Source organism: Hibiscus syriacus, unplaced genomic scaffold (assembly GCF_006381635.1).
Source record: "Hibiscus syriacus cultivar Baekdansim isolate YM2019G1 unplaced genomic scaffold, ASM638163v2 tig00113145_pilon, whole genome shotgun sequence".
Taxonomy (NCBI): domain Eukaryota; kingdom Viridiplantae; phylum Streptophyta; class Magnoliopsida; order Malvales; family Malvaceae; genus Hibiscus; species Hibiscus syriacus.
In genome coordinates this window covers 1,714,147-1,786,235 of record NW_024063445.1, presented here as the reverse complement: position 1 = coordinate 1,786,235, position 72,089 = coordinate 1,714,147, and the positions used below count along the sequence as shown (strand labels likewise).

General features: G+C 34.6%; 1 protein-coding gene and 1 pseudogene across 1 annotated transcript; one reads left to right on the top strand and one right to left on the bottom strand.

The window, feature by feature from the left end:
* Positions 1–14,486: 14,486 nt before the first annotated feature.
* On the top strand, positions 14,487–15,350 carry LOC120185908. The gene is made up of 2 exons (XM_039189986.1): positions 14,487–14,668; positions 14,786–15,350. Exons 1-2 carry the CDS (start codon positions 14,487–14,489, stop codon positions 15,348–15,350), a joined length of 747 nt encoding a protein of 248 aa, XP_039045917.1.
* A 296-nt stretch (positions 15,351–15,646) lies between these two features.
* Positions 15,647–63,265, bottom strand: LOC120185883 (annotated as a pseudogene).
* Positions 63,266–72,089: the final 8,824 nt, after the last annotated feature.

Genomic DNA, 72,089 nt, shown 5'->3' with positions numbered 1-72,089 from the left:
TCTGATTCTGGTGAAGCTTAAAAATAATCGACCAATCCCTGAGGAGATGATAACTCACTTACCCTATATTACTTAATTTGATTGTGTATACTTGCGTAGAATTGCTTATCATAGCATATACATTTACAAGCGATCAAGTTTTTGGCGTCGTTGTCGGGGATTGCTACTAACGTAATTTTTATTTTTCGCCATAACAACTTTGTCTTGTCACCTTATATTTACTTAGTTTAACGTATTTTTTTATTTTCTTTTATAGGTTTTGTCATTGCATGACCCTGAGATCTGTTGGTAAACCATTAGAACCATTCACCCTGAAATTAAACAGTTGTTCAAATAAAGGAGACGTAACCAACGAACCATAGAATATATGAATCAACTAAAATTTCAAGGCAACAACAAGGGATATCAGGAAGATCTTGATGCGGCAATAAATTTTCAGCGAGAAGTTGTAATACCATGAGCAATACGAGATCACTAGAACCCAATTCTTGATGATCTAAATACAAGCGTCGTGGCATCTGAAATACAAGAAACCCATTTTGAGCTTAAATCGGTGATGTTCAACATGCTGAACTCCATTGTCAATTTGGTGGTTCACCTAATGAGGATACTAGACATCATATTCGTGCCTTTCTTGAAGTGTGTGATTCATTCCGACAACAAGGAGTGCATGAAGATGTGCTTAAACTTAAACTTTTTCCTTATTTCCTACGCGATAGAGCAAGAGCTAGTTCCTTAATGCTCAATGGAATCTTGGGTGGATTTATGCAAAAGTTTCCTACTTCGATGCAATCCACCCAATATGAATACACAGCTTCACACTGATATTGCAAGTTTTCACCAAGGAGATGATGAATCAATGTACGAATGTTGGGATAGGTATAAAAGTTTACTTCGCAAGTGTGTAAACTACGGATTTCATGATTGGACTCAAGTCGTGATGTTGTACAATGAAGTTAATGCACCCACTCGAATGATGTTAGATGCCTCAATAAATGATACCTTACTTGACAAAGAGGAAGCCTTTGATATCCTCGACAGAATTACAATTAATGACTATCGATTCCCAAATACAAGGATGGGAATCGACAGAAAAACGTTTGGAGCATATGAAATTTAGGTAAGGATTCAGTAGCTGCTCAACTTTCTGCCATAACTAATTTGTTGAAATATTTGTAGCATCCTAATGAGATAAGATAAGTCAAGGAAACCATTATTGCATGCATATTTTATCACGATAACCATCATGAGAGTGAATACCCAGAAAACCATGAGTCTACCAATTTGGTGGGCAATTACAACTGAATCAACAATAGCCCCTACTCATCTACATACAATCTTGGTTGGAGACAATATCCGATTTTTTCATGGGGTAATCAAGGAAACAATAATAATCAAGCAACAAATTACAATAGGCCACAGCAGAGTAACTCGGACCATCAACATTCTCAAAATCAGCATCATCAGCTACCCTGGCAAAACACTAAATGTACAACTTGTTCTTCTAATACCAACTCCAACTCTAACTCCTTAGAAAATTCATTGCAGGAATTCATGGCCTCAATAAAAGATTTCATGACTACAACAAAGACTCTGATGCATGAGCACTCATCAACAATAAAAAACCAAGGAAATTTGTTGCAAAGTCAAGCTGCTCTTTTGCAAAGCCATAGTTCATCATTGAGAGCATTAGAGAACCAAGTGGGTCAAATTGCCACGGTATTACATTCCCGCCCACAAGGAAATCTCCCTAGTGATACTGAAATCACTAAACATCATGGAAATGAGCAGTGTAGTGTACTTATACTAAGGAGTATAACACAAATTAACTAGAATGACAAGTTTGGGGGAGAACATCTGAACAATTCTCACCAAGGCATTACACAACCAGAAGATAAAGTCAAAATGTGGAACATGATGGATTACCCGAATAGAAGGAAAAAGATGAAGGCTCTAAAAATCATCAACCAGATAATGAGAAATTTATGGCCAAGGCTAGGAATCCCTCAGTACCAATAGCAGATAACGTGAGACCTCCACCACAATTTCCTCAACGATTGAAGAAACATAATGATGATGTCCAATTCAAGAAATTTGTTAATGTTCTGGATCAGTTGTATATCAACGTTCCTTTACTTGAAGCCATCCAGCAATTGCCTTCATATGTTAAGTTTCCAAGAGACATCATTACAAAGAAGAGAAAGGTACAAAATATCTCCATGGAAACATAAATCTGTTATGCAGTAAGCAAACTCCCGCCAAAACAAAAAGACCCTGGTAGTTTTGTAATACCATGTTTAATTGGTAATAACTTTGTAGGACTAGCTCTCGTTGACTTAGGGTCAAGCATAAATTTAATACCAAAATCCAAATTTTTAAAACTAGAAACGTATAACGCTAGCCCAACCACAATTATCCTATAACTAGCTGATCAGTCTTATGCGCGTCCTGAGGGCAGAATAGAAGATGTCATAGTAAAGGTGGAAAATTTTGTATTTCTAGTTGATTTCCTCATCTTGGACTGTGAAGCCGATGAAAACGCACCTATCATTCTTGGACGACCCTTTTTAGCCACTGGAAGAATCTTAATAGATTGCGAGAAGGGAGAGTTCACAATGCGTGTAGGAGAGCAAAGTGTCACAATTAATGTATCCCAATGCATTAGAGATATGGACCCAATGAAATAAGAGGAAAAGGCAATTCTTAGCCACAATGAATTTTTAAAGCTAGATGAATACAATATTTTGTGCCACGACTCAATAACCATGACGCATAAACTTGAAAATATGACCCAGGCAAAATATTTTTAGAAGACGATTTTGAGAACTATGGCCTCGTCAATAGTTGTTTGACTAAAGCACTAAACGGGTTCAGTGCCAATGACACCAAAGCATATTATAAAGGAGAGCTAGAAGAACAAACTAGTTTCCTTTATACGAGATCAGGTATGAAATTCAAACCCTTAGATTTTAATGAAGTGAGCCCCCCAAAATCCTCTCTACAGCATGCACCTAATTTGGAACTTAAAGCTTTGCCATCACATTTGAAATATGCCTACCTAGGTAATGGTAAGACTTTACCTCTGAACAAGAGAATAGTTTGTTAAATGCTTTGTCACAGCACGAAAAGGCTCTCGAATGGACAATGGAAAACTTGAAGGGAATCAACCCTACCATATGCATGCACAAGATCAATTTAGAAGACTTCTATAGTACTTCGATTAAACCACAAAGAAGACTCAATCCGATCATAAAGAAGGTAATCATGAAGGAAATCATAAACTGGTTGGATACGGGAGTGATTTATCCTATATCCGATAGTTCATGGGTCAGTCTGGTGCAGTGTCTGCCTAATAAGCGTGGTGTAACTGTGGTTAAAAATGAAAATGATGAGCTTTTAACTATTAGAACAATCACGAGCTGGCAGATATGTATGGACTATAGGAAGCTCAATAAAGCCACAAAGAAAGGTCGTTTTCCTCTTCTTTTTATTGACCAAATACTTGATAAACTAGAAGGAAAATAATTTTACGGTTTCCTTGATGGATATTCAGGATATAATCAAATAGCCATAGCATCGGAGGATCAAGAGAAGACTACTTTCACATGTCCATACGGTAGCTACGCATTTAGACGAATGCCATTTGTGCTATGTAACGCTCCAGCTACTTTTCAGAGATGTATGATAACCATTTTTTCGGATATGGTGGAAGATTGCAAGGAAATATTTATGGATGACTTCTTCGTCTCAGGTGACAATTTCAACCGATGCCTCGACAACTTATCTAAAGTACTGAAACGATGTGAAGAAGCCAACCTAGTACTAAATCAGGAGAAATTCCTTTTTATGGTAACCGAAGGGATAGTGTTGGGTCACAAAATTTCTTGTCAAGGCATTGAAGTCGATAAAGTCAAGGTGGAAGTAATCGCAAACTTACCTCCACCCACCAATGTGAGAGGCATATGCAGTTTCCTTGGACATGCAGGCTTCTACAAGCGATTCATAAAAGATTTTTCTTAAATCTCAAAACCCTTGTGTCTTTTACTTTAACAAAATCAACCATTTGTATTTAATGATGATTGTTTAAATGCTTTTACAGATTTGAAGAAACAACTTTCAGCAGCACCAATCATTGTTCCACCTGACTGAAATGAACCTTTCGAGCTCATGTGCGATGCTAGTGATTATGCAGTTGGGGTAGTGCTAGGATAATGAAAAAATAAACTCTTTCATGTTATCTACTATGCTAGCTGTACTCTTAATGATGAACAAGTAAACTATGCCACCACTAAAAAAAACTTCTTGCAGTAGTATTTGCATTCGATAAGTTTAGGCCATATCTCATAGGAACTAAAGTAATTATTCATACATGTCACTCAACCATTAAATATTTGATCAATAAAAAAGATTTAAAGCCTAGTCTAATCAGATGGATATCATTACTACAAGAATTCAATTTAGAGGTCAATGCTAGAAAAGGTACGGAAAACCAAGTAGTAGATCATGTGTCTAGACTAGATAACAAAATCAGTTGTCATGACATAACAGAGATTCAAGAGAAATTCCCTTATGAGAAAATTTTATTTTTCACGGTCGTGCCGTGGTATGTTGGCATAGTCAACTTTCTTGTTAGTGGTATTGTGCCTACAGATTTATCTAGCCAAGGGCGAAAAAAGTTTCAACATGATGTGCGACATTACTACTGCAATGAACCGTTCTTATTCAAGCAGTGTGGAGACCAAATAATCAGAAGATGAGCAAAAAGAAATTTTACTTCAATGCCACTCATCACCGTATGAAGGACATTTCGGTGGAATGAGAACAGCGGTGAAGGTTCTTCAATCTGGTTTCTATTAGCCAATCTTGTTCAAAGATGAGCACGAATTCTAAAAGTCATGTGATAGATGCCAACGAATAGGGAACATATAAAAAAGACATGAAATGCCATGGAAAAACATTCTGGAGGTTAAACTTTTCGATGTATGGGGGATAGATTTCATCGGACCCTTTCCCACATCTTTCGGTGATCTTTACATTCTCTTCGCATTAGATTATGTGTCGAAATGGGTGGAAGCTTGCAACACCTACATATGATTCCAAGACAGTGATGAAGTTCTTGCACAAGAACATATTCACGCATTTTGGAACGCAACGAGCAATCATCAGTGATGAAGGCACACACATTGATAACAATTAATTGCCAAGGCATTGAAACGGTATGGAGTGCGACATCGGATAGCTATGGCATATTATCCCCACACTAATGGATAAGCCGAAGTCTCTAATCCATAAATCAAACATATCCTTGAGAAAGTGGTAAATCTAAGCCGAAAGGACTGGTCGCCAAAGCTAGATAAAGCATTATGGGATTATCGCACAATATTTAAGACATTGCTAAGAATGTCCCCATTTAAACTCGTCTACGGTAAAGAATGCCATTTGCCTATGGAACTCGAACATAAAGCTTATTGGACCATCAAGAAATTAAACATGGACGCTCAGCTTGCTGGAGAAAGAAGACTCTTGGAACTGAACGAAATGGATGAATATAGAGCCCATGCTTATGAAAATGCCAGCCTATACAAAGAAAAAATGAAACAGTGGCATGACAGAAAAATTTTACATAGGGAATTTTATTATGGACAACAAGTACTGCTCTATAATTCATAACTCAAATTATTCATAGGCAAGCTAAAATCACGATGGTCAGGACCGTTCATCATACATCAAGTCCATGACAATAGAGCAATAGAAATCAAGAACCGAGATGATGGATCCATTTTCATAGTAAACGGGTAGAGACTAAAGGAATACAAAGGAGCACCAATCATGCGCAACAAACCGGCATCAACAGCACATGATGCCCAAGAGTTTGCCTTACTCAATTGAACAAAATTTGTTGCCTAGGCAACAAAAATCTGAATTTTGGACATAAATAAATTAAGTTATTTTATGCACCATACCTCTGTTTTACTTTATTTCTGTTTTCTTTATTTGTTGAAGGTGTGCAAAGTACACGTGCCAGTATGGCGTGAGAACTTACGCATGAAAGGAATAGAAACCCTAGAGCAAAGAAACTTTTAGGTGACAATTGTAAAGAGGGAAAGTATCTTTTCCCCACTTTACGTCTAATCAAATATTAAGCATTCAATGAAAAATCTTTTCCCCCTAGTTTTGACTAAATTACCCCAAAGAAACCACTCAATACTTTTCTAAAAAAACCAACTTTTATCCCATCTTCCTCATAGTGCACCAATTTCTCACTTTTCTCAGTTTTCTCACTTTCAAAAGAAATTTTCCCTTCAAAAATCTCCCTCATTATTGCAGCGAAAAATACTGTGCCAACAAGTATTATGGCTAGATCGAATAGAAACCCAGTCCCAACACCAAGCTTTGAGCATTTCCAAATAGCCAAAGCTGAAGCACGATTTAAGAACCTCCAAAAACGGCAAGTATATTTGGAGGATGGTTTCATTTTTCCAACATAAAACGAAGAACCATTTGGACTGGAAGTGATGGATGTGGTTTGAAAGCACAACTGGGAGAAGTTTGCTCGCCACCTTAAAGTTGTAGCACCAGCGATGGTTAGAGAGTTGTACACCCATATAGAAGACCCTTCCTAACTCACCGTTTATGTTAGAGGGAAACTTCTTCGATTTTCCCCTTCAGCACTCAACAGATATTTCAAGTTGGGAAAAGTGGAGGATCAGCATAAGATGTTTGTGGCTGAGGTAGACTAAGAGACTTACAGTGGAGTACTCGAAGACCTTTGTTTCGGGTGGTTTAAATTTAAAGGAAACATGCCAACGAGGAAACGGGTCGATCGTCGAGCCCTTAAATCTGTGTAGGAAAAAAAGGTTCCCGAAGAACCATTTGAGGATTTCATCAAATCCAAGGAAGGAATCACCAAGAAGAATGTACCATAGTTGATGAGTTTCGATGACAATGCCCCACATGAAGGTTTGGAGAGAGGAGCAAAATATGTTGTCGATGTGAGAATGGAAGCAGTGTCACGTACACGTGAGAAATTCGCGAGAAGATCGAGCATTTGGAGAATCATATGGAGATCTTCTTTGGGTACATCAAGGCATGGGATGCCCAACTCAACGCATTCTTCAAGGAACTGCTCCCAATCACAAATGACGACCTACCGCCATTCCTCGATGTCATCCTGAAACACACTGCTGGCGAGAGTATATTCCATGCCTCGACACAGAATGTTCCCCCAGAGGAACCCACAGACGTTCCCCCACTGGCCACTCACGTCTCGCCCGTTCCAAAGAAAAGTGAAGGCGACACAAATGAATTCCTCAGCTCCTCCTCCTTCTCTACTTCCGAAAGCACTCAGGAGATTCCACCCAATTTATTTACTGATGAAGATTACACTTCAGCACCAGCTCAACCCGAACAAGCACCAGTACAATCCCCCGTCCGTCAAGTAATGCCAATTCCTGAAACAGCTCAAAGCCAAACTCCAGTTCCTACACAACCCACTCTTGTTCTTGCACAACCCACTCCAACTGAAGACTGACAAACATCAGCATGAGCCTCAAGCACCAAGCGAAACATCAAACGAATAACGGGTTGTGTCCTTCAGCCATCCCCCTCAATGATTGCAACATTATATTTGGGATTAGAGAGTCCCCCTACTCCAAAATGGCGCAGAACACGTGCGTCTAGTCAAGCCACACCACCATAGTAAGATCACATTTTAATTTTTTTCATTTTTAGCATTTGAATATAGATAAATGTAGTTTAGTTTTTCATGCATTGAGGATAATGCATCCCTTAATTTTGGGGGAGGTATTGTAACACACTTTGTTAAAAAGCAATTGATGATAATTGGTTGAAAGTTTTGGTTGTCATGATACAAGAATGTTAAGTTTATAGTTTGGAATGGATTAGGGATGCCCAATGATGAATGCATAATTTTATTGCCTAGGCCAGGATTATCTTTAAGACTGTCTAAAGAAGAGAACCAACCCTAGGCCTGATTCATTGAAATTTTATAAACACGATTGTAGGCTATCTCTTCTTAAGGTAATCATTAAAATTTTTAGGAAATAACTATCTGCTTGTCGAGACATCAAAAAATTTTAAGGTTAAGGTTGAACTCCTTAGTATTTAAAACTTGAAAAAAATAAAAGGGGCACTCCTTTATGTAATGGAATAATAAAAAAAACTCCATAAAAACTAAGAGCTGCCGAGGCATATGAATGAATGAAAGTAGTCACATGATGACTCTACCTAACTAGCTTGGGGTGGAAGGTATGATCCCTTTCACCTAGAGTATAGGAGGGTAGGTGTGATGAGCATACTCCCCATAAAAAAACAAAAAAAATTGATAAATAACTAGGAGTGGAAACTAAGCCTGACAAATAATTTGACACATTGACAAACCAGAAGCACTTACTTGAAGTTTTCTAATTACTTTAATGCATAGACTGATTACAATCACGCACACACAATAACAAGGGATCCTTACTAGGGAAGGTACTAGACTAATATGACAATAAAACATGTTGAGGCTAAAATTTTGTTGAGAGCTGAAATTTCAAACCGCATGATTTTCTTAATACTGCTTTTCCATGAAAATCTTAATTTTTTTCTAGCCACTGTCCATTGCTTGAGGACAAGAAATAGTTTAAGTTTGGGGGTGTGATAACTCCATAAAAATACTCTATTTCTAGTCTTTTTACTTAAGTTATTGCTCGTGTAAACAAAGTATTCATAGTATAGTAGTTGCATTTAGTTGCATTTAGGTTATATTTGTTTTTGGTGGAAAAGTTTTGCTTCAGAAAAATTTATTTGGTTTGACTAATGTTGCTGAGGAGAAAGGGTCTGTGTAGATTGTGTATGTGCAGGAAATTTACTTAGGAAGAACATTTTATTCGCGCCAACATAATTTGTAAGGGCCAGTGGAATAGAGAAGTTAAAGATAATGAGGAGCAGATTTATCTCACCTAGGCAAGGTTTATCTTGCAAGTCTGAAGCGGATATGACGAATCGCCTATGTCATATGCCAGTTATACGAATTCCCTCAAGTGCAAGCAAACCCTCAAGATTATGACATAACCAACCACCTTTCCTTTTTAGCCTGGAAAAGACAATAACGGGTATTTACGGAATCTTCACTTATGTGAAACCCTAAGAGATTTCCCTTTATAAATACCCTATCGCAGCCGCCAACAAGAGAGGCAAGGCAGTTAAAAGAGCTTTACTTGAAGTGTGAGCGAGCAACTACAGTGCTTCCCCATCGTTTACCAACCGACCATCCTTGGTGTCCTCCATAGAAAGGCTATAGCAGAGCGACGATCAGGCCTCGAGAGAGGTTGATCACCAGGGCAGGCACTGTGTTGATCAGAATAGTCACGAAAGAGCCCCCGGTTTCGGGAGTCGTTCATCCTTTGTTCTTAATTTCTTTATTTACTTGGGGTTGTATTAAAACGATGATACTTTGGTTGACTTTTTGATAACACCATGAATTGTCTTACTTGGTGTTAATCTTTGTTTGCCTAAACACTTATTTTCTACTTTATGAATGATGAATTATGATCTTGCTTATGACGGTTTTGTTCATTGTTTAAAAATTTTGTCTTGACACTGTAAGAGCTTTGAGAGATTGTCTGGGGTCTTGGTCAAACATGTCTTGACAATGTAAGAGCATCAAGAGATTGTCGGTTGTCTAGATATCGATCCTTAGATTCGAGAGAATTAAGATAGATCTACGTGAACAATAGAATGGATCCGGGATGGTGATGTTCTAACTAGTCTACCTTAGAGATAAGGAGCGAGTTTCAGTCGACTAAAAGGGATAGATGCTAGAGTAGGATGGACAACGATTATAGTTTACACTGAGAGGTATTACTACAACAACAGTCTGACAAACCAAGGGTTGTAGTTAACGTTGATTAGTATTGTAATAACAACTGTCTAAGAATACTTAGTAATCCTGTCGGGCAGCTTAAACATGTCATAACAATTCATTATGGACTTAGAATAATTGCTTGTCAATATAAAAGATTAGCATGAGTGCTCCGTGATAAGTCTGAATATGTGAGGTTGTTTTGAATATATTTGAATCAACGTTTGTCTTTGCCTTATTTACTTAAAATCGATAGTCTTGCATATTTATTTTATCTCGACCAAACTTTTCAGCAATCATACTTTATAATATTTTCTACTTTATTACTATTAGTTTTCTAATTTGACAAGATTGTAGGAATTAGCTTGTGACAACTAGTTCTGGTTGTGAAGCTTAAAAATAATCGACCAATCCCTGAGGAGAAGTCACTTACCCTATATTACTTGATTTGATTGTGTATACTTGCACAGAATTACTTGCCTTAGCATATACATTTACAAGCGATCAATCGTCCCCACAGAAAGGTATGTATGTCAGAAGTTTATTCGAGGCCTTTACCTCATACTAAGTGAACTTTTGTTTATTGCCAGTCTGACTACCTTTCAAGAAGTGGTTAATAAAGCTAAGGATCTAAAAATGACACAAGATGAAAGAGTTATGTTCGATCAGAGGAGGCAGTCAGAGATCAGGAGGATCATCCTCATCTCAATCTAAAAGAGGTAGAGGTTCAGGATATTAGTACCAGAGTAAATTAGATGTTAGTGCTTCTGGTTCGTAAAGGATCTCAGGCAAAGGAAAAAGGGTGTCAGGGACAGACAGCAGCTATAGGAGCTGATAGATCAGCTCAATCTCAGGGATAGTACCCATTATGTCAGCGGTGTGGAAAGTATCATCTTGGTGATGTAAATCAAGATTGGGATCTTGTTTTCATCAAAATTTCAAACTTCTCAAAAATGCTCATTTAAATCCATAAATACGTTTTCCTTCATCAACTTTTCAACTTTTGCCAATTGCACAATCATGCCACTAATTATGAATTCTGTCTACAATTCACCTAAACATTTCAATTAAATTCATAATGATCCTTCACCATTATGATCATTGCACATTAATTACTAAAATTTCTAGCAACTTAAATATATACTCAATTCAATACTTTAACCTTCAAAAACTTGTAATTTCATCATCTATTTCCTTAGACTTTTCGAATTCAACCGTTCACTATAATAATCTTGCAATTCTATTCCAAATCCAATATTTAAACTTAAAAATCAGCATGCTGATATAAATTTCCAACATTGAAATTTCATGCTAAAATAATACCATAACATTTGAAAATTCTCAATTAAGTCCCAACTTTTGAGACTATTCAAATTCCATCACCAAATTTATCCAAAGTTGCACTTTGATCCCAAATTGCTTATTTAAATTATAATTCCAGCATTTCAAATATTAAAATTCAACATTGAACACTCCAATTATCATATTTATGCAATAATATACTACAATTCTCAAAACATATAAATTAGCCCTTTTACTATCTCAAGGTTCCAAATTGATACAAATTGATCTCCAAATCATATAGAACACTTCTATTATCAATTCTAGACCATAGGAAAATTTTCAACATTTTCCCTAATTTATTTCCGCATGGCTGAATATAATTAGTATACTAGGACTTGATTTTCATTACATTTCAAGCATGAATTCAATCTCCTATGATCAAATTAATCCAATTTCAATCATCATAACATCAAATTAAATCCAATTTCAATCAAATTAAATCCAATTTCAACCAAATTAAATCCAATTTCTACCAATTTCCATAAACCCTAACTTGACCAAATTGATTATAAGCATTTCTACTTGGTTTTAATCAATTCAAAGGCTTGGAAATTAATCTACAACACTAATAACATAAAAATCATCCTTTAATTCTCCAAAATCAAACATGTTCTTAATGAACCCTAATTACAAACATCATCATCCAAACATGTTTTCCATGAACTATATATACCAAATGATAGAGAATTTCAATTAGATTATTTCTCTATCTAATAGCTTAATCCAAAAATCAATGGAATAAGCTTAAAGATGAAATATATTTTTTCTTACCTAGCTATGGTAGTTCAAGCTTTGGGGCTGGAAGATGCTGATAATTTCTGATTTTTCTTCAATTAATATCATATTACACCTGGCTTTATCTAATAGAAGTGAATTTAAAATTAAATTAATATGAAATTATCATTTTTCCCTTAATGAAACATGATACTTTCAACTTGCCATTGGAATATCTTCCATTTTAATATTCTAAATTCAAATATGAAAAAAAATAAAAATCCACTTTTCACCTTTGCCCTTACAATTTTTGAAAATTATAATTTAGTCACTAAAATTCACAATTTTGGATTAACATGAAAAATCGACCTTAATTCCACTGATCTATGCTAAATTTCAATGTTCTAAATTATCGAAATAATATTTCCAACCTTTATCTAGCATCCTTCATATTTTTCGTGAAATTTTGATTCGATCCGACTATTCGATTTCTATATTGAACTTTATCGCTTTATAGCATTTTACCACAAATCACGTACCAAAAATCTAATTACCACAAAAATTCTTTTTTAGACCAAACTTTTCATTTAGGGCTAAAATATATAACTTTTCAAATTTACATTTTTAGTCCCTAAACTTTTACTAAGTTTATACTATAACCACTAAACTTTCAAAATTTACATTTTAGTCACTAACCAAAATTTTGGTTATTACAATCATCGTCAGTCGACATCAAATAAAATTGACATCAAATATTAGATCCCAAAATTTGTAGTTCACTCCTTTTTGACACTATAAATATGAATTTAGTGTCTGTTTCATAGAAAAATATCAAGAATTAAACAAATCTATCCTAGAATCATTCAAATTCTTTTAAAATTAAATCATAATAAATTTATTATTGATATTCCTTTAAAAATAAATACACTAAAATTCTAAATCTATATTCATAATGAAATGTATAAATATTTTGTTTATAATATTGTTATGTTTATAATATTAGTATATTCTTTAACATTTGTAAATTATAATATTATTTTAAAAGTTTTAATATTTTTAAAACAAATATAAAATCAAAGTTAACTTTTTAAAATGGTTTTAGAATTCCAATCCAATTCTAACATATTAATAAATTAAACTAACTATAATAAATTTATTATTATGGTTTAATTTTAAAGGAAGTTGAAAGATTATAGGCTAGATTTGTTGAGATTCAGATATTTTCAAGTGATGTTAATTCACATTCAGAGTATAAGAAAAATGAGTGAATAGTAAATTTTAGGGTTTACCAATCAATGACGATGATAATCAATGTCAATCGATGATGGTCGGTAGTGACAATGGTGAGTGGTGGTGGCGATGAGAGACTTTGATTGAATTTAAGGGTCAATTTGATATTTTATCTAAATTTTAGGGATCAAAATGATATTTCATCTAAAGTTGAGGTCTAACTAGTGTTCTATTAAAGTTCAGGGGTAAAACTAAAAAGTAACCCCTTTTGACTCACTTGTCACGTCTTCAGACTCTCGGGAGTTAACAACTCGGTGACTAAAATCTAACGATTGATAACTTAAGTGACCAAAATTTAATAAATCGATAATATAAGTGACCAAAACTTAAATTTTTTGAGTGCTTGAGAAAAAATGTATAATTATGAAAGGAAATACAGATCGAGTAGTTTATCCAATATTTTATAATTCATTATAAAATAAGGACTTTGGCATATTTAAAATTTTCTTTGTCAATTGATAATGACCCACATACATTTTATAGACGCAATTGCTCGAATCCATAATATTTATGAGAACAATATTCTCTTCTACTACTGAGATCACTCAATAGATTATTTTTTTAATTGCTTGTATCATTTTTGTTTATAAATGAAAATTCTAATATAAATAGTTAAAAAAATCTGATAACCCAAACATGAAAAGAAATGTTAAGACTTGGATATCTCCTCAATTATTCCAACATTTATTGGAAATAGGATATTGTCAATATAATACTCTCAAGAACTGAAGTTGTCTTTGCAACCGAAAAATGGTGATATTTCGCAATCTTAAGCAAATTGTACACCATCTCACTTCGAATCTTTTGAGATTTTTAGAACATGCATACAATATGTTACAAAATTGGAGTCAATGTCAAACATCAACAACTTGTTTTAAATTAATTTCCCTCTCAAATTTGTTACCATTAAACATATGGGTAAAGTACACAAATGTTCCCCAACTATATGACACTATCTTATTGAGTCCCTTGATTATTAAAAGTTATGAACCATTTTATAATATTAAATTATCGAGAGACTCAACAAATCAATATCATAAGTTAGGAACCATTTGTGTACTTTACCCTAAACTTATTATATTGAAAGTCTCCTCTGTCAAGTGCATGAACCGCCGATTCAGTATTTCTCGATCGTTACAAAACTTAAAAGTCAACATCCCTGCTCTGTCAAGCTTAAACAACCAAGTCAATCACCCACCATAATGCAATTCCATTGCCATTTTTCAATATATAACTCCAACAAAGTAGTGATCTCTTCCACATTTAGAGAAAGATGACTCCATTATCAAGGAAAACCATACAACATTTCACCCATTCTCATTCATTACGAGAAGTTTCAGCCGACTCCGAGATCCTTTGCGGTGGTTGCAAGACTCTAGGTTCCAGCTTCCGCTATGGACGTGAACTCTGTGATTTTGATCTCCATGATCACTGTGGAACCTGCCCTATGGAACTGTCTTCTTTTCTGCACGAGCATGGCCTCAAACTGGTCATTAGAAAGCCAAAGGCTACGTGACAGAATGATCGTTTCTGTGACTTATGTGGCGACCTCGTCGAAGGACTTTTCTATAGGTGCAGCATTTGTGATTTCGATGTGCACCCTCTTTGTACCCAATTGCCAGAAGATGTGCGGCATGCGATGCATCCATATCATCCTCTGAGGCTGCAACGATCAGTGCCTGGCAAGTGCATGGTCTGCAATGATACATGCAAGTCTTGGCATTATAGATGTGGGCTTTGCAGCTTTGATCTTCACCTCGAGTGTGTCTTATCACCTTGCAAGGGTGCAATGCCGACAACGTCAACGGCTCGATCTTTGAAAACACCAATGCCACCACCTTCGCCTGTTTTCAGTCATTGTTATGGTTATGGCTATGGGGCCAATCCATTTCCACCACCTCCGAACTCTGCATATGCTTACGGGGTCCCTGTTGCACCACCCTATTTTGGTCCTTATGATCATGATGGTTATGGAATCCTGTCTAGCTCGTTCCAAACCAACTTCCATTGTCAGCATGGTAATAGCAGTCAAGGTCAAGGAGGTGCTGGAAAGGTTCGAAAGAAAATGTATGCAATTGCTGGGAAACTGGCTCTTGGAGTGCTTTCAAACGTTGTGTTTGGAACCTTGTCACTGTGATCTTGTCATAAGAGCATTGGTGTTTCAGTTGCTTCCTTTTTTTATCTACTTTTCTCTTTGTCCACAACTCAGTAACTTAAAGCGTTAAAAACGATGTACAATTCCAGAAGAATAAAATTCTAACATGGTCGGAAACTCTGAATAATTCCTTTCTTTAGACGATACGTACCTGAAAGGCCAACAATTCGTTGTTCCAAAGACAAACGCATGCTAACTAATCAATACAGGGAACTTGCCCCTGCCTTGTCTTTCGTTTAAAGAAAGTAAAGCAAAAAGCTAATAGATGCTAAATCATCTCATATTTCACCATCCCACAGTTCTTCAAGGCTCTTGTAAGGACTGCAAGTTGGATGTACTGCAAATTCCCATCGCAGGAGTCTTTGCTGCAAAAGAGAATCGATAATTCTTTAGTATGCGCTCATGCTTGTCCATGAGATGATCCTTTTTTTCTCCTTTTATCTAGTAAAATAGAAACATGAGATGAAAGCATCTTTACCTGATGGATGCCCTAGATTTTCTCAAAGAGCTCTGGAGGTATGGACCAAACAAACAGGCTGAAGTATTGCTTGATCCTAGACTCGTTCACACTTTTCGAAAGAACACTGTGACCGCTCTGAATACCCCATCACAAAGCAACTTGTGCCAGAGACTTATTAAGTTTTTCAGCAATTTCAATCAGAATTGGTTCCTTCAAGACTTCTCCTTTAATCCAAGACCCTGGAGATCCAAAAGGGGAAAAATGCCTGCAGAAACATTCATATTCATATGATTCAAATGCCAAGAATCTGTGTATATAACACGAATAACAAGACCGAAATGAAATCAATTCTGTCTTATACCGATAGATGAACACCGGTGGACTTGCACAAGTCGTGTAGCCCAGGCTGATGCCAAACAGGATGGCATTCGACTTGATTGACAGCAGGAGGAACTTTGGCATACTTCAGCAAATCCTGCAACTTCTTAGTTGAGAAGTTGCCAAGTCCAATGGCTCGAGCCTTACCGGATGTATACAAGCTCTCCATCGCAGCCAATGTCTCGAGAACACAAGGGGGAGCCATGATTTCAGGATCCCATCCCCTCATACCAGGCTTCGTACGAAATGGACAATGTATCTATATGTTATGAATGTCAAATTTTGGGAGCATTTCAAGCATAATATAATGTGAAAATTGAACTAAAACAGCAGTAAACATACAAGATAGAGATCGACATAGTCAATTGTAGATCTTCCAGAGTTCTTGCCAATGCTTTGGGCACATCTTCAGGTAAATGATCGCAACACCTTTTCAAATTACGGGAAATCAAAAATGGAATCAATTCACAAACTGGAAGCAGTTCTTGAACACTTCAGCATAAAATCTGGGTTTTACCATAGTTTCGATGTGATAATGATTTAATTGCGCTTCACCATTCCAGAGGAAAACAGACCCTCCCCAATCTAGATTTTCAAGAAACAATCAGTTGTGCTATGTACCAAGCGATTACAAGATAATATCTTTAAGAATTTTTTAATGGCGGGCACACACCACAAATACAATTGTTTTCCGTTATATTTACCCACCTCTTCTTCTTCTTCATAGTATTTCTTAATGGAATCAAGTAACCTCCTTTAATAGGAAAATCTGAAAGAGAAAGAAATAAAGGAAATAATTGAAGATAAAAGAACCTTGATTGCAGTAACCACAGATTCACCAACAACACCGGGAAAAGTTTTCCGTTATATTTACCCACCTCTTCTTCTTCTTCATATTATTTCTTCTTTTCTAGGTTACTTCTTTTCTTCCTCTTCTTCTTCCTCTTCCTTTTCTTCTTCTTATTCCTCCTCCTCCTAAAATCTCACCTCTCCAAAAACTGCTCAAACGGGACTTCACTCCCACACTCAAATTCATCATCCAACTCTTATTCTTTTAAAACGCTAACAAATTCCGTGGCAATATTAGGCTTTGTTCCTTGCTTGCAATTTTGACCTACAGTAACATTGAATGTCAAAGGAAGTTTGCAGAAATGACAAATATATACTAAAATAAATTCATTTTTTTTTTTGCTAAGATTTGACTGAATTCAGACTGGCTTGATATTGAAGAATTGCAAGTGTGTGTGTGTGTAGCTTATTGTGTTGTTGCCAAAGATGCTGTTGGAAAGCCGATACAACGGTGACCAAAAGTCTCAATAAGGAGTTTGGGTATGAATATTTAATTTAGCTTGTTTAAATTATATACATGTGTTATAATATTGATTATGATATTTATAAGTATAAAAAGAATATTATGAATAAGTTTTAGAGTATGAACTGCTCTAGATCATTTTCATAATTGAAAATGCATGAAAGGATGCATAAAGGCATGAACGAATGCCATAATTGAAAATGCATGAAAGGATGCATAAAGGCATGAACAGATGCCATAATTTAAATTGCATGAAAGGATGCATTAAGGCATGAACGGATGTCATAATTGGAAATGCTTGAAAAGGGTGTATGAGGACATTAGAGGATGTCCTTTATATTAAAAAGAATAAATGAATGTGTAAATATGTGATCATAGACATGAGTGACTTAAATGAGCTAAAGATAAGTATGTTGGACATACTAAAGATTATATTAGAGATAATAATGTTTGAGTATAATAGGAATGATTTAACACATTCTTGTGGATGGTATAAATGCTTCTAAAGTGAAATAACTATGAAATACTTATGTATTTTTTTAATGTTATTTGCTATATTATCTCACTAAGTAAATGCTTATCGTGTGTGGTTTCTCACGCGTAGGACAAAGACAAGATTAACTGAGTAAGGAGTGCTTTTGTAACTGTGGTGATCATCAACTAAGGTGGAAAAATATGTAACACCATACAATCTAATATATTTTGGAAGTTTTATTGGCATGTAATCACAATACTTAAATGTTTTTAAATTCAAACAATTGAAATGTATGACATGTTGAAAGAAATATTTTGTATTATATTAATATATTATGTTTTAAAAAATCTTTATGGTGACATCCATATCTCATGTACGGAAGGGTATATAGGAAACGAGTGTTTCAAATTTGGTTGTAATTACTTGATTTAGGGGATTTGTTATTAATTGGGCAAATCTTAGCCGTTGATGTAAAACGATCTTGGCTATTGATTGAGAGGGAGATCAACTATAAATAGAGAGCTCTCCTCCTCATTTGTAATCATCCAATTTCATTCATTCTCTTTGAGAGAGTAATAAAATCTCTGAGGCATTTACTCTATACTTTTAGAGTTCTTTGTTCTTTATTCTCTTTGTGTTGTTGCATATCTTGGCGGCTAGGAGTAGCCACACTTGTGTTTGCACTTCCACACGATAGTCCAACCTTGGTGGCTTGGAGTAGCCATGTTGGTGTTAAAGCTTCCGCAATCCTAGAAGCCTTGAGGGTTTGGTTCCAACCTTTGTGAGTTTGCATGCTCACTTAGTTTGGTTAAGGCTTACTTAGTCGCATAGAAGATCAAGAAGCGTCTAAGGCCGTACAACCCGTCAGACCTTATTTATGATATTCCGACGGTTTGGGCTTGAAGGTTCTGAGGGCGTGACACTTGAAACTAGAGGACAAAAATATATATCTCAAATCAAATCATTTTATTATATTTCTTTGAGACAAGTATTGTATCTCCGCTAAAATATCATTCACACATTAACTCTATTATAATGGACATTTTGAGGGTTAAGAAGCATCCTCAAATCTCACGCACTAAAGAATTCTATAAGACATGAAGGGAATGCCTTACGAGGAAAAACCTCAAACATTTGATGTCCCTCGGAAAGCTACGACCTATTATATGATTTAATATAATGAAATTTAATTTAATCAGTTATTTTTTTAAATATTGAACTAACTGATTATTCGTTCATAATTATATATTTATGTTAAAAAAAATTTATGATCTAATCATAAGTTATAATTTCTAATAATATTTTAGAAAAATTCAAATGAAAGTAAACAATTAAATTCGTAAAAATCCTTAATATAAAAAATCTCAAAAAATTTATGAGTTAAAAATTTATATATTTTTCAAAAAGTATAATTATATTTAATTTTAAAAAATAAAATGCATAAACTAATATAAATGTCAAAAATATGATTTTTTTTTATTTTTACAATTTTATATAACGGGTTTTTAGAATTTTTATTTTTATGGTACTTGATAATGTCACGGGCCTAGACTGTTGCTAGCAAGTTCGTACGGACTTAGAAGTTTTCAAGGTCGAAAATTGACTAAGTAACCCAAACCCACACTAGGCAAGAAACCTTAGAACGTTGCGGAAACAAAGGAAATAGGGGAAAATAAAGAGATGGACGCCCAAATGAAAAAGAGAGTGTAATACCCCGAATATCAGGTCAGTGACTATATTAAAATGATTTAAAAATTTTGGGAATTTAATTGAATAAATGGTAAAGTATAAGAAATGATTTAGAAATTGTGTTTAGACCAATTAGTATGAATGGAAGAATGAAAGGTCATTTTGGCGCTTTAGAGGGGAATAGATTTAAGAGTTATTTTAATTAGGATATTTAAAAAGAGGAAAAAGGGGAAAGTTGAAAAAACAAGCTTAGTCAGCTTCTCATCTCCTTCTTCCCGTGATCCCGTGCTCTTCTCCATAGACAAAGGTAAGGCTTCATTTAGCTAGTTTTTCTTTTCGTTTTTGGTTTGTTCTTTAAACCTTAAGTGATGTGGAAGCTTAAGGAAAGTTTAAAGAGGATTAAAACTAACAGATGGGTGATTTATTTGAGATTGAAGAAAAAGGGTTTTTGAGTGATATGTTGAAATATGAGTTTTTATTGAGGTTTACAAGTATATTTGACTTGTCAAAGATGTAAATAAGAGATTAAAAGCCTTAAAACAGATTAAAAACATGTATGAAAAAGTAGTGTGATTCTTAGTTTGGGATGTTCTTTGGAGATTTTAGATGTTATAAGTAGCTAAATGGAGGAAAGTTAGTTGGGTTAAGTGATATTAAGTTTAAGGGTATTGATAGAGGTGAAAGTAAGTGAATTTAACGAAATTTGGGAGAAAATCGAGCTGAAAATTTGAAAATCTGGGTAAGGATATCGGTACTGGAAGAACGATACTTATACTATAGGTTTAAATTTAGGGAAATAGGATGAACAGTATCGATACTAATGTAATTAGTATCGATATTGATGCAATTAGTATCGATACTGATGCAATTAGTATCGATATTGTGTGGGTATATATACTAAGAGGAAGGTATTGATACCATGTATTCCAAAATGCGGAAAATGTATCAATACTGAAGGGAGTATCGGTACCATAATATAGAAGTATCGATACCATGGTAGGGGTACCGATACTATTGAATCTGGAAAATATAAGATAGGATGATTTTTTATAGAGATTGAATATAATAGTACTTTTGAGTATTATTCAAAGTATAAATGTTAGAGAGTATACTAACATGGGTATGGTATGTGTACATAATGGATACTAACATGGGTTTGGTATATGTACATAATGGATGCTTGTGTAGTCGTAACCAAGCTCATGAGTCAAGCAAGAAAAAGGGCAAGGATAAAGTTGCCGAGTAATTGGATATCATTACAACATACTAGTGAGGCATATCAGGTGAGTGCATTTATTATACTTATATGAAGAGAGGAAGAGTCGCGATGAGTCAACCTCGAATGTTTTGTTAAACATATGTTTTACAACGTTCTGGTATATTTTCATAATGTGTATGGGAATGATATTGTGAATAAGTTTTAGATTATGAACTGCACTAAAATGAATGGATGAATATTGATGTTGTGCAATGGTTATAGATGTTGCCAAAATAAATGTCTAAATATGTGAATTTGACTTAAAAGCTGATTGTATGTGCATTGAGAGTCATAGGTGCATTGAGAGCATAATAGGTGCCACTAATGAAAGTTATCAATTGATTTTGTTTAATGCATAACAATGCATTATAAGAATAAAAGGTGCCACCCATGGTATTAATAAAAGGTGAATTACCATTTCAACATACTTCATGTATGAAAGATTATCGATCGATTTTGTTTAATGTATAACGATGCATTATCGGCATAAAAGGTGCCACTCATGGTATTCATAAAAGGTGAATGAACATTTCGACACTTCGATGCAATGCATGTACCTTACATTCTCATTTGACATACATTGGGAAAACTAAAGGATAATTGGGAAAAATATACAGAAAAAATAGGTATGCTGGGCATACTAAGAATAGTTTTGATGACTATATGAAAGAAACTTAGTTTAACTAAGATCGTTTTAACTGATTATTATAAAGTATACGATTTAGTTCATATTCCAATAGCCATGTTATACTTGTGTATGAATTGCAGTTCCTTCACAATTAAATGAATAATATATTCATTTAAAGTGGAATGAAATGTAAATTAAGATGACATTTCAACCAAATGTGTTCATCTTCTCCTCCAAAAACTGCGTGGGTTTCTTCAAAGGTAAGAGATCTTCAACTCATTTTTCAAGCAATTTCTTTAGGATTATGAGTATGATGAAAATAGAAAATGGTTATTTGCGAAAAACGCTATCATTTGGTACTAATATTGCATGATAATATATCTTGATTTCAAATATCCCCAATTCTGGAAATTTGGGTTTATACTATGGTTGTTGAAATTGATGATGATTATTGATGATTTTGAGGTTGTAATAATTGATGAAGAACCTAAGGATGAAGTTAAAGAAAACAGTTTGGATTTTGATTATGGCATTAGGTTCGAAAATTCACCAGAAAATATATAAATATAATTTGGAGGTTATTTTTATATATTGTGTTCATATATGGATCTAGTTTTGTTTAAAAAAAACTGGGATCAAGTTCAAGTTGTATACAAATATATATGAATTTTTAACTGAGGAAAGGTCAGAAAAGTCGGACAGCAGAATTCTGTACAAAACAAATTATGTTTGTGAAATTTGAAAATTCACCATAAATTGTACAGAATGAATTAGAAGGATTTGTTTACATGGATAGATTCGTATTCGAGTCTAGTTTTTAACGGAAGAAACGGAATTGAATTCCAGTGTCTATATCAATACAGAATAATGATTCTTTAAGGGTAGTGCGAGTTGTCTGAATTCTGGAAAATTAATGGGTTGTTGTGTAAGTGTTGTATAATTGATGTACTATTCTGGAAATTGTTGTTTGAGAATTGAAATGAGTGTTAGATGTGAAATTGATTATTTTGGGAAGATTGAAATGATTGGTGATCTAAGTACAACAATTGCATAGTTGGGGTACTTAAATGTATTTATGTTTTTGTAAAAGCATTTGAATGGAAATAATTTCAATGTTGGAATTATTGGTATTAAGAATTTAAGTGGTAAAATGGTGAAGACCATTTTGGGTAAATTGGAAAAGTTGGTTCCAATGTTATAAGTAATTATTAAGAGTTTAATATTTTGATAGATGATGAATTTCAAATATAGTATGGAGATATGGTGGAATGTATTTATGTTACTAAAATACTAACATATGTATTGTTATAAATTTGTGATTTATACAGATCATGGTTGATTTGCAATTGAAGCAAGTCAAGTATAAAAAGGGTATATTGTGGACAATAGTGAGGCACAAATATTTTGAAAGATATAAAGTGTCAAGGTGAGTGCAATACATGCATGAAATTATACATGGATGTTTTATACATCATAAGGAAGACTTGCGATAAGTCGACCTTGTTTATATCGGCATGATTTTATATCATTTTTTATAAATTGACATTGAGATGTCAGAGTATGGAATTAAAATGCATTGAACATGAAAAAAATGTGATATTTTACCATGAATGTTTTCGGGTATGAACTGCCCAATGTTAAATTTGATAATATACTTTGCCATGGATGGATCGAATAAAGTAGACTATATGCCCAAGTAAGTCATTGAGGGATAGGGTATAGTTGGCATGCCATAGAGTATAGCAGATGCAGATTTATAATACACTTCGGTGTATATGGTGGGCACGACCTTATGTGTAATACACTTCGGTGTATATGGTGGGCACAACCTTATGTGTAGCACTACGGTGCAAATATTACTCGAATACCCAGGGTCCTCAAGGTTTAATATTGGGCTATTGGCTATGGATTATGTTTTATTGGTTAATAAATGGTAACCATGCAAATAAGCTTTTGAGTTTACGGAATAATGGCAAGTATATAGGAAAAATAAGCTTACGAGCTTATGGAATTTAAATGGTAAGTATTTTGGTAAAATAAGCTTATGAGCTTATGGGATAAATGGTAAGAGATTTTATATTATTTTGATCATGGTAAAATATTGGATATGTTAGTAAAATGATTTTATGGAAATTTGATTTTTGATATTGAAAATCATGCATGAATTGTATTGCACTATTAAATGTTTTAATTGCCTCACTAAGTTTATACTTAGCGTGTGATGATTTTCACTCGTAGGTAAAAAGCCTGTAATGGAATAAAGAGTTCAAAGTGACATCGAGCATCGGGGAGTATATTTCAATATCAGTAAGACATCCTATTGTGAAATTTTGAAATAGATAGTGGCATGTAATTAATAATATTCAATTTACTTTGTTGAATATAGTTGGAAACAAAAATAGAATTTTGATAGTGAGGAAATGTTAAGTTTTTATAAGTTAATATGTAATTTTCTGAAATTACTGTAGCAGTTACTGTAGCATGAACAATAACCACGTTTTTAAACAAAATTTCTAGATTGTTAAAGGGGTACCGATTCCTCTGCTACAGGGAATCGATTCCCCCACTGTTCACTGTTTTAAGAAAATAAATTTTAAATCACTTTTGAATCGTAAAATGGTTTTAGAAATTCGGATAGCATCTATAATCTGTATAGGTATAATTATACGGGTTATGGGTGTTAAATTTATTGGCATCAGAGCTACAGGTTTAGCCGATTCTAGGACTAAACCGAGGTTGTTTTGGAGTTAAAAAGTGTATACATGCCACTAGGATGTCAAAAGTTACTGATAGTTGTATATATACTGTGATGATGCTTATTGGGAGTAAAGTTATTCTTTACTAATGTATGATGATTATGACTATGTTCAGATGTTGGAAATGAAAGATAAAAGTAAGAAAGTCGAAATTGTTTTAAAGAATGTCGAGATCGAAATCGACAAAAAGGGACCAATATGACTTATGTAAAACACCTTAGAAGGGTGAATGTTGTAAGGGATTTTACTCCATTTTGTGGAAGAAATACCTAGTTTTCAATGAAGTTTCTGGATTGGAAGAATCGATTAAAAAGTTTGAACAGTTTATAAGAAAAGTTGAATCGGATGAGGATCTAGAGGAGATTTCTGAATCTAGTAATGATTTGGGGGTTTCTCCAGGTAAGCTTAAATAAGTGAGAAATATTTAAGCTAAGCATTAAATTGTTTAAAGTATTGGGGATTTGAGAAAGAGGAAATAAATAAGCAATAATAAGTAGTCTGCTAAAAGTTTAAAGAAAGTTGAGTTATTAGTGAATCAAATGGTTATGAGTTGGATTGAGAATATATATCAAGTCCATAAAATTGGATAGAGTTACCTTGTGAAGGTAAATATGCGAATATGGATTATCTAACATTCCATGTTACGATGAATTATTGTTTAGATTGAGATGGATTCTCAAGAACTTGAAAAGTGTCAAGTACGTAATGATAAGAAAAATAGTAAATTCGTTTGATAGTGTGATTTTAGCATTAACTGCTATGAAGATATTGCTACAAATTTATCAAGTTTCCTATTGAACGTTGTGAACATTGAAATTTTCATTGAGATGTAAAATGTTGCAATTGCTCAAGAATAATTTCTATGGATCTGGATAGGTTATACAAGTTTCCTTAAGACGAAATAAGGAATTCCAAAGTAGAGATATTCAATTCTACTTGATATCGAGTGATATTATTGTGGAAGACCTATGGGTCATGGTCACGGTCATGATACAAGGGTTAGAAGGACAAATAGTAAATGTCCGATAAAGATTCAGAAGCTTATGTTTTTGATGAATCTTATAGGATCATCATTAACGATTTGTAGATCATTTTCATCATGAGTTGGTTGTCTCTGCAGTAAGGTTGGGTTAATAGTCGCAAGAAGCGATTAATTTAGAAAAAAATACAGAGAAATTAAATTTTTTAATGATGATGAAAAAGGTGAAATCATGAATAAGTGATATTAGTAATAGTTGCGATTAACGGTTGCGATTAAGATGATATGAAAAGGATGCATAGCTTTTCTAGCTAAGGTAATAGATACTCAAGTATCTGAAGTAAGATTATATTCTATTTCCATAACTTGGGAATTTCCATATGTCTTTTTAGATTTATTATTATGGGTTACCTTCAGATTGAGAGGTGGAATTCAATATTAAGGGTTATTAAGGCATTGATCTTGTATCTATGGATTCATATCGAATGATTGCGATTGAGCTAAAAGAATAAATAAACAAATGCAAGAGCTGATAAATGGAGGATGCATTAGACTGAATATTTAATACCTTGGGGTAAACAGGTATTGGTTATAAAAAAATGGATATATGCAATTATGCATAGATTATTGAAAAGATTATTGATAGTTAAACAAAGTAACTATCAGAAACAAATATCCTATTTTGAGGATTGATGACATGTTTTATCAGCTTAAAAGGAGCAGTAATGTTTCTAAAATTGATATTCGAATGGGATATCACCGGTTAAATTTTAAAGAGGAAGATGTTCCAAAGTTATTTTTCAAGAAATGGTATAGACACTACGAGTTTGTAGTAAAGCCGTTTGGTTTGAAAAATGCTCAGGTAGCATTCATAGACTTGATGAATCAAGTATTTCAATTTTACTTGGATTAATTTGAGGTGGTTGTATTGATGACATTCGGGTATACTCGAATACAAAGATAGAGCATGATGCTTATCTTCGTATTGTATTCAAAATATTTAAGGATAAAAAGTTATATGCTAAACTGTCAAAGTGTGAGTTTTGACTATTAGAAGTTGATTTTCTTAGTCATGTTGTCTCGGCATATGGCATAAGAGCTAAAAATATATATTATAAGAAAAAAAACAGAAGAAGAAAAAAAATAGAAAAAGAAAATGAAAACGAAGAAGAAAAAAATGAAAATGAAAAAGAAAAGAAAAAGAGAAAAAAAATGAGAAATGAAAAAAAATATTTCACTTGTGGAAAAAAATGCGAGACTAAAGACTTTGAAGTCAACTTTGATGGAAATTATTGAGGAAGAATTTGTATTCCTCATAATGATGAGTTGAAGAAATATATTCTTTCTAAGGCACATTATAGTCTACTGACTATGCATACAAGTGGGAACAAAATGTATCAGGATGTAAAGAGTTATTTTGGTGGCCAGGTATGAAAAGAAACATTACTGAGTTTGTTGTTACATGTTTGACATGTCAACAAGTAAAAGTTGAGAATCAAGTGCTTTCGGAATTATTACAACTGATTTCTATTCCAGAGTGGAAGTGGTAAAGAGTCACTATGAATTTTGGTTAATGGACTACCTTTGACATCAAATAAAAAGGATTTCATTTGAGTAATAGTGACTGGTTAATTAGATCGGCACATTTCATTTGAGTAATAGTGAATGGACTATGCATTGGATAAATATACGGAGTTGTATATCAAGGAGATAGTTCGATTACAAGAAGTATCAATATCCATTATATCTTACAGGGATCCAAAGTTTATTTTAAGACTTTGGAAATATTTGCATAAAGTGTTGGGTATTTGATTTAATTTCAGTATGATTTTTCATCCATAAACGAATGATAAGTCAGAAAGTACTATTCAGATATTGGAAGATATGCTGAGTGCATGTTTGATTGATTCTAAGGAATCATGGAAAAAGAAAAAGTATTTATTTTTAGTAGAATTTTCCTACAATAACAGTTATTAATTGAGTATCAAGATAACTCCGTATGAAGTTGTATATGGGAGAAAATAACGAACACCATTGAATGGGTTCAAGTTAAAAGATCGGAATCTTGTTGGCCCAAATTTATTGAAAGAGGTTTATGATAAAGTACAGATAATTGAAGAAAGTCTCAAGATGGCATTTGATCGACAAATGTCTTATGCAGGCTTGAAGCGAAAAGAGATTAAAATTCATTAAAGTGATAAAGTTTTTCTTAAGGTATCGCCTTGGAAAAAAAATTACGCCCAAAAGGCAAAGAAGAACTAAGCCTAAGATTCATTGGATCTTATAAGAAAAAAAAATTTGGACTGATGGATTATCAGTTAACATTAACTCTGGAGGTAATTGGGAACCAGAGTTGGAAAAAGTATACAATATTTTTCATGTGTTGATGCTTAGAAAGTATCAATTGGATATTTCATATGTCATTTCATCAGAGGAAATTAAGATACAAACGGATTTGACTTATGAAGAAGAACCAATTTATATATTAGCTCGAGAAATCAAAGAACTACGTAACAAGATGATTTCTCTAGTTAAAGTGATTCAGAAAAATCATAATGTAGAGGACGTTACTTGGGATAGAGAGGATGATATGAAAATGTGTAGATATTTTTAAATCAGATTGAAGAATTTGATTAAACAAGTTCAAAATATAATGATGTTCATGATCTTTACAAAATTCTCAAAGTAAAGAGGAAAAATTGGAATTCAAGAAGTTGACAGAAGAGGTTTTTGCATGAGACGAGATTATGTCTTACCAGTTTGTACAACCCTAAATTAGGGTTATAAATCTACAATGGAAAGTGCAATCGTCATAAAAGAGAAGTTATGGTTTTCATAGAAAGTTTAGAGTTCGAGGATGGATTTTCTTAATGAGGGGAGAATTGTAATACCCCAAAAATTTAGATAATGACCAAAATGTAAATTTTGAAAGTTTGATGGTCAAAGTAAAAAATTGAGAAAAAATGTTTAGGGAATTAAGTGATAATTTCCTAAAAAGAATTTTATTCCATAACTAGATGGTTTAATCTTGAGAGTGGGGTTTTATAGAAATCACATTTATGGATTTGGAATTTTAGTAAAGAAAAATTAGAAAGGGTTAAAGCCGATAAGGAATCGGAAATTCGAATCGAATTGGAATGTTACAAAAATTTGAAGAATGTTATAAAATGGTTGGAAATATTATTGTAATATTTTAGATCAGAGAAAGTTGGTTTGGAAATGTGAAATTTTTCAGATTTAACCGAAACAGTGGAATTTAGTGACTAAACCGCAAGATTTGAAAATTCAGGGGAAATTTCGGATATAAAAGTCAAAACAATTTATATTTGACTTTGTAATAGGTTAATAATCAGATGTCTTAGTTTGATGGTGAATAAGAAGATTCATTAAGGGTGTTTTGGTCTTATCACAATTAAATGAATAATATATTCATTTAAAGTGGAATGAAATGTAAATTAAGATGACATTTCAACCAAATGTGTTCATCTTCTCCTCCAAATGCTGCGTGGGTTTCTTCAAAGGTAAGAGATCTTGAACTCATTTTTCAAGCAATTTCTTTAGGATTATGAGTATGATGAAAATAGAAAATGGTTATTTGCGAAAAACACTATCATTTGGTACTAATATTACATGATAATATAGCTTGATTTCAAATAACCCCAAATCTGGAAATTTGGGTTTATACTATGGTTGTTGAAATTGATGATGATTATTGATGATTTTGAGGTTGTAAGAATTGATGAATAACCTAAGGATGAAGTTAAAGAAAACAGTTTGGATTTTGATTCTGGCATTAGGTTCGAAAATTCACCAGAAAATATATAAAAATAATTTGGAGGTTAGTTTTATATTTTATGTTCATATATGGATCTAGTTTTGTTTAAAACAAACGGAGATCAATTTCAAGTTGTATACAAATATATATGAATTTGTAACTGAGGAAAGGTCAGAAAAGTCGGACAGCAGAATTCTGTACAAAACAGATTCTGTTGGTGAACTTTGAAAATTCACCATAAATTGTACAGAATGAATTAGAAGGATTTCTTTATATGGATAGATTCATATTTGAGTCTAGTTTTTAACGGAAGAAACGGAATTTAATTCCAGTGTCTATATCAATACAGAATAATGATTCTTTAAGGGTAGTGCGAGTTGTCTGAATTCTGGAAAATTAATGGGTTGTTGTGTAAGTGTTGTATAATTGATGTACTATGCTGGAAATTGTTGTTTGAGAATTGAAATGAGTGTTAGATGTGAAATTGATTATTTTGGGAAGATTGAAATGATTGGTGATTTAAGTACAACAATTGCATATTTGGGGTACTTAAATTTATTTATGTTTTTGTAAAAGCATTTGAATGGAAATAATTTCAATGTTGGAATTATTGGTATTAATAATTTAAGTGGTAAAATGGTGAAGACCATTTTGGGTAAATTGGAAAAGTTGGTTCCAATGTTATAAGGAATTATTAAGAGTTGAATATTTTGATAGATGATGAATTTCAAATATAGTATGGAGATATGGTGGAATGTATTTATGTTAGTAAAATACTAACTTATGTATTGTTATAAATTTGTGATTTATACAGATCATGGTTGATTTGCAATTGAAGCAAGTCAAGTATAAAAAGGGTATCTTGTGGACAATAGTGAGGCACAAATATTTTGAAAGATATAAAGTGTCAAGGTGAGTGCAATACATGCATGAAATTATACATGGATGTTTTATACATCATAAGGAAGACTTGCGATAAGTCGACTTTGTTTATATCGGCATGATTTTATATCATTTTTTATAAATTGACATTGAGATGTCAGAGTATGGAATTAAAATGCATTGATCATGAAAAAAATGTAATATTTTACCATGAATGTTTTCGGGTATGAACTGCCCAATGTTAAATTTGATAATATACTTTGCCATGGATGGATCGAATAAAGTAGACTATATGCCCAAATAAGTCATTGAGGGACAGGGTATAGTTGGCATGCCAAAGAGTATAGCAGCTGCAGGTTTATAATACACTTCGGTGTATATGGTGGGCACAACCTTATGTGTAATACACTTCGGTGCAAATATTACTCGAATACCTAGGGTCCTCAAGGTTTAATATTGGGCTATTGGATTTGGATTAAGTTTTATTGGTTAAAAAATGGTAACCATGCAAATAAACTTATGAGTTTACGGAATAATGGCAAGTATATAGGAAAAATAAGCTTACGAGCTTATGGAATTTAAATGGTAAGTATTTTGGTAAAATAAGCTTACGAGCTTATGGGATAAATGGTAAGAGATTTTATATTATTTTGATCATGGTAAAATATTGGATATGTTAGTAAAATGATTTTATGGAAATTTGATTTTTGATATTGAAAATCATGCATGAATTGTATTGCACTATTAAATATTTTAATTGCCTCACTAAGTTTATACTTAGCGTGTGATGATTTTCACGCGTAGGTAAAAAGCCTGTAATGGAATAAAGAGTTCAAAGTGACATCGAGCATCGGGGAGTATATTTCAATATCAGTAAGACATCCTATTGTGAAATTTTGAAATAGATAGTGGCATGTAATTAATAATATTCAATTTATTTTGTTGAATATAGTTGGAAACAAAAATAGAATTTTGATAGTGAGGAAATGTTAAGTTTTTATAAGTTAATATGTAATTTTCAGAAATTACTGTAGCATGAACAGTAACCACATTTGTAAACAAAATTTCCAGATTGTTAAAGGGGTACTGATTCCCCTGCTACAGGGAATCGATTCCCTCACTGTTCACTGTTCATTGTTCGGGTACTATTCACTACTCATAAATAAAAATATTTTTAATTAAATTGTTATAACGAAACGAAATTTTATATGATATGATATTTTTATAATATCATTTACAATTTTAAGAAAATAAATTTAAATCGCTTTTGAATCGTAAAATGGGTTTAGAAATTCGGATAGCATCTATAATCTGTATAGGTATAATTATACGGGTTATGGGTGTTACAAACTGCACTAAAATGAAGGGATGAATTTTGATGTTGTGCAATGGTTATGGATGTTGCCAAAATAAATGTCTAAATCTGTGAATTTGACTTAAAAGCCCATTGTATTTGCATTGAGAGTCATAGGTGCATTTCGGCATAAAAGATGCCACTAATGAAAGTTATCGATCGATTTTTTTAATGCATAACAGTGCATTATAGGGATAAAAGGTGCCACCCATGGTATTTATAAAAGGTGAATTACCATTGCAACATACTTCGTGTGTGAAAGATTATTGATTGATTTTTTTAATGCATAACGATGCATTATCGGCATAAATGGCGCCACGCATGGTATTCATAAGAGGTGAATGTTTGGCACTTAGGTGCAATACATGTACCTTACATTCTCATTTGACATACATTGGGCAAAATAAAGGATAGTTGGGAAAAATAGGTATATTGGGCATACTAAGAATAGTTTCGATGACCATATGAAAGAAACTTGGTTTAACTGATTCTTATAAAGTATACGATTTAGTTCGTATTCCAATAGCCATTTTATACTTATGTATGAATTACAATTCCTTCAAATTATTATTATGAATTACAATTCCTTCAAATTATTATGTCTCGCTAAGTAAATACTTAGTGTGTGTTGATTTCATCCGTAAGTAAGAGCAAAGATTAGCCAAGTAAGGAGTGCAGCATCGATCAATCCAAGGTTGACTCATCAATAACCGTAGGACAATTATGTCTATTTTGATAATTAGGTGGCATGTATTTGAACTTAATAAAAATACTCTGTAATGTATTAAATTGACAATTTTTGTAATATGTTTCAAAGAATGTTTTATTATTATATTAAAATGTTTTGTTTTATTTTCCAAACAAAAATTTATGGGTTTTACAATTAAGTAAATGTTTTTAAAAGTCATGTGATACCTATGACTTGTGTACGGAAATGTATGTGTTGCAATGAGAGTTTAGAGTGAATGCTAACTTGTATTCCTCAATCTGAAGTGTGTAAATGAGGTGGGGTGGAGCCTCCTTTTATAGTTGAAGCCTCCTACAATAAACATTTATGATTAAATTACATAAAGGGTCAGGATGAGAGCACTACATTATCTACAAGCTTAAAACAAGGGAAAATTTGTAGAAATTATCTCTAAGATAATTTGAAATAATTATCATGCCTTTTCTCTCTCCAAGGAGGACAGGCCAACTCTCCTGGGTCTTCTAGAAGCACCAAAATGTGGCAAAGATAGTCTCTGGAAGCCTTGAACGAACTAGTCTCAGTCATGGGCTAGCGGTCCATGACATTCTCCCCTACTAGTTCTAGCAACGCCCTTTTTGCGTGACTAAAGTGAAACTGGTCTATCTTATCTCATAATTGCCATAAGGCTTCAGAAGGTTCCCAACTTCCCTCACTCTATGGATGTCCCTTCCACTAAACAAGGTATTCATCCCTTGGCCATTGTCCCACTCGATGAATGGATCTCTCTGCATGGATGACTTCTACTTCTTTCTTGTAAGAGACCTTTACCCAGATTGGCTCTTGGTGTGACTTCCCTCGATCTAGCTTCTCCTCATCCTGATGGTATAACTTCAACAAACTCAGATGGAACATAGGATGACCTTGGATGGTTGAAGGCAACTCCAATCTGTAGGCTATAGTGCCTACCCACTTAAGAACTTTAAACGACCCCTCGCATATTCACACAAGCCCTTTGTGATATGGGTTGTGCAATATCCCACTTAATTTGGCAAGGACAACGTCATTAACCTTAAAATTTACGTCCCCATGCTTTCGATCCTCCCACTTCTTGGTTCGTTTTCCGGCCTTGTGCAAACAAACACATGCTAGTTCTTGTTGTTATTGCCACTTTTTAGCAAATTGGTATGCTGTTGGATTTGGCCCCTTATACCCGGTCACAATCGTATTTAGTGTAAGCGGTTTCTACCGGTAACAATCTCAAATGGAATCTGATTGGTTGCTTCACTCCGCTACAAATTGTAGGAAAACTGGGCTATATCCAACAATTTTGGCCAGTCACGTTGTGTGGCACTCACATAGTGCCTTAAGTAGGTCTCTATGATTGCATCCAATTTCTCAGTATGCCCATCCTCTATGGATGAACACTCATCGATAAGTTCAAGATTGACCGCATCAACTTGAACAACTCATTGCAGAACCTCCCAGTAAATTTTGTGTCCCGATCACTGATAATCATATTTTGAACACCCCAGTACTTAACCACGTACTTGAGAAATAGACGAGCTACCTCCTCAACTGGGTATACTTTGGATGCTGAAATAAAGGTTTCATACTTGGAAAATCTATGAACCACGATCACGATGCTAGAAAATCCGTCAAAAATAGGCAAACCGGAAATGAAATCCATGGAAAGACTTTCCCATGGTTTTTCAGGGATTGGAAGAGGCACACAATCTAGCTGGTCTCCTCTGCTCTATCTTTTTCTTTCTGGCACACAAGACAAGTCTTCACATAGGCCTCAACATCATTGCCCATGTGCGACCAATAATAATGTTTCGCTATTAAGGCCAAAGTCCGTGGATCCCCGGATGTTCTTCCCACTTGGGATCATGGCATTCCTTCATGAGCTCTTTTCGTAATCCTTCAAAATGTGGTACAATAGAGGCGGTGTCCTCGAGTATATAACAAGCCTCCATTAAGCCAAAACTTTTGAGTCTTGCTCTCCTTGACAAGCTCAAGCAATGAAGTCACCATTAGATCATGTGATAACCCCTTCTTGATACGCTCCCACATCTGTCCCATAAACAAACTCACAAGCTCCATGTCATACCTTCGGCTTAAGGCATCAACCACAAAATTTAGATAATGACCAAAATGCAAATTTTGAAAGTTTGATGGTCAAAGTAAAAATTTGAGAAAAATGTTTAGGGAATTAAGTGATAATTTCCTAAAAAGAATTTTATTCCATAACTAGATGGTTTAATCTTGAGAGTGGGGTTTTATAGAAATCACATTTATGGATTTGGAATTTTAGTAAAGAAAAATTAGAAAGGGTTAAAGCCGATAAGGAATCGGAAATTCGAATCGAATTGGAATGTTACAAAAATTTGAAGGATGTTATAAAATGGTTGGAAATATTACTGTAATATTTTAGATCAGAGAAAGTTGGTTTGGAAATGTGCAATTTTTCAGATTTAACCGAAACAGTGGAATTTAGTGACTAAACCGCAAGATTTGAAAATTCAGGGGAAATTTCAGATATAAAAGTGAAAATAATTTATATTTGACTTTGTAATAGGTTAATAATCAGATGGCTTAGTTTGATGGTGAATAAGAAGATTCATTAAGGGTGTTTTGGTCTTATCACAATTAAATGAATAATATATTCATTTAAAGTGGAATGAAATGTAAATTAAGATGACATTTCAACCAAATGTGATCATCTTCTCCTCCAAAAGCTGCGTGGGTTTCTTCAAAGGTAAGAGATCTTCAACTCATTTTTCAAGCAATTTCTTTAGGATTATGAGTATGATGAAAATAGAAAATGGTTATTTGCGAAAAACGCTATCATTTGGTACTAATATTGCATGATAATATAGCTTGATTTCAAATATCCCCAAATCTGGAAATTTGGGTTTATACTATGGTTGTTGAAATTGATGATGATTATTGTTGATTTTGAGGTTGTAATAATTGATGAACAACCTAAGGATGAAGTTAAAGAAAACAGTTTGGATTTTGATTATGGCATTAGGTTCGAAAATTCACCAGAAAATATATAAAAATAATTTGGAGGTTATTTTTATATATTGTGTTCATATATGGATCTAGTTTTGTTTAAAACAAACTGAGATCAATTTCAAGTTGTATACAAATATATATGAATTTTTAACTGAGGAAAGGTCAGAAAAGTCGGACAGCAGAATTCTGTACAAAACAAATTCTGTTTGTGAAATTTGAAAATTCACCATAAATTGTACAGAATGAATTAGAAGGATTTGTTTATATGGATAGATTCGTATTCGAGTCTAGTTTTTAACGGAAGAAACTGAATTGAATTCCAGTCTCTATATCAATACAGAATAATGATTCTTTAAGGGTAGTGCGAGTTGTCTGAATTCTGGAAAATTAATGGGTTGTTGTGTAAGTGTTGTATAATTGATGTACTATGCTGGAAATTGTTGTTTGAGAATTGAAATGAGTGTTAGATGTGAAATTGATTATTTTGGGAAGATTGAAATGATTGGTGATTTAAGTACAACAATTGCATAGTTGGGGTACTTAAATGTATTTATGTTTTTGAAAAAGCTTTTGAATGGAAATAATTTCAATGTTGGAATTATTGGTATTAAGAATTTAAGTGGTAAAATGGTGAAGACAATTTTAGGTAAATTGGAAAAGTTGGTTCGAATGTTATAAGGAATTATTAAGAGTTGAATATTTTGATAGATGATGAATTTCAAATATAGTATGGAGATATGGTGGAATGTATTTATGTTACTAAAATACTAACATATGTATTGTTATAAATTTGTGATTTATACATATCATGGTTGATTTGCAATTGAAGCAAGTCAAGTATAAAAAGGGTATATTGTGGACAATAGCGAGGCACAAATATTTTGAAAGATATAAAGTGTCAAGGTGAGTGCAATACATGCATGAAATTATACATGGATGTTTTATACATCATAAGGAAGACTTGCGATAAGTCGACCTTGTTTATATCGGCATGATTTTATATCATTTTTTATAAATTGACATTGAGATGTCAGAGTATGGAATTAAAATGCATTGATCATGAAAAAAATGTAATATTTTACCATGAATGTTTTCGGGTATGAACTGCCCAATGTTAAATTTGATAATATACTTTGCCATGGATGGATCGAATAAAGTAGACTATGTGCCCAAGTAAGTCATTGAGGGACAGGGTATAGTTGGCATGCCATAGAGTATAGCAGCTGCAGGTTTATAATACACTTCGGTGTATATGGTGGGCACAACCTTATGTGTAATACACTTAGGTATATGGTGGGCACGACCTTATGTGTAGCACTACGGTGAAAATATTACTCGAATACCTAGGGTCCTCAAGGTTTAATATTGGGCTATTGGCTATGGATTATGTTTTATTGGTTAATAACTGGTAACCATGCAAATAAGCTTATGAGTTTACGAAATAATGGCAAGTATATAGGAAAAATAAGCTTACGAGCTTATGGAATTTAAATGGTAAGTATTTTGGTAAAATAAGCTTACGAGCTTATGGGATAAATGGTAAGAGATTTTATATTATTTTGATCATGGTAAAATATTGGATATGTTAGTAAAATGATTTTATGGAAATTTGATTTTTGATATTGAAAATCATGCATGAATTGTATTGCATTGTTAAATGTTTTAATTGCCTCACTAAGTTTATACTTAGTGTGTGATGATTTTCACGCGTAGGTAAAAAGCTTGTAATGGAATAAAGAGTTCAAAGTGACATCGAGCATTGGGGAGTATATTTCAATATCAGTAAGACATCCTATTGTGAAATTTTGAAATAGATAGTGGCATGTAATTAATAATATTCAATTTATTTTGTTGAATATAGTTGGAAACAAAAATAGATTTTTTATAGTGAGGAAATGTTAAGTTTTTATAAGTTAATATGTAATTTTCGGAAATTACTGTAGCATGAACAGTAACCACATTTTTAAACTAAATTTCCAAATTGTTAAAGGGGTATCGATTCCCCCACTGTTCACTGTTCACTGTTCGGGTACTATTCACTACTCATAAATAAAAATATTTTGAATTAAATTGTTATAACGAAACGAAATTTTATATGATATGATATTTTTATAATATCATTTACTATTTTAAGAAAATAAATTTTAAATCGCTTTTGAATAGTAAAATGGTTTTAGAAATTCGGATAGCATCTATAATTTGTATAGGTATAATTATACGGGTTATGGGTGTTACAAACTGCACTAAAATGAAGGGATGAATATTGATGTTGTGCAATGGTTATGGATGTTGCCAAAATAAATGTCTAAATCTGTGAATTTGACTTAAAAGCCCATTGTATTTGCATTGAGAGTCATAGGTGAATTTCGGCATAAAAGGTGCCACTAATGAAAGTTATCGATCGGTTTTTTTAATGCATAACAGTGCATTATAGGGATAAAAGGTGCCACCCATGGTATTTATAAAAGGTGAATTACCATTTCAACATACTTCGTGTGTGAAAGATTATTGATCGATTTTTTTAATGCATAACGATGCATTATCGACATAAAAGGCGCCACGCATGGTATTCATAAGAGGTGAATGTTTGGCACTTAGGTGCAATACATGTACCTTACATTCTCATTTGACATACATTGGGCAAAATAAAGGATAGTTGGGAAAAATAGGTATGTTGGCATACTAAGAATAGTTTCGATGACCATATGAAAGAAACTTGGTTTAACTGAGATGGTTTTAACTGATTCTTATAAAGTATACGATTTAGTTCGTATTCCAATAGCCATTTTATACTTATGTATTAATTACAATTCCTTCAAATTATTATGTCTCGCTAAGTAAATACTTAGCGTGTGTTGATTTCATGCGTAAGTAAGAGCAAAGATTAGCCAAGTAAGGAGTGCAGCACCGATCAATCCAATGTTGACTCATCAATAACAGTAGGACAAATATGTTTATTTTGATAATTAGGTGGCATGTATTTGAACTTAATAAAAATGCTCTGGAATGTATTAAATTGACAATTTTTGCAATATGTTTCAAAGAATGTTTTATTATTATATTAAAATGTTTTGTTTATTTTCCAAACAAAAATTTATGGGGTTTATAATTAAGTAAATGTTTTTAAAAGTCATGTGATACCTATGACTTGTGTACGAAAATGTATGTGTTGCAAAGAGAGTTTAGAGTGAATGCTAACTTGTATTCCTCAATCTGAAGTGTATAAATGAGGTGGGGTGGAGCCTCCTTTTATAGTTGAAGCCCCCTACAATAAAAAATTATGATTAAATTACATCAAGGGTCAGGATGAGAGCACTACATTATCTACAAGCTTAAAACAAGGGAAAATTTGTAGAAATTATCTCTAAGATAATTTCAAATAATTATCATGCATTTTCTCTCTCCAAGGAGGATGGGCCAACTCTCCTGGGTCTTCTAAAAGCACCAAAATGTGGCAAAGATAATCTCTGGAAGCCTTGAACGAACTAGGCTCGGTCATGGGCTAGCATTCCGTGACATTCTCCCCCACTAGTTCTAGCAACGCCCTTTTTGCGCGACTAGAGTGAAACTGGTCTATCTTATCTCATAATTTCCATAAGGCTTCAGAAGGTTCCCAACTTCCCTCACTCTATGGATGTCCCTTCCACTGAACAAGGTATTCATGCCTTGGCCATTGTCCCACTCGATGAATGGATCTCTCTGCATGGATGACTTCTACTTCTTTATTGTAAGAGGCCTTTACCCCGATTGGCTCTTGGTGTGACTTCCCTCGATCTAGCTTCTCCTCATCCTGATGGTATAACTTCAACAAACTCAGATGGAACATAGGATGAGCTTGGATGGTTGAAGGAAACTCCAATCTGTAGGCCATAATGCCTACCCACTTCAGAACTTTAAACGACCCCTCGTATATTAACACAAGCCCTTTGTGATATGGGTTGTGCAAGATCCCACTTAATTTGGCAAGGACCGCGTCATTAACCTTAAAATTTACGTCCCCATGCTTCCGATCCTCCCACTTCTTGGTTCGTTTTCCGGCCTTGTGCAACCAAACACATGCTAGTTATTCTTGTTATTGTCACTTTTTAGCAAATTGGTATGATGTTGGATTTGGCCCCTTATACCCGGTCACAATCGCATTTGGTGCAAGCGGCTTCTACCGGTAACATTCTCAAATGGACTCTGATTGGTTGCTTCACTCCTCTGCAAATTGTAGGAAATCTGGGCTATATCTAACAATTTTGGCCAGTCACATTGTGTGGCACTCATATAGTGCCTTAAGTAGGTCTCTATGATTGCATCCAGTCTCTCAGTATGCCCATCCTCTATGGATGAACACTCATCGAGAAGTTCAAGATTGACCGCATCAACTTGAACAACTCATTGCAGAACCTCCCAGCAAACTTTGTGTCCCGATCACTGATAATTATATTTTGAACACCCCAGTACTTAACCATGTACTTGAGAAATAGACGAGCTGCCTGCTCAAATGGGTATACTTTGGATGCTGAAATAAAGGTTTCATACTTGGAAAATCTATCAACCACAATCACGATGCTAGAAAATCCGTCGAAAATAGGCAAACCGTAAATGAAATCCATGGAATGACTTTCCCATGGTTTTTCACGGATTGGCAGAGGCACACAATCCAGCTGGTCTCCTCTGCTCTATCTTTTTCTTGATGGCACATAAGACAAGTCTTCACATAGGCCTCAACATCATTGCCCATGTACGACCAATAATAATGTTTCGCTATTAAGGCCAAAGTCCGTGGATCCCCGGATGTTCTGCCCACTTAGGATCATGACATTCCTTCATGAGCTCCTTTCGTAACCTTCAAAATGTGGTACATAGAGGCGGTGTCCTCGAGTATATAACAAGCCTCCATTAAGCCAAAACTTTCGAGTCTTGCTCTCCTTGACAAGCTCAAGCAATGAAGTCACCATTAGATCATGTGATAACCCCTCCTTGATACGCTCCCACATCTGTCCCATCAACAAACTCACAAGCTCCATGTCATACATTCGGCTTAAGGCATCAGCTAAAAAATTCTATTTCCCTAGTTTGTGCTCCAAGGACAAATCAAACTCGATAAGAAAATCTTGCCAATGAGCATGCTTCAGTGACAACTTCTTATGGGTTAAGAAGTAACTATTGGCAACATTGTTGGTAAACACCACGAACTTGGACCCAAGCAAATAATGTCGCCATGTGCATAAATAGTGTCAATTGTAATCATCTGTTTTTATGGACCATGTATCTCCTTTCGGTCCATTGAGCTTATGGCTTTCATAAGTAACTGGATGTCCTTCCTATATTAGGACCCCACCAATAGCAACGTCGGATGCATCAATGAATACTTCAAATGGTTTGGTGTGGTTTGGCAACACCAAAACTTGCTCGCTTATCATAGCAAGCTTGATTTCGTCAAAGACACTTTGACACTTCAGGCCCCAATCTCACACATTATCTTTCTTCAATAACTCGGTCAATGGGAAAAAGATTCTTGAGTAACCCTTGACAAACCTTTGGTAATAGTTGTCCAACCCCAGGAATTACCTCAGTCCCATCACCTTGGTTGGCACCTCCACTTTGTCAATGGCTCGAATCTTGTCCCTATCCATCCAGATTTTGTAACCTCCAACAATGTGGCCAAGGAAAGAAACCTTCGTTTTGGTAAATGAGCACTTATCTTCTTTAAAAAAAAGAGCTCATTCTTTTGCAAAACTAGGAACACTTGCCTCAAATGTTCAACATACTCCTCCAACATCTTGTTATAGATAATTATGTCGTCGAGGTAGACTACAATAATTTTATTCAAAAGGGTTGCAACACCTTGTTCATCAAGGTACAGAAAGTGGCCGGAGCATTTGTGGGGCCAAACGACATCACAAGGTACTCATAGGAATGTACCTAGTCACACAGGCTATATTCGGTTCATTTCCTTTGGATATCCTAACTTGGTAATAGCCTAATCACAAATCCAGCTTAGTAAACCACCTTGCGCCACCAAGCTGATCGAACAAGTCTGTAATAAGAGGAATAGGGTACTTGTTCTTCACTGTGAGCTTATTCAAAACACGACAATCAATGTACATTTGTAATGAACCATCATGCTTCTTTTGAAACAAAATCGGTGCACCATAGGGGGACTTGGATAGTCGGATGTATCTAGGATCAAGGAGATCCTTCAACTGTCTACGCATCTCCTCTAACTCGGGAGGAGCCATTCGGTAAAGGGCTCGAGCGGGTGGCTCTATATTCGGCACAAGGTCAATCTTGTGATCTACCTCCATCTTTGGAGACAACTTCTTAGTCAACTCGACAACCACCACATCTTGGAATTCTACCAAAACGTGACTCACCACGTCGAGAACTTTATTGTTTGTGGTTGGCTCATCACACATCAAGATAACTAAAATTGTTAGTTCCTCCTTGTGCACCGCCTTCGATAATTGAATTACGGAAAAAACTTTGGCCCCTACTCCGTACCCTTGGTTCACTAGAACAATGCACTGTTTCTTTGGATCCAGGATGCACAAACAATTGACAAAAGAGACTGTGAAAGCATTGATCTGGTCCAAGAAACTTAACCCAAGCACAAAGTCAAAGTTATCAAGAGGAATCAACTTGATGGCTTCCCTTTTTGACCAACCTCCAACGGTTAACTCAATTCCCTTCGCGACCTGCGCAATCAGAACTTCTTCGCCGTTATAGTTTTGATGGAACCAGTTTCCTTCTCCACATGAAGGTTAAGTCTCTTGGAAACTTGTTCAAGCATGAACAACTTTGAGGTACCGGTGTCCACTAGTGCACTCAATTTCTGGCCAACAACGTTGATGTCAATGAAAATCAACCCCTTCCTCTTTCGATCCTTCTTGACCTCCATGGTGCGAAGGATGGAGAAAAGTTTAAGAGTCTAACTCTCCTCCCCATCTTTCTCCTTAATGGCTGAGAGTTTATTCTTATGCGGGCAGTCCCTCGTCAAATGCCCTTAGCCCTAGTAGTTGTAACATTGGATAATCTTCTTGTTTTTCTTATCCAAGTGCTTACCATTCGATGGCTTGCTAGTAAAACTCGAATCTTTGTCATATTTGGACGCCTTGTCCCTATCACCATTGTTGCCTCATAACTTTAGCTTTGGTTTGGAGTCCACATTCTTAACGCCAAGATCAATGATTGAATCGGATGTTGTCAAGGAAATTGAGAGCTCTTTGACACCTCGTCACCTTAGCTCATTCTTCGCCCATGGTTTCAGTCTATCCATGAAGGTGAAGAACCCGTCCTCCTCACTCAAACTCGAGACTTAGTTCGACAAACTTTCAAACATTCTCCCACAATGACCCTTCCTTCTTCAGACGCCTCAACTTGGACCACGCTTCCTCTTTAGCATACTCCGGGTAGAACTATTCCTTGAACTCAGCTTGGAACTCTACTCATGTCTCGATGGTAGCGTTCCCATGCTTCACATCGTTGGATCTACATCGCCACCATATGAGGGCAACCTCCGACAAGTAAATGCTAGTGATACTTATTTCTTTTGGCATCCTCCATGATTTCATGGCTGTAAAGTATTGGTCCAATCCCCCAGAGGAAATTCTCGACATTTTGGGCGGACCTTGTCCCTTTGAACTTCTCTGGTTTACTAAGGCTTTGGGTGTAACAGTGGCTATGCTATTCTCGAATGCAGCTTTGTACACCAACAACTCGGTCTTGAGTAACTCGACCTCCCTTTTCAACTCTTCCACCTTAGAGTCGGAACCCTTGCTCTTGAGTTCCTCAACCTCTTTCCTTAAATACACCACCATGGCTTCCAAGGAATTACCTCGATCAACCATCTTCACATCCAACCCTTTAAGTGTCTCTTGAATCTCTTCCTTGGTATTCTCCAAGGACTCCATCTCTTCGAAATCCAATGATCCCAACCTTTCTAGGTTTATGGACTCCATCATGTCTAGTACTCTCTTGGGTTCTATCATGGAACCCTCGAGCCTGATAACCTTCTTCTGGATGGACGTGAGAACATCTTTCGATGGTTCTCTATTCTTTCTAGCATTGCAGGTTTCATTACCATCTGAACCTGTTGCCTCGCCTTGTTCTGGAGCCATCTCGAACCAACGAAAATCAGCAAAAACAAGCTCTAATACCACTTATCACGGGCCTAGGCTGTTGCTAGCAAGCTCGTACAGACTTAGAAATTTTCAAGGCCAAAAATCAACTAAGTAACCCAAACCATCACTAAGCAAGAAAGCTTAGAATGTCGTAGAAACAAAGGAAATGGGGGAAAATAAATAGATAGGTACATAAAGGAAAAAGAAAGAGTTTAGAGTGAATGCTAACTTGTATTCCTCAATCTGAAGTGTGTAAATGAGGTAGGGGTAAGCCTTCTTTTATAGTTGGAGCCCCCTATAATCAACGGTTAAAATTAAATTACATCAATGGTCATGATGAGAGCCCTACTTTATCTACAAGCTAAAAAAGGGGATAATTTTTGGGAATTATCTCTAAAATAATTTCAAATAATTATCATGCCTTTTCCTTCTCCAAGGTGGATGAGCCAGTTCTCCTGGGTATTCTAGAAGGCCCAAAATGTGGCAAAGATAATCTCTGGCATTCTTGAACGAACTGGGCTCAGTCATGGGCTGGCGGTCCATGACAATAACATGCAATCCAATTACAAAGTTTTTCAAAAATATAGTCTAAATTTTATCAAGTTTGTTCATCCATTTTAAGAGGGGAAAAAATTTGCTCCTAGTACGACGCCTAAGAATCAATAGCGGTTCTAAAAAATTATTATTAATTGGGTCAATATAATTATAATAAAAAAGTTTATCTAATATTACTTTTATATACAATCTTTTAATTTAAAAAAAACAACAACTAAAATTAATATAATTGCATGTTCTAAAAGAACTTTTAAAATTTTGTATAAATGCATAGTTTAAAATATAATATTTTTCATCAATTAACATGAACTCTCTTTTTCATAAAACTAAAATCATCTATGATTGTGACAAAAGAAGTACTAAATAATTTTGATTGAATAAAATAAGATATGAAGAATACCTTTTAAATTTTTTATTATAATCTTACAGGTGATATTAAAAGAAATACTAAACAAACCACTAATAACTCCACAAGTTCATAAGTAATTAAGGAACAAAATAAAAATAAAGTATGAAATTTCAGAAAAATAATAAAAAAAACTTACAAAATAACATAAAAACTTAAACTTGAGTTAAAATATTTGATTATGTTTGATCTTTAAAAAGAAAATTTAAAATTTAAAAAACATATAATGAATATAAACAAATAAATAAAAGCGCATTATAATATATAAGTTATAAGAAAGTAACTCTTCATTTAAGACTTTAAAAAGATAAAATTATAATTAAATTTGAAATTAAATAGGACTCTATTTAATTTTAACTAAGTTTAATTATAATTAAAAAAATTAAATAGAACTCTTAAAAGATTTTTCCATTGAGAGGGCTATGGCCTAAATAGGTTCAGGCCTACCTCCGCCCCTACTGAAAATCATAAAAATTTAAGGAAGACATAGGAAACGAGTTACCGATTCTTAATGGACACATTAACTCTTTCATTTTAACATTCTAAATTCTTTAATTCGGATTGAATTAAATCTCCTAAAGTAGAATTTAAACCTAGGACCAGTTAGTTAAAAGTCTACTTCTCTAATGTAACATTAAATTATGAAGCAAAAGAAGATGCAACATTAAATTATGAAGGGACCTCTTATTTCATTGATCATTTATAAGAGTAGACTATAAATACTCCATACATAATATATGCATTATTGATATCGACTCATTACTTGCATACCTGAAATTTAGTATCATCCATTTATTTACATTTCGATATCGATTTTGAACATATTTGGGTTCAGATTTCACCATCTCAGAGTTCTTCAAGGGTCCAATATGGACCATAAGCCTCTAATTAGCTTCTCCTACAATGCAGAGTCACATAATTCAAATACTTATCTGAATTTGGGTAACTTATATAAACACAACGAATGATATCATGATAAGCATCAAATGAAGGCTTATAGGGAGCAAAAACTGTTGAAGAATACGACTATAGGATAGAGCAAAATCACAACTGATAATTTGAGAAAATAAAAATGAAGATAACGAAGACACAAATTTTACGTGGAAAACCCCTAAATAATATAGGGTAAAAACCACAAAAAGATAGAATAATTTCACTATGAGAAAATAAGAATTACAACTTCTCTCGATCTAAGAAGGAGAAAACGATAACAATTCTCTTTTAATAAAAAGTAGAAAACAATTCTCAAGAAAACTCTCTAAATTCTCTAGTATTGGGAGAATGCTAGAATAATTTGAGATGGTTTTGAAGCTAAATGGGTTAGGGTATTTATAGTTGAATCTTAAGGACTAATCTTGTAAATACTTTAATATAGAGGGACTAAATTGGTTAATTTTCCCTTTCCAATTTCAACAAAAACATGCTGCCTAATTTTGACCAAATCAGCCACCCGATTTATTTCAATCAGCAGCCCCATTTGCTGCCATCTATTATTGACTTTTAACAATATCCCACTTGAAGATTTGATTGAAACAATCATATATTCACACCATTCTTTTCACCTTGTAATATCACGTTGCTTATGTTTTTGACAGGCCACAAGAGGATTAACACCAAGTAAATTTATCAACATTGATTGCCTTTGTCATGAAATCTGATATTGATATGATCCAAACTAGCTCCAATTTTCTCCATGACTTAATCACACCATGGATGTTTTTCATTACTGATTCTAAGGGATTTCTTTCTTACCCTATCTTATATTATATCATTTATATATTATATTCTATCATAAGCATGCATTCACATGTTAGTATAAATTATCATATTATTATTTCCATCCTATGCTTAGTTGATCATGTCTTTCATATCATTCAAATATATGCTATGATTACATATCATTTCTTAGGATATTATTATTACAAGTTTCCATTTATCATTTATGAATACCATGTTATATGATATTTATGCATACAACATATACCCAGATCTTTATGATTGATACACAATGTTATAAATATGTTGATTAATCTTACATCCATTTAAGCATGATTCATTACATTCATGAAATGGCATCATGCTTAATCATTCATTTGTTAGCTCATATGCATTCATTTTAGCTCCTAGGTCTTACACATTAGCTTACGTATGTTATATCATTATGTACTTAGCTCAAGACATGCATTCATAGCTTATATCACTCAAACACCTCAATACAACATGCATTTTACCTTAAATAAGCTCACACATTGCTTATTTTATTTGTTTGGTGATTCCTATAGGTGAAACAAAAAGCAAGACATATTATGGTAGCTTGGTTAGCTAAAAGGACAAGAATAGCAGCTCACACTATCTCATGAACATTATGGCAGCTCATTTCATCACATAAGAAGCTTCAACTTAGCTTGAGGAGCTAGCATGTAGCTGAACTTAGCTGGAGGAGAGGTTTGGACCAAATTACTGAAAAGTGGACTAGAGGTAGCTGGGACAGTAGCTGAGGAGCTGAGAAGACCAAAGCTAACTAGCTTCAGTTCATCAAGCTATAAATCACCTAGTTAGCTACCAAGACACTCATCTAGCTTACCTTGAAGCTAGTTCATCTCTAGGCTGCCCAATGGATTCCATATCATCTAGATACACGTTGGAAGCTAATTCACGCCTAGTTGTTGCCTATCTTCATTCCATGGACTTCAAGACACCATCCTATGGTTGCAACCTCACCAAAGCATTGCAAGAAGACCCATGAGCATTCAAGTAGGCTGTCATGTGCATCATTCAAGCATGTGCACTCCATGTGACATCAAATAGGTGCCAAAACACCAAGGGATGCTTCCTATTCGGCCAAAGACTTATTCCTCTTTATTTTGGCGCCAAAATAACTTCCAAATGAATTCAAATCATCCTTAGGGCCGAACCAACACGTAACCATTCGGCCAAGAGCATGTATTTTCATTTAAATCATGTATTTTCATCAAAAATCATGTATTTTCAAAGGGGTTTCAACCTTGGCCGAACCATCAAGTGTTTATTCAGCCTAAACCCTTTGAAAACTATAAATATGCCATCATAATTCATTTGTAAGCAGACCTTTTTGATTAATATAAGTGAGATTATTCTATTCCTTAAGTCCTGGTGACTTTTATCGACTTATCAAGTATTTTATACTTGTGGCGTCAATCCCCTTTTTCACCTTGATACTTCTGGTTCCTATCTCTTTATAGATAGTGGGTCAAAGTACTTAATACCACCCCTTAAAGAAGCAATATAAAGTCTGGGTCTTTGCTCTCTATAGCATTGGTTCTTCTTTCAGACTTTTTTAATATACTACCTCACAAACACCCTTTTGTTTCATACGCCATAACCATATCCATATCAACCATCTTCTGCTTTCATCTCTCATTTTAAGTAGCCCACCTATTCACCCATACATTTACCATCCTTAACCCTCTCTTTTTGAGCCATTCACTTGTGCATGTTGTTTTGCTTCCTTCCTAGATCCACAATCAATTTATTAAGGTACAAATGTCTTACATCAAGTGGCATCAGAAGACAAACTAGGGTACATCAAGCGGTAATCAGAGCTTTGGTGGAAGAAGCAACGTGCAACAACAACAACAAAAATACAAAAAGAAGTGCCAGTGAAGTGCAAAGTGAAAGAAATCAAGAGAAAAAAATCCAGCAAAGAAATTCAAAGCACTCAAAGGAAGAAAAAAAAAAGAAAAAGAAAAAAGTTGAAGCACTCATCAACAATTATCATCACCAAGCCATTCAAGTAAGCCTTTCAAATTGATTGTGGTGATAGAAGGTTGTAAAGTGACTTTGTGTAAGTAACCCCTTTTGTTCTCTTCTTTTTATTTCTAAGCCACCCTTTCATTATATTTGGTTTTTCATTCCTACTAACCCTTTTACAGCCGACACCAAACAAGTAAAAATTTACTTGATACGGTTTTGAGTAAAGTTCTCTAGAACTTGGGACAAGAAAATTGAGAGGAAAAAGGCTGGAGTGTGTGTAAGAACAAAAGATGACAAGTAAAAGACATTAAGTCCTAGAGTGCAAACACAAGCGGATTGAGTGACATTCAATTTTTCCTTGGAGTGACTCGTAAGGCTTTGTGAGAGTATATTCTGGTAAGGTCCTACACACATTTTATTTTTCCTTATTTGCTAACATGTCTCTTCTATCCAACATCTTTGTAGTCAAAAGGAATTTGAACATTTAAAGTTAAGAGGATGAACAAAGAGAGAACATCTTCCATACCAAATGTCACGTGGGAGATAAAATTTACGTGGTGATCATTGATGGAGGAAATTGTACAAACGTAACAAGTACTCACATGGTGGAAAAGTTGGGTCTAAAGGCTTCCAAGCATCCTCATCCTTACAAACATCAGTGGCTTAATGATGTGAGGGAAGCCAAGGTAACCGAACAAGTTATTGTTCCTTTCTCAATTGGAAGATACAATGATGAAGTCCTTTGTGACATGGTTCCTATGAGTGCAAGCCATATTATATTAGGATGTCCTTGGCAGTTTGACAACAAAGCTACCCATGATGGATTTTCTAACAAGTATTCTTTCCAACATAAAGGAAAGAAAATCATATTGGCACCTATGCTTCCAAGTCAAGTTACCCTCCAATCATATATAGAGGAATGGGAGAAAACTAAAGCCATGAAGAAAGTTGAAAGAGAAGTTTGGCATGAGAAACAAATAAGCTTGGAGAGAGTTGAAAATGAGAAAAATGAAAGGATTGAATCTGAAAACAAAGAAGAAAAGGAAAATGAGGGTGAAGAACATATTTTATCTAATCATACTCCTACTCTTTCTTTTGTTGTGCAGAACAATCCAATAGACATGTCACTTCAAGTTGAAGATTTAAGAAACATGTCTTTTGAAGAATCAATAGACGTAACTTTTGGTGATCCACAATACATGTCCTTTGACATTTCAAAGGGTGTACCTCTTGAAATTCGAAAGAATGTGCCAATTGAAGTACGAAGAATTGATATCATTCATGCTCCAAGTACATTGCACATATTGAAGGGAATTCAACAACCAATGGAGTTTTTCATCATTAAGCAACCAATTCCCATTAAACATCCACCCTAGTTTGCTATTTCCATTCATCTTGTTAATAGTTTTTCATTTACTAACTTTGATTTTTGTTGCAGCAACTTGTTCTATCCTTATGGTGAAATCCTATCAACCTTAAAGGTAATCATTTGGAGAGGCACAAAGGTGAAAGGACATGATGGTTTAAATCAGCACCAAGGAGTTATTATCTTCACCAAAGGATATGTCTCTCTCGTTCATAGGACATGTGATGGTTCCCAAACATTGTGTCCTCCCATAAAAGAACGTAAAGTTACCAGAATTAAAGCCAAGAGTTTCAACATTTTGTGTGAAGCATCTATTGGAGGAAAACATAAGGATTCAGTCCTTCCAACATCAAGAAGGTCTTCAATGAGAAACTACTTCGATTTGAGGACAAATCACCTAAAACAAGGGGAGAGATGAAATCCCTAAATCCAAATTGCTGATTCTAAGGGAGTTCTTTCTTACCCTATCTTATATTATATCATTTATATATTCTATTCTATCATAAGAATGCATTCACATGTTAGTATAAATTATCATATTATTATTTCCATCCTATGCTTAGTTGATCATGTCTTTTATATCATTCAAATATATGCTATGATTACATATCATTTCTTAGGATATTATTATTACATGTTTCTATTTATCATTTATGAATACCATGTTATATGATATTCATGCATACAACATATACACATATCTTTATGATTATACACAATGTTATAAGTATGTTAGATTAATCTTACATCTATTTAAGCATGATTCATTACATTCATGAAATGGAAGCATGCTTAATCATTCATTTGTTATCTCATATGCATTCATTTTAGCTCCTAGGTCTTACACATTAGCTTACATATATTATATCATTATGTACTTAGCTCATGACATGCATTCATAGCTTATATCACTCAAACACCTCTCAACATCATGCATTTTACCTTAAATAAGCTCACACATTGTAAGAAGACCCATGTGCATTCAGGTAGGCTGTCATGTGCATCATTCAAGCATGTGCACTCCATATGACATCAAATAGGCACCAAAACACCAAGGGATGCTTCCTATTCAGCCAAAGACTTATTCCTCTTCATTTTGGCGCGAAAATAACTTCCAAATGTATTCAAATCATCCTTAGGGCCGAACCAACACATAACCATTCGGCCAAGAACATGTATCTTCATTTAAATCATGTATTTTCATCAAAAATCATGTATTTTCAAAGGGGTTTCAACCTTGGCCGAACCATCAAGTGTTTATTCAGCCTAAACCCTTTGAAAACTATAAATATGCCATCATAATTCATTTGTAAGCAGACCTTTTTGATTAATATAAGTGAGATTATTCTCTTCCTTAAGTCATGGTGACTTTTATCGACTTATCAATTATTTTATACTTATGGCATCAATCCCCTTTTTCACCTTGATACTTATGGTTACTATCTCTTTATAGATAGTGGGTCAAAGTACTTAATACCACCCCTTAAAGAAGCAATATAAAGTCTAGGTCTTTACTCTCTATAGTATTGGTTCTTCTTTGAGACTTCTTTAAGATACTACCTCACAAACACCCCTTTGTTTCATATGCCATAACCATAGCCATATCAACCATCTTCCGCTTCCATCTCTCATTTTAAACATCCCACCTATTCACCCATACATTTACCATCTTTAACCCTCTCTTTTTGAGCCATTCACTTATGCAGGTTGTTTTGCTTCCTTCCTAGATCCTAAATCAATTTATTAAGGTACAAATGTCTTACATCAAGTTGCATTAGAAGCCAAACTAGGGTACATCATATATGTTATAATTGGTATGAAATGTTGGATTCCTTGCTAGATACAAGGCTATTTGACTATCACAAAACAGAGAGACATACTCTTGATTGTGCCCAAGCTCCTCTAATAGCATCTTCAACCAAATTGCTTCATTATTGGCTTGTGTAGCTGCTACATATTCTGCCTCTGTTGTGGATGTAGCCACAACTGACTACAATTTTGAAACCCAGCTTACAGCTCCACCAGCAATTTTGAACACATATCATGTAGTAGATTTGCTTTTATCCAAATCCCCTGCATAGTCAGAATCAACATACCCATTGATAAGTAAGTTTGATCCTCCATAACATAATGCAATATTTGAGGTCCCTTTGATTATCTCAGGATCCTATTTATTATATTCCAATGCTTTTTTCATGGATTCGCCATGTACCGACTAACCACACTCACTGCTTATGCAATGTCTGGTCTTGTGCATATCATGGCGAACATTAAACTTTCCACTGTCGATGAATACTACACTCGAGACATCTCCATCCTCACTTCTTTACTACTAGGACTCATACTGGAGAATAATTTGAAGTTAATAGGAAGAGGGGTAGAAATTGACTTATAATCTTGCTTGTTGAATCATGACAATATATTCTTCAAGTAATTCTTTTGTGAAAGTCAAATCTTCCTATTACTTCTGTCTCGGTGAATTTACATCCCAAGAATCTTGTTTACTGATCCCAAGTCCATCATTTCAAATTCCCTAGCCAGTTGTGCCTTCAATTCTTTAATATGATCTTTTTTGGGTCCTCCAACCAACATGCCATCCATATACAACAGCAATATAACAAAATCGTTATCACCAAACCTCTTGAAATAAGCACAAGGGTATGCATTAAGTCTGTTGTATCCAAGGCACATAATGAAGGAATCAAATCTCTTATACCAATACCTCGGGGTCTACTTTAGACCGTAAAGAGATTTGTTCAACCTGCAAACCAAGTTCTTCTTTTCTTTTTCTTCAAAACCTTCATGGTGGAGCATATAAATCTCTTCTTCAAGATTTCCATGAAAAAAAGTTGTTTTAACATCTAGCTGCTCTAGATGTAAATTCACTGTAGCACACATTACCAAGACTACTCAAACTGTTGTTAGTCGAACCACATGAGAAAAGATTTCATTGAAATCAATACATTCTTTTTGAGCATATCCTTTGACCACCAGTCTTGCATGATAACTCTCCACTTGATTGTTACCATTTCGATTGATTTGGAATACCCATTTGTTACCAAATGGCTTCATTCCTTGTGGTAGTGGCACAAGGTCCCATGTATTATATTTATGAAGGGCTTCAATTTCTTCTTGCATCGCCATTATCCATAGTGAAGCATCTAAGCTGTTTATTGCCTCTTGGTATGTTGATGGCTCACTGTCCTCTGTTAAAAGGTAATATGCAATATTTCCTTCTATAAAATAATTTGAGTGCCAATTGGGACGTCTTATCATAGGATCTGATTGACGAGTTTTTATAGCTTCAGAACTCTCTGGTTCTTGTTCATCATGTGCTGGTTCTGCTTCAGAAGAATCTCCTTGTTCAAACTCCTTTTCCACATGTATCTGTGTAGTCTTAGACTTTTCAGCGCTAGCATCTTCTTCTTTTCTTTATAGTTTATCTTCTACAAAGATAATATCCCTACTGATGATCACTTTACGGGTAGTGGGATCCCACAAGTGACACCCCTTTACACCATCAACTTACCCCCAAGAATTTGTATTTCCTGGATTTTGGATCCAACTTTGAAATTTCTTGGGAGTTTTACATTACGTACACAATACTTCCAAATACATGCAGATTTAAATAATCAGCTGGTTTACCAGTCCACATCTCCATTGGTGTCTTCAGCTTTATTGCAGTTGATTGAGCTTGATTCACCAAATAACAGGCGGTATTGACTGGTTCTACCCAAAATGATTTTTCTATGCCTGCAGCCGTCAACATTTCTCTTGTTCTTTCTAACAAGGTTATGTTCATCCGCTCTGCCACTGTATTTTGTTGTGGAGTGTTCACCATTGTAAACTGTCTTTTGATGCATTCTTTCTTGCAAAAGTCATCAAATTCTTCACTTGTGTATTCTCCACCATTATATATTCCGAAACACTTGATCTTATTTCTAGAATCAAGTTCCACATGCGCTTTGAAGTTTTTGAAAGTTAAAAACACATCTGAATTCTTCTTAATAGGATACACCTAAAATCTCCTAGTGTAGTCATCAATAAATTAGAGAAAGTATTTTGCTCCAACTAGGGATGTAACTCGTGCTTTCCATACGTCAGAATGAACCAATTCTAGAACACTTTTGCCTCTAGAATTTGACGTGTTGAATTTCAACCTGTGCTGCTTACTTGTTATGCAATGCTCACACAAATTAAGTGATACCTTTGTTAAGCCTGGAAGTAGGTTTTTCTCCGCAAGGACTTTCATTCCTTGTTCTGACATGTGTCAAAGTTTCTAATGCAATAACATTGCAGAATCTGAACTACAAGAGGAAAAAGTGGCTTCTTCTTCTAGCAAAGTCTCTCCCTTTAGCATGTACAAGTTTGATGCTATCTTTTTGCCTTTCATCACCACAAGCATCCATGGAACACCTTCATGATTCCTTTCCATTTTTTAATCTTGCTTGCATTATTATCCAACAATCCGTAGGATAATAAATTTTTCTTCAGGCCTTTCACGTGTCGCACATCTCGAACAACTTTAATTCTTCCATCATACATCTTCAATTTGATGGTTCCAATGCCAACGATCTCTAAGGCATGATCATTGCAACTATACACAGATCCTCCTGAGACAGGTTCATAATGATGGAACTATTCTCTTCTTGAGGTCATATAATATGTTGCTCCTGAATCGATGACCCATATATCTATAAATCTTTTTCTACCTTCCACGGTGGTTGACACTTCACAACATAGAGAATCTCCATCATCTGAAGTGTTTGTGGTATTGCCTTATGGATTGGAGTTTTTTCCTAGACTCCAATAATCCTTCTTCAAGTGACCCTTCTTTCCATAATTGTAGCACTTTAAATTCTTTTTGCTTCTCGACTTTGATCTACCATGTTTTTGACTGTTACTTTGGCCACATTCTATTGATCTCCCTCTCATTGTTGTCAAGGCTTATGCTTGTTGCAGATTTACTTGTCTGTCTTCCTTGTTCTTGCACCGATTTTCTTCTAGTAGAACAGCAACTGCAACGTCATTGAAGACTAGACTGGTGACATTACTTTTTGTCAAGTTGATGATGAGTTGATCCTACGAATCAGGTAGACTTTGAAGTAGAAGTTCAGCACGTTCTTGTTCTCCTATTGTACATCTTAAGAATATAAGCTAAGAAAATAAAGTGTTCAGTGTGTTTAAGTGCATCGTCACTGAAGTGGATTCTCGCATCCAGAGAGTGTACAATTTCCTCTTAAGAAAAAATTTATTATACAATGATGTGACCTCGTACAGTTTTGTGAGATGATCCCATATCTCCTTAGTTGTCTTCTTCTCCTCGATGCTTGACAATAATTCATCCGCTAATGCTAGATGAAAGTTTGACATATCATTCCAATCCATTTCTATCCATTTGTTGTCATCTGTGAAATCTACCGGCCTTTCACTGATACCTTCTAGACAACCGTCTTTCCTCAGGATGACCTTCATCCTCAATTTACACAATGAGAAATTTCTCCCATTGAACTTTTCAATATTAAATTTCGTTTCCATAACTTCTATTACAGAGAGCTCCCACTATTTCACTGCCGTGAATAGTTCTTTGGAACCTTCAAAGAATGGGTAATACCCTTCTTACTTTCTTATGTTAGAGGATCTACCTTTTGGTGGCAACCACAAACATAATAAGTAGATATTTCACACTCTAATATAGCTCTTGATATCAATTATTGTGGAATACGACTATCGGATAGGGCAAAATCACAACTTATAATTTGATAAAAAAATGAAGGTAAAGAAGACAAATTTTACGTGGAAAACCCTAAATAATATAGGGTAAAAACCACGGGCAAAGATAGAAGAATTTCACTATGAGAAAATAGGAATTACAACTACTCTCGATCTAACAAGGAGAAAACAATAACAATTATCTCTTGATAAAATAGAGAAAACAATTCTCAAGAAAACTCTCTAAATTCTCTAGTATTGGGAGACAACTAGATTGATTTGGGATGGTTTTGAAGCTAAATGGGTTAGAGTATTTATAGTTGAAGCTTAAGGACTAATCTTATAAATACCCTAAAGTATAGGGACTAAATTGGGTAATTTTCTCTTGCCAATTTCAACAAAACCATGCTGCCTAATTTTTGACAAAATCAGTCGCCCCATTTGCTGCCATCTATTATTAACTTTCAACACAAACATTAACCAGTCTGCAGTAACTATACACATGTTAGAGAAGCAATGGTAATGAAGACAAGAAGTTAACACTTGCCTGTTCGATTTTAGAAAACTTGGCAAACAAATCTTCAGGGATAGACCAACTAAAAATGTCAAGATTTTCTTTTATCCTTGACTCAACATTGCTCTTAGGCACTACACTATGCCCTATTTGGAGTCCCCAACGGAGAGCCACTTGTGCTAGAGATTTCCCCAAATGTGTTGCTACTATCTTGAGAACCGGGTTTTCGTGGACCTTTACCCTTCTGTTATTTCCACCTTGGCTACCCAAAGGTGAATATCCCTAGGATCAAAGATGTTAACATCCATTACCAATACAATCAAATTTCTCAGTTGATTCAAAATGATAAGAATTCAAACAACATGAGAAAAATATGATTCTTTTAAATCTGCAAACTCACAGACAAGTGAATTCTCTTGGATCGACAATATTCATCCAACATTGGCTGCTGCCATACAGGGTGAAGTTCCACTTGATTGACAGCAGGAACTAGGTGTTCTACTTTCAGTAGATCTCCGAGCTTCTTCGTACTGAAATTACAAACAACGATAGCCCGAGCATTTCCAGAATCGCATAGTGCCTCCATTGCTGATGCAAGGCTAACAAGTCTTCTTCAATGATGGAGAAGTTAGCAACCTTGTTGTTTCCCAACCTAGGATAGACACCAAATGCTACACTTGAATCAATAAGTAACCTGCACAAAATAAGAAGAATTGATTAAGTAATTTATTAATTAAGAAATGAAAAGGAAATGGAAATGGAAATAATTGAAATGGATAAAAATGTTATAAAAAAATGTGATGCAGAAGTATTGTTAAAATGTGTTTCAAATGTAAGAGAATTCATCCACCATTGGTGATGATGCACGTGATTCTTGATGATAAATGATGGATAATTCAATAATGGAGGAATGATTAAGGAATGATGATGATATAGGCGTGAAAGTGGAGATATAGGCTTGAAAATGGTGATGGAATATGGTGATGAACAGATAGTATCTTATAAAACTAAGAAGGAACCAATGCTATAAAGGAGCAAAGACCCGTTTCTTATAAGTCTTATAAGGGATGGTAATAAGGACTTTGACCCACTAGTTATAAGAACTAGGAACCAGAAGTATCAAGGGGAAGGAATGACGCCACAAACTTAAGAATTAAGCTTGCTTAATCGAAATAGTTCTAAAAAGAACTTGAAGAGAGAATAATCTTACAAAGATTTAATTTATCAAAGAGTTTCATACAAATGATATGCCAAAGCCCTATTTATAAGCTTGCATTGGTTTGGCCGAATAGTTATGTGTCTATTCGGCTAGATACATGTCTTTTTAATGGAAATAAATGCCTTAAAATGAAAATAGATGATGTTTGGATGAGGGGAAATGTCCTTGGCCTAATGGTTCCCTTGCTATTCATCTTGGCGCTAACTTTAAAACAAGATGATGCTTTGGCATAATAAAGAGAACCTCTTTCACTATAGCACCCATTTCATCCACACGCATGAGACATGGGTGGCTGGTCATGAGGCACTCACATGGGTGGCATAGGGTGCATATGGTGTGGCTCCTCCTTGGCGTGAAGTTTAATCAGCAAACTAGGTGTGACTTGGCATCAAACTTGCGTCTAGGTATCATGGCATAAATGGGGCAACAACTAATTATGAAAGGTCACATTAATGTAAGGTAACCTTTCATCATTTGAGCTACTTCCATGTGTATGGGCTGAAGATGAGCTGGCCATAGATGAAGGACATGTAGTTGATTCTTAGGTAAGCTCATTGTGAGAAGGCACCTCTTTGAATGGCATCTCTTCGCGAAAAGGTACGAATCCAAAAAAATTGACCTAAACCTTATTTGAAGTGTTCTGTGTGGTGAAGATGATGGTGTAACTCTCCAGCTGAAATGATGTCTCTAGCTAGCTCAAAAGTCCAGCTCAAGTCAACTATGAGCTCGGGGGTCAATTGGCAACTTTGTCCCAAAATGATCTTGAGCTGTCCCGGTCCTAGTCAAGTTTCCATAGCTATTGGACTCCAATTCTAGCTTTAAGTCAGCTCCCATCATGTGGTCGAATATGCACCTATAAAAGAAAGCATATTATAAGCTAAATAATATAAGATATAAATGTATAAATATGTGGTTCATAATACTAACTTCATGCATTACATAATATCATCATCATAGCTATAAATGTAATGTTTGTAGAATATGATCATAACTATGAAATAAAGAAAGAATAAGTTAAAGATAATCCCCCTTTGATTATTATGAAAGGTTAGAGATGCAAGTCCATTTATGTTGTTGATTTGGATCACATCATTCCCCCTTCTTTAAAGTGATTTGTCCTCAAATCAAAAGGTGGTTTCTTTTCAACGTCCCTCCATCCATAGTTGATGTTTTTTCAAAAGTGGGGATCCCTTCAATAGGTACTTATGTGAGATATGCCCATGTAATTTTGTTTTGAACGTTTAGGTCCCTTGATATCCCAAAAGTGGTGTCTCCTAATTCCCCAATAGGCATGATCATTGAGTACTCATAGGTCACGTCCATTGATCCTTCTAAGGACACGTCATTTAAATGAAAAATTATTTCATTTTGCTGCTCAATGGACACATCTTCTAGTTTTCCAAAGATCATGTCTCCTAAACCTTCATTTTGACAAATGGTACCTCTTGGTAAATCCTACATGTCAAAGAAAAAATATGTATGTTCAAAGTTAGAATAATCATCTTCAACCTTGTATTTTGTTAGTAAGCATTCTCATATCAAGCACTTTGAAGAATAAGCACTAGTTTTCGGATCAGTTTGCTCTGTGCTTGCTGTTGCCTTTCCTTTCCTTATAGCCTCAACACTTTGCTTCATTTTGATTTGATCATTCTGAACTTGTTTTGGCGTTAAAGGAGTCAGAACAATCTTCTTCCCTTTATGGTTGAACGAGTATTGATTGGTAAAACAATCGTGAATAGTCCTCTTGTTATATTGCCATGGTCTTCCAAGGAGTAGATAGCTAGCGTGCATAGGGACAACATCACACATCACCTCGTCCTTGTATTTTCCAATTAAAAAAGGAGCTATCACCTGCTTGCTAACATTGAGTTCCCCTCGTTCATTGAGCCATTGTAGCTTATAGGGATTCGGATGCTTCATTGTTTTTAAACCAAGCTTTTCCACCATTATTGTACTAGTCATGTTAGTACAACTTCCACCATCTATAATAACAAAACATACCTTTTCATTCACATGGCATCGGGTATGGAAAATGTTCTCTCGCTGTGTATTGTCTTCCGTGACTTAAAGATTCAAACTTCTTTTAATTACCAAGGCTTCTCCTTGATTAACGGGATCTGCAAGAGTTATTTCTTCATTGACTTCAGTGTGTGCCTCTTCTTCTTTTTCAGATTCAGATTCTATTTCACCATTTCCAAGTAAGAGCATGGTGTTCCAGTTAGGATACTATGTAGATACGTGGCCCCTCCCAAGACATTTAAAGCACCTAATATCTCTTGAACGTTCAGTGGTTTGCTTTCCCCGGATGGGGTCTTTACTTACTTGCTGAATCTTTGAAGATTCGACTTGATCTTTGACAGGAGGAGGAGTTGGCTTCTTAATGTTGTTTGGACTCCATTTTGATGGTGTGGGCGCAATATTGCGAGATGTATGTCTCCTCTTCATTTTCCTTTCAATTTTCATTGCCATTTGCACCATCTCATCTATTTCGATGTAATGATACAACTCCAAGGTGTTGGCAATTTTGGGATTAAGTCTAGCAAAGAATCTCACCATAGTTGCTTCACCATCCTCCTCAATGTTGACTCAGATCATTGCCACTTCCATTCTTTGTAGTAGTCCCCTACACTCCTCTGGCCTTGTTTAAGATTCTGTAACTTTTGAAACAAGTCTCGGTGATAGTGAACAGGAATAAATTGATCCCACCATATTAAAGCATAGTCTATGAACTCCATGGATACCAATCTCACTTTCTTCATCTCGGAATAGTTGTGGAAATTAAAAACGTGTTCCACCTTGCTTTCCCATTCGAGATAGGCTTTAGGATCAGTCTTTCCTTGGAATTGAGGAATTTTAATTTTGATATTGCTCAGATTGTCATCAACAATGGCACGTCTAGGGCCTTGGAATGCTGTTTGTTCTCCCTCGTCAAACTTTTCTTGAACATCTTCTTCTGGAGGTGGTGGTTGTTGTTATTTTCTACGGGATCCATTATTACAGGCTGGTGGTAGATCCTGACGTTGATCTATCTTTTCATGAAGAGTATCGAACTCTTCACGAAACATTCTCATCATTTCGCCAATGAGTGCATGCATTTGTAAGTTTGGTGTTCCTGCATTTTCTCTGGGGCTTTGAGATATGGTTAGTGCAATAAAAATAAATTAAAAACCTTACCAGCACACTCAAAAAAGCTCACTTGATCACTCCAAAGAAAATTTCAGATTGCACTCCACTCACACTCGTGTTTACACTCGGGGATATGTTCTTGGCTTTTTCTTGATCCCCCTTCTGATCTAACCCTCTCGTTTGCCTTTTACCTTTCGATTCTCTCTTGTGGGTCCTTTTTAAGAACCAACTCAAGATTGAGCAAGTTTCTTAGTTTGTGTGTCGGCTTAAAAAATGGTTAGGGTATAGAAATGGTTATGGTAGAGGTAAGATAGAAAAGGTTAAGAAAAAGGATAAGGTAATGAAATAGGAAAAGATGAAAGAATAAGGAAATGAAATAATAATAAAATGAAAATAACGTACAACTCAAGTTGAAACACTTACTATCTTCCTTCACAAGAAACAACAAGGATTTCTCCTTCTAGTTTGTTGTTGGGCAGATTGCATTGTGCTTCTCTTTGAGTGTACTTTGCAAATTTCTTCACTTTTTATTTTTCTTTGAATTTTCTTCTTTTTCTTTTCTTTCTTTTGCACTCCAAATTTGATGTAGGAGTCTTTTTCTTTTTCTTATTTCTTGTTGCTTTTTTTGTATCACTTGATTGTCAATCTGACTAAGCTATGATTACCACTTGATGTAAGGCTAACTAGGCTTCTTCAATGATGGAGAAGTTAACAACCTTGTTGTTTCCCGATCTAGGAGAGACACCAAATGCTACACTTGAATCAATAAGTAATCTGCACAAAATAAGAAGAATTGATTAAGTAATTTGATAATTAAGAAATAAAAAGGAAATGGAAATGGAAAGAATTGAAATGGATAGAAATGTTATCAAAGATGGGTTGCGGAAGTGTTGTTGAATTATCCTTCAAATTTAAGAGAATTTGGCCACCATTAGTGATGATGCAGGTGATTCTAGATGATAAATGATGGATAATTCAATAATGGAGGAATGGTTAAGGAATGATGATGATATAGGCGTGAAATGGTGATGGAAGATGGTGAAGATATAGGCTTGAAAATAGTGATAGAAGATACTGATGAACAGATAGTATCTTATAAAACTAAGAAGGAACCAATGCTATAAAGGAGCAAAGACTCATTTCTTATAAGTTTTATAAGGGATGGTAGTAAGGACTTTGACCCACTAGTTATAAGAACTAGGAACTAGAAGTATCAAGGGGGAAGGAATGACACCATAAACTTAGGAATTAAGCTTTGTTAATCGATATAGTTCTAAAAAAGAACTTGAATAGAGAATAATCTCACAAAGATTTAATTTATCAAAGGGTTTATACAAATGATATGCCAAAGCCCTATTTATAGGCCTGCATAGGTTTGGTCGAATAGTTATGCGTCCATTCGGCTAGATACATGTATTTTTAATGGAAATACATGTCTTAAAACGAAAATAGATGATGCTTGGATGAGGGGAAATGTCCTTGGCTGAATGGTTCCCTTGCTGTTCATCTTGGCGCCAACTTTGAAACAAGATGATGCTTTGGCCAAATAAAGAGAACCCCTTTCCCTTTGGCGCCCATTTCATCCACACACATGGCACATGGATGGCTGGTCATGAGGCACTCACATGGGTGGCATAGGGTGCTTATGGTGTGGCTCCTCCTTGGCGTGAACTTAATCAGCAAACTAGGTGTGACTTAGAATCAAACTTGCATCTAGGTGTCATGGCATAAATGGGGCAGCAACTAATTATGAAAGGTCACATTTGTGTAAGGTAACCTTTCATCATTTGAGCTACTTCCCATGTGTATGAGCTGAAGATGAGATGGACATAGATGAAGAACATGTAGGTGAGTCTTAGGTCAGCTCATTGTGAGAAGGCACCTCTTGGAATGGCATCTCTTCGCGAAAAGGTACGAATCCACAAAAATTGACCTAGACCATATTTGAAGTGTTCTATGTGGTGAAGATGATGACGCAACTCTCCAGCTGAAATGTGGTCTCTAGCTAGCTCAAAATTCCAGCTCAAGTCAGCTATGAGCTCGAGGGTCAGCTAGCACTTTTGTCCCAAAATGATCTTAAGCTGTCTCGGAGTTATCCTAGTCAAGTTTCCATAGCTCTTGGACTCCAATGCTAGCTTTAATTCAACTCCCATCATGTGGCCGAATATGCACCTATAAAAGAAAGCATATTATAAGCTAAATAATATAAGATATAAATGTATAAATATGTGGTTCATAATACTAACTTCATACATTACATAATATCATCATTATAGCTATAAATGTAATGTATGTAGAATATGATCATAACTGTGGTATAAAGAAAGAATAAGTTAAAGAAAACCCCCCTTTGGTTATTGTGAAAGGTTGGATATGCAAGTCCATTTATGTTGCTGATTTGGATCACATCAATTGCTATCTAGGTACTCGATATGTCAGGTTGAGTTAAGTTTTCACGCATAACACCAACCAAACCTTTTTTTTCAAACAGACTGGCCAGTGTATCTTCACAGATTTATCACGATTAGCAACAAATACAATGATACCAAAATATATAACTTCAGCTAATCTGTCACTTAACCAAAGAGGAACATAGTACATCAACTTTAACAAATCATCACCATATCTTAAAATTTCAAATGTAGTAGACAAAGAAGCAGATTTTGTGTTATAAATACCAGATAGAGATCCAGAAGTCAAGCTGCAAATCTTCCAAAGTTGTATTTAAAGCCTCTGGAACATCTTTAGGTAAGTGATGAGTGCCCCTGATCATTATTTCATATGTATCTTAGATACTAGAAGGGGGGAGTTCAACACTCCAAATAATTAAAAAAATGTATTTTCAAGTAAAATTTAAAAGAATTGTCTGCAGGATGCGTGGACATTGTCAGTTGGTCAAAGATGCTATCTCCTAATCACATGTGCTATTAAAAAAAAGTAAAACTTAAAGAAAATGAACATTCAAGTAAAACTTTATTACTAAGTTGTTCAGATAAGACTAAATAAAATGAGGATATATGGGGAAAGGAAAAACCAGTGCTTGGAGGTGATAAATAAGTCTTCACGCTTTACAAAACCATCATCAAATAACTCCTTAAAAACAAAACCAAGCTGTATGCACCAGATAAAAATACTAATTATAAAGGGGGATTTTTAACATTGAGAAATAAAATAAAATGGAAAACTGCAAATTAGTCGCACCTCCTTCTCTTTAGCATAGAGAGAAGCGCAATCAATGTGCCTATACCCAGCCTGAATCCAACAGAGATAACAGTAAAACGCAGATGGAATTCAACTGAAAATACAAAAAAGAAAAAAAAAACAAAGAAGAATATAACCTAGATGGCAGTAGTGAGAATGGTTCCAGCAACATTGTAAGTGCCGAACCCAATGGAAGGGATCTTAGCTCCAGTGTTTAGTTCAAAGAATCTGATTTCATCTGTCATTTTCTTCCAACTATTTAAGCCAAAACAAACAAGAGAGCATACGGAACCAGCACTTAATAGACGATAAATCGCCCGTCCTTAGTATTGTGCCGTCCCCCGTCAGTATTTACGAATTTTGAAGTAAAATAACATCAGCAGCTTGCAGGCAGTTAGTTACAGTATTTTAATATTCCGTTATCATATTCTTCCTTTGTCTCGTACATAATTTTAAAAAAAAATATTTGGGCAAGAGATATGATAAAATTGTTGTTAAAATGCGATTGATATATTTGACAGCTTTTTTTAATAGATGTAAAAGAATGAGCAATAAGGATAAAAAAGAAAACATAAGGATTGTTTGTTGACCTTTTTAATAAGACAACTTGAAAGAGATGTCTAAGGAAAGATAGAGTAATATAAGACTAATAAATGGTGTAATCGGAAATTTAAAAAGAAACATAATGAAATAGGTTTAGTGCTACCGGAAATGTTGAATTAAATGTAATATATTATGTGGCAAGTATTTTAAAATTATTTAGAATCGCTTAACCAAGTAACTTATGTTGCCGGTAAGTATCGATACCTATTAAAAAAATCGATATTTTTGAAAGTTCAACCAATATTGTTATATAAACGGATAACTTTTCCGGTTTCAACATAGAACATTTTGTGATATAAACCGAAAATATTTACTTTTTTCCTCAAAGATCAATATTTTTGAATTTTAAAAAAGAAGGAAAACGAGAAGGCTGTAAAAGAATCTAACTTTTCCAGATATATCGATACATATGAAAAAGTAGCAAGTAGATAACATAACTAGTTTAGGGAAGGAAATGCCATAATCAAAAAAGAATAAGAACGTGTTTTCTTATGTGAAGTTTGTTTTCCATCTAAGCAATAAACATCAATACTGAAGAACAAAACTGAAATTGCAATTTGAAGAAAAGAAAGGTATGTTCTTGAAAACCTAGTTTATAATTTTTTCAATTAATGATTTTGGATTTAGGGAAAAGTTGTATTATAATGGATCAATTATTGTTATAGGTTGAATGAATGAAAAATAATTGGGGTTAGTAAACCAAGTATAATGTAACATTATAGGTTGAATGAAAAAGATTGGGTTGTAGATAACATTATAGGTTGTACATAATCAATTACTATCATAATCAATTATGGCTATAATCGGTTATCAAAAGCAGTCACATTTACATTTACACAGTTGTTTATTACAACATATATTCCTCAACTGTATATTGTAATGAACGTAAAAGAAGAAGAAGATTGCATTACGGGGGAAAACGTGGGAGGAAAAAATGAATGATATGTCAATTATAGTTCGAAAAGAAGATGACTTCGAGGATCAAGAGATTGTTGAGACAGAAGGAAGGTCGAAGTAACTAATGCATCCATATATGCACTTTTAGTAAGTAACCATGTATTTGTCTAATAAAACGAATACTTTTTTATAAATAATCTAACTATTAAGCAATTAGAAATGAGGGACACAATAACATCGTAATAGTAGTAGATAAAACAATAGGCGAAAACAATAATAAATTTTAGAACAGCTAGAAACAATAACATCTAGGTTGACATAAAACTAGCCTTGTTTGACTCTCGGGAAACAGCCAGGATACCCGAGTCCCTTTAGCAAAATGTGACAGTCATTCATATATTGTAATTCCCCAAATAATAGGACAATGATTAAATTGAAAATAATTAAAAATATAGAGGACTAAATTGATTTAATTGATAAAGATGAAAAATGAGTGGGAATAATAGTCTATACTAAATTGTAGTGAGGAATGATTAAAAAGGGAATTTATGGGTATTTGGATATAAATGAATTTAAAATTTATTTATTATGGTATATTAATTAGAGAAATAAGGAGAATAGGAAAAAAGAAAGTCGATACTCTCCTTTTCTTTCAATACTCTCTTTTTCCTCCTTTTCCACGTGAAAAAACCTTCAACCCTAGCTAAAGGTAAGATCTCAATTTGATGGTTTGTTCTTTTATGTTAAGTTGGTTATTGAATATTTGAGTTGTATAGAAGTATAAGGAAGGATTAAATGAGATTAAAACTAACAAATGGTGGAAATAATGGAGATTTTAGAAAATGGGTTTTTAGATGATATGTTAATATAAGAGTGGTTATTATATGTTAATATAGGATTAAAAACACATTAGATGATGTGGTGTGATTCTTAGAATGTGACATTATTAATAAATGTTGGATGTTTTATGAAACAAGATGAAGGGAAATTAGTATGAATAAGTAGATAGGAGTTAAATATCATTATAGGATGTAAATATTAAGGAATTTGGCCCCATTTGGCTTATAATCGGGTTAAAAAATGGAAAATCTGGGCAATGGTATCGATACTGATTCAATCAACCGATACTATAGGCAAAAAGGAGGATGAATTTACTGTATAGTATCGATACCAATTCAATCAGTATAGATATCGTTGATGCAGTATCGATACCATTGTAAGGGTATCAATACCATGCAAACATCGATCTAATTTTGGTATCGATACCTTAAGAGGGTATCGGTACTATAGTATAGTAGTATCAATACCGTGGTAAGGGTATCGACACCATGAAACATCGAAGCTAATTTCGGTATCGATACTGGAAGGGGGTATCGGTACCATAGTATAGAAGTATCGTTACTAGGATAGAAGTATCGATACTATGGAGCCTGAAACAACTAATTAGGTTTAAATTTTTATAGAAATTGAGATAATGATGTTTTGAATATGTTAAAGTATAAGGTTAAGGAGTATACTAACATTTTTATGTTATGTGTACTTAATGGGTAATTGTGTAGATCGGAACCAAGCTCCTGAATCAAGTAAAGGCAAAGGCGAAGGCAAATTTCCATAGTAGCAAATTGTGAAGTTGTAATATCAAAGCAAGGCAATCCATGTGAGTACTTTATCATAAGTATAAGAGATAATGAATATTCAATTAGATTGTTTAAATTATATATATGTTTTATAATATTGATTATGATATTTTATAAGTATGAAAAGAATATTATGAATAAGTTTTATAGTATGAACTGATCTAAATCAAATTCATAATTGAAAATGAATGAAAGGATGCATTAAGGCATGAACGGATGATGTAATTGAAAATGCATGAAAGGATGCATTAAGGTATGAACGGATGTCATAATTGAAATGCATGAAAAGATGCATTAAGGCATGAACATATGCCATAATTAAAAATGCGTGAAAGGATGCATTAAGGCATAAACGAATGCCATAATTGAAAATGCATGAAAGGATATATTAAGGCATGAACGAATGCCATAATTGAAAATGCATGGAAGGATGCATTAAGGCATAAACGGATGCCATAAATAAAAAAGCATGAAAAGGATGCATTAAGGCATGAAAGGATGCCTTGCATATTAAAATGCATAAATGGATGTGTTAATACGTGAAAATAGACATAATTCAGTTTAATGAGCTAAAGAGAAGTATGTTGGACATACTAAAGATTATATTAAAGATAATATAACCAAGGTTTGGATGTAATACGAATGATTTAAAAGATTCCTATGGACGCTAATTTCTTATGATGTTAAATAACTATGAGCTACTTATGTATTCTGTAATGATATTTACTATACTATCTCACTAAGTAAATGCTTAGCGTGCGTTGTTTCTCACGCATAGGACAAAGAAAAGATTAGCTGAGTAAGGAGTGCTTTTGTAGCTGTGGTGATCATCAACTAAGGTGGAATAATCTGTAATACCAGACAATCTAATATTTTGGAAATTTTGTTGGCATGTAATCACAATATTTAAATGCTTTTAAATTTCAAACAATTGGAGTGTATAACATATTGAAAGTAATGTTTTGTATTATATTAAAATGTTATGTTTTTAAAAAAAACTTTAATGTGACATCCATATCTCATGTACAGAAGGGTATAAGGGGAACGGGTGTTACATTTATTGGTATCAGATCTACAGGTTGAGCCGATTCTCGGCCAAAAACAATTTAAATTTTAAAGTACAAAAGAGGATTACATTCCATAAAGATTGTCAATGTTACTGGTATGTGTCATTTTAGTGAAGCAAATGACACTCCTTACTAATGAAAATATTATTATTATGTATGTTATTATAGATGTCAGAATCTTCAAATTCACTAAGTGCTGGGGGACATGAAATGCAAAAAGGAACTGATAGTGAGAGCTATGAGGCCTATAGTGAACAACCTATCCCCTCTGAAAATGCTAGTGCACCTGCACTTCAAGGGATTCTAGTGCATGAGTTTGAAACTTTCATGCAAGCCCTTGATGCCATATTGACTCAGTTTTAACCTCCACTGTTCCCCAAGAACCAAGAATGTTAATCCCTAAAGAGCTAAAGAGCTTGGGAGCTCTAGAGTTTCGTGGAGGAAAAAAGGAAGGTCCCATTGAGACTGATTTGTGGTTGAATGATGTTCTACTAATGCTTGAGAGTCTTCAATGTATGGATTCAAAAAAGTTAGGAGGAGTTGTCTCTTTACTTAGAGGATCAACTCGAGTATGGTGGGCAAACAGTACAATGTATGAACTACCAGAGTAAGTAACTTGGCAATTTTTCCTAGAGGAATTTAAAAACAAGTGTGGGTGAACAAATCAAAAGGGAAATGTTACTAAAGTTTCTTAATCTGAAGCAAGGTGATCAAGGTGTGCATGAATTCGAGGCCGAGTAAATCAAGTTGAGTCATTTTACCACTTAAGTCATTCAAAATGACAAGGTAAGACGTGACTGGTTTATAGAAGGTTTGAGGCCTAAGCTCAAAGAGATGATGTTGGCCTTGAACTTGCAAGGCCTACAAGAAGTCACAAACAGATCTAAAGCTATTGAAAGAGCTCAGGAGGAAACGTTATTTGTAGATCATAGTGTTTAGATGGTGAAAAGAGTGGGAATGCCTTCCACTCCCCATCATGTTAAAAGAGGCAATGGCTCGAGTTCTAGATTTTTGGATAGAGATAGTTTTACAGCATCTTCAAAGAAAATAGACAATCTTAGTATTTTACTGCGAGCTCGGGTAGAGCAACAAGAGAAAGAATTTCATGTCAGACATGTGGCAAGTTGTACAGTGGAACATGTAGACTACTCAGTGGAGCTTGCTTCTAATATGGAGAGATGGGTCACTTCGCTCGATATTGTTCTAAGAAATATGGGGACAACTCGGCGTAATATGAAAGATCAGTAGCAGCCTCAAACAGAAGTAGAGGAAGGGTTATGGGATAAATGGATTCAGTGTAGAGACAAGAGACTCAGGGAGTCACTATAATTTATGATATCAAGACTAATGAGGATCGTGATGACCCTGAAATTATAACAAGTACATTTCACCTTTTCGAAGAGCCTATTTTTGTTCTAGTTGACCCTGGTTCTTCATATTCATATATTAGTACCAAACTGATTAAAAGTAGAGGAATTCCTTTAGAACCAATTGTGAGTGAGATGATAGTGCTCAATCCCATGGGACAAAGTGCAAGAGTCACTAGAATATGTAGAAAATGCCCTATAAAGATCCAGTAGATTATATTTATGGCAAATTTGATGGAGTTACCCTTCGATGAATTTGAAATTATTCTGGGTATGGATTGGTTGTCTTCACATTATGGATGGGTTGATTGTCGAAAGAAAAGCTTATTTCTAAAGGATGCAGAAGGTTCAGAAATCATAGAAATAGACGACAAAATGAAATTACCCTCAAATGTGATATCAGCCCTGATTGTCGGGAAGATGGAGTCGAAGGGATGTGTAGTTTTTTTTGCCAATGTGATAGATACTCAAGTTCCGGAAGCTAAAATGAAATATATTCCCACCGTTAGAGAATTTTTGGACTTTTTTCCCAACGAGTTACCAGGATTGCCCCCGAATCGTGAAGTAGAGTTCAGGATTGGATTATCTGGGTATAGAACCTATATCGATGGCTCCATATATAACGACTCTGAGTAAATTGAGAGAATTAAAAGTCTAATTGTAAGAGCTACTAGATAAGGGGTTTGTAAGACCCTGTGTTTCTCCTTGTGGAGCACTAGTGCTATTTGTGAAAAACAAGAATGGAACTATGCGATTATGTATCGATTACCGTCAATTAAATAAAGTCATAATAAAGAACAAATATCCTCTTCCGAGGATTGACGATTTGTTTGACTAATTGAAAGGAGCATCGGTGTTTTCTAAGATAGACTTAAGGTCAGGGTACCATCAGTTGAAAATCAAAGACGATGATATTTCAAAGACCGCTTTTCGGACTCGGTATGGGCACTATGAATTTATAGTAATGCCATTTGGTTTGACTAATGCACCAGCGACATTCATGGATCTAATGAACTGAGTATTTCAACAATATCTGGACCAATTTGTTGTGATATTTATAGATGATATCTTGGTATATTCCAAGTCAAGAGAAGAACATGATGCTCATCTTCAAGTAGTTCTTCAGACACTCCGTGAGAAGAAGTTGCATGCCAAATTGTCAAAGTGAGGATTTTGGTTAGCCGAGGTTGCTTTCCTTGGTAACATAGTTTTCATAGAAGGTATTCTAGTAGATCCAAGAAAGATCTAACCTATAGTGGATTGGCAATCTCCAAGGAACATTTATGAGGTCTGGAGTTTCTTCGGACTTACCGGTTATTATAGACGATTTGTGAAAAAAAATTCAATGTTAACCTTGTTGCTAACTAAGCTATTGCAGAAGGATGTGCCTTTGTTATGGGCGAAAAAGTGCCAAGAAAGTTTTGAAGGGCTCAAAAGAATATTGACGGAGGCCCCGGTACTTGTACAACCGGAGTCGAGAAAAGAATATGTGGTGTTTAGTGATGCATCCCATAATGGATTGGGGTGTGTTTTGATGCAAGATGGAAAGTTTGTACCTTATGCTTCCAGACAGTTGAAAAATCATGAGAAAAATTATACGACGCATGATTTAGAATTGGCGGCAGTTGTGTTTGCATTGAAAATCTGGCGTCATTATCTGTATGGTGAGCGGTGTCATATTTATACAGATCATAAGAGTCTGAAGTATTTATTGATGCAGAAAGAATTGAACTTGAGACAAAGAAGATGGATTGAGCTTCTAAAGGATTACGATCTAATCATCGACTATCATCCGGGAAAAATGAATATAGTAGCAGATACATTAAGCCGAAAGATTTTTGCTTCTTTACACGCCTTGGATGCACGTATGTCGTTAAAGGAAGATGGTACTTTAATTGCTGAGCTTAAGTTAAAGCCGACGTTTTTGGATCGGATTAAAGAGTTGCAAAAGCTAGATGAGAAATGTTTGGGAATAATGGCACGGGTCGAAAAGAATGAGATCAGAGACTTTGAAAAAAGAGTGGATGGATGTCTATACTATAAGGGAAGACTTTGTATTCCCGACGATGATGAATTGAGGAGGTATATCCTATATGAGGCACATTATAGCCCTTTGACTATGCACCTAGGAGGAAATAAAATGTATCAGGACTTGAAGAGTCGTTACTAGTGGTCTGGCATGAAAAGAGTTGTAACAGATTTTGTTGCTAAAGGTCTAACATGTCAGTAAGTAAAAGTGGAACACCAATTGCCATCTGGGTTACTGCAGCCAATAACCATTCCTGATTTGGAAATGGGAGAGGGTTACAATAGATTTTGTTTTGGGGTTACCGTTCTCACCGGGCAAAAATGACTCAATATGGGTAATAATAGATAGATCAAGACGGCTCATTTTATCTCGATTCTAGTGGATTACCCGATGAATAAGTTTGCGGAGTTGTATGTAAAGGAGATAGTTAGATTGCATGGAGTGTTGGAATCAATAGTGTCCGATCGAGACCCAAGATTTATTTTAAGATTCTAAAAGTCATTGCATGAGTCTTTTTGTACTCGATTGAATTTCAGCATAGTTTTTCATCCGTAGACAGATGGCCAATCAGAGCGAATTATCCAGATATTGGAAGATATGTTGAGGGTATGCGTGATTGAATTTAAAGGATCTTGGGATAAATATTTTCCTTTAGTTGAATTCGCATATAATAATAGTTATCAATCAAGTATCAAGATGGCCCTGTATGAAGCTTTGTATGGGAGGAAATGCAGAACACCATTAAATTGGTTTGAACTGAGAGATCGAGAATTGGTTGGCCCGGATTTGATGAAAGTTAAGGAGGATAAAGTAAAAATTATCTAGAGCAATTTAAAAATAGCCTCATATCACCAGAAATCCTATGCATATTTGAAAAGAAAGGAAATAGAATATCAGGAGGGAGACAAAGTATTTTTTAAAGTATCACCATGGAAAAAGGTACTGCGTTTTGGACGAAAAGGAAAATTAAGTCCGAGATTCATTGGACCATATGAGTATTGAAAAGGGTTGGATCCGTAGCATAACAGTTAGTTTTGCCTCCAGATATGGACAATATTCACAATGTTTTCCATGTATCGATGCTTAGAAGGTACTTATTGGATCCATCTCATGTTATCGGGCCAAAAGAAATAGAGATCCAACCAAATTTAACTTATGAGGATGAACCAGTGCAGATCTTGGCTAAGGAAACCAAAGAATTACGTAACAAAAGTGTTTCGCTGGTTAAAGTGTTTTGGCAGAATCATAAGGATGGAGAAGCTACTTGGGAACGAGAGGAAGATATGAGAAAAAAATTTCCACATCTTTTTGTGTCAGGTATTTCTTGTAAACTCGAGGATGAACTTTCTGAAGGGGGAAGAATTGTAATGCCCCAAATAATAGGACAGTGATTAAATTGAAAGGAATTACAAATATGGAGGATTAAATTGATTTAATTGATAAATATGAGAATGAGTGGGAATAGTAGTCTATACTAATTTATAATGAGGAAGGATTAACAAGGGCATATATGGGTATTTGGAT

Excerpts from the sequence above, each read along its gene's own strand:
- LOC120185908 (XM_039189986.1), top strand. The coding sequence starts at position 14,487 with ATGACTCCATTATCAAGGAAAACCATACAACATTTCACCCATTCTCAT. Across the intron at positions 14,669-14,785 it reads GGAACCTGCCCTATGGAACT|GTGCAGCATTTGTGATTTCG; the intron begins GTCTTCTTTTCT and ends ACTTTTCTATAG.